The 61,724-nt window shown below is 51.9% G+C and overlaps 5 protein-coding genes across 8 annotated transcripts in view; all 5 read left to right on the top strand.

The window, feature by feature from the left end:
- The window catches only part of il21r.1 (interleukin 21 receptor, tandem duplicate 1), a 10,841-nt gene extending 4,099 nt beyond the window's left edge, over positions 1-6,742 (top strand). The window contains exons 6-9 of one of the 3 annotated variants that reach the window (XM_030103606.1): positions 196-476; positions 3,437-3,530; positions 4,780-5,291; positions 5,352-6,742. In XM_030103606.1, the coding sequence (XP_029959466.1) occupies positions 196-476; positions 3,437-3,530; positions 4,780-5,291; positions 5,352-5,511 (1,047 nt within the window). In that variant the 3' untranslated portion in view covers positions 5,512-6,742. Of the gene's footprint in view, positions 1-195; positions 477-3,436; positions 3,531-4,779 lie in introns of all 3 variants that reach the window. The other 2 variants (XM_030103607.1, XM_030103605.1) reach the window with 2 other exon arrangements.
- A 2,757-nt stretch (positions 6,743-9,499) lies between these two features.
- Positions 9,500-21,404, top strand: LOC115397352 (uncharacterized). 2 transcript variants are annotated; one of them, XM_030103609.1, is made up of 8 exons: positions 9,500-9,673; positions 14,031-14,136; positions 14,220-14,392; positions 15,172-15,323; positions 15,742-15,892; positions 15,979-16,075; positions 19,510-19,576; positions 19,714-21,404. In XM_030103609.1, the coding sequence occupies exons 1-8, from the start codon at positions 9,607-9,609 to the stop codon at positions 20,248-20,250; spliced, it is 1,350 nt and encodes a 449-aa protein (XP_029959469.1). In that variant the 5' UTR covers positions 9,500-9,606; the 3' UTR covers positions 20,251-21,404. The 2 variants fall into 2 exon arrangements, with proteins under 2 accessions (XP_029959469.1, XP_029959468.1); XM_030103608.1 differs by having other exon boundaries at positions 15,739-15,892.
- A 3,376-nt stretch (positions 21,405-24,780) lies between these two features.
- On the top strand, positions 24,781-28,795 carry LOC115397360 (uncharacterized). Its single transcript, XM_030103622.1, has 4 exons — positions 24,781-25,294; positions 27,562-27,810; positions 27,898-27,985; positions 28,318-28,795. Exons 1-4 carry the CDS (start codon positions 24,898-24,900, stop codon positions 28,631-28,633), a joined length of 1,050 nt encoding a protein of 349 aa, XP_029959482.1. The 5' UTR covers positions 24,781-24,897; the 3' UTR covers positions 28,634-28,795.
- Positions 28,796-32,232: 3,437 nt separating this feature from the next.
- rpz (rapunzel) lies at positions 32,233-36,549 on the top strand. The gene is given in 9 exon segments (XM_030103503.1): positions 32,233-32,306; positions 33,369-33,445; positions 34,139-34,243; positions 35,041-35,113; positions 35,524-35,713; positions 35,715-35,747; positions 35,749-35,859; positions 35,861-36,065; positions 36,068-36,549. Coding segments are annotated over 9 exon segments (1,014 nt in total). The 3' UTR covers positions 36,214-36,549.
- Positions 36,550-54,713: 18,164 nt separating this feature from the next.
- LOC115397359 (protein rapunzel-like) lies at positions 54,714-61,254 on the top strand. Its single transcript, XM_030103621.1, has 2 exons — positions 54,714-55,209; positions 60,515-61,254. The coding sequence occupies exons 1-2, from the start codon at positions 54,716-54,718 to the stop codon at positions 61,203-61,205; spliced, it is 1,185 nt and encodes a 394-aa protein (XP_029959481.1). The 5' UTR covers positions 54,714-54,715; the 3' UTR covers positions 61,206-61,254.
- The last annotated feature ends 470 nt before the right edge of the window (positions 61,255-61,724 follow it).

Below are 61,724 nucleotides of genomic sequence, written 5' to 3'. Positions count from 1 at the left end.
ACAGCCCACACCCGTAACCACGGTAACCATGCTGCAGGCAGCGCTGCAACAGCCCACACCCGTAACCACGGTAACCACGCTGCAGGCAGCGCTGTAACACTGTGTGTGCGTGTGTGTGTGTGTGCGTGTGTGTGTGTGTGTGTGTGCGTGTGTGTGTGTGTGTGTGTGTGTGTGTGTGTGTGTGTGTGTGTGCAGCCTCCAGCTCGCTGCTTCCAGCAGCAGCAGCAGCGCCTCCTGCTGGACGGCGGCCTCCTGCAGCTGCGTCCGGGCGCCGCCCTGCTGGTCCGGGTCCAGGCCCGGTTCTGTGAGACCCACTTCGTGACGGGTCCGTGGAGCGAGTGGAGCCCGGCGGCGGCGTGGAGCCCGGCGGGGGAGCGAGGCCCGGCGGGGGAGCGGGCGCCGGCGGCGGCCTGGTGCTTCGTCTCGCTGCCCGTCGTCGTCCTCGCACTCTTCCTGCTGGCGTTCTTCCAAAAACCGTGAGTCGTGCGAAGAAAAGAAAAACCTGCAGGAGTTTCGTCGACGCCGACCGGCTTCTGAAACCTCTTCACTGTTTCGTGGAAACGATTCTGTTTATTTCAGTTCATTTCCATTCGAAATTAATTTTAACTCAATTTATTCCACTTTAATTTTTATTTTCAATTATTTCATTGAAATTTAAATTGATTTTATTTTTAATTAATTGTATTTTAATTAGTGCTGTCACGCGATCCAAAAAAATATGTTCATTCATTACCTGATTTGTAATGAATTTATAATGAATTAATCTAATGAATCACCTCATCAGATGAAAACAGAAAAGAGAAGATTTGAAATCCACACTTTTGTTGATGATGAATGAAGCTCAGTCAGGACGTCTCCTCCAAAGTTCATTCTAAGCCCCAGTTTAATTAATTGATCTAATTAATGCATTAAAGTGACAGCCCTAATTTTAATGTTTTTATTACTTGACTTCAACAAAAACTATCCTGGCTGTTCTACGTATGTTTTCTTCTTCTTTTTGAAAAGCTTCCCTGACACTCCGATCTGAAGCGTCTCATTTATTAATTTTCTGTAATATTTTATTTTATTTGATTTTCTTTTTTAAAGTAGGAGGAAAAGGAAGGAGAAAAGCAGAGTTTTATCTGATCTGATTTTATTTATATTCTTGTTTCTTTTATTATTTTTTTAAAATGTAATTTCACATCATTTCTCCTAGTTTATACTTTTGGTTGAATTACTCTGTTTTAGTATTCTACTGTGTTTTATTCTATTACCGCTCCACGGTCTGGCTCCTCTCAGTTTGTTGCACATTTAAAGACTTTGCTGAGGCTGGAGGGTGGAGGCTGGAGGCTGCAGGGTGGAGGCTGCAGGGTGGAGGCTGCAGGGTGCAGGGTGGAGGCTGCAGGGTGGAGGCTGCAGGGTGCAGGGTGGAGGCTGGAGGCTGCAGGGTGCAGGGTGGAGGCTGCAGGGTGGAGGCTGCAGGGTGGAGGCTGCAGGGTGCAGGGTGGAGGCTGGAGGCTGCAGGGTGCAGGGTGGAGGCTGCAGGGTGGAGGCTGCAGGGTGGAGGCTGCAGGGTGGAGGTGAGGCGAGCGGCGGCCCGAAGTGGGCGACTCGCCGTCTGCCAGGAAGCGAGCGGCGTCGGCGCCGACTGAACTCTTCCCGGCATCGCCTCGCCACCCACGAGCGCAGGAACCGCCGCTGCTCTGCAGAGACGAGCACATCACAGCGGCTCCTCCTGACTCACTGCAGCCCGAGGTCAAAGGTCGAAGGGCGACCTTCAGCAGCAGGAGGCACTTTCAGAATGGCTGTTAGCATTAGCATTAGCATTACCATCATTGGTTACTGGCAGAGGTTCGTCTCCTTAATCCTGACGGACCTCAGTCCTCCAGATTATAGAGCATCTTCCTCCTCTGACATCAGGCTATAGAGCATCTTCCTCCTCTGACATCAGGCTATAGAGCATCTTCCTCCTCTGACATCAGGCTATAGAGCATCTTCCTCCTCTGACATCAGGCTATAGAGCATCTTCCTCCTCTGACATCAGGCTATAGAGCATCTTCCTCCTCTGACATCAGACTATAGAGCATCTTCCTCCTCTGACATCAGACTATAGAGCATCTTCCTCCTCTAGAATCAGACTATAGAGCATCTTCCTCCTCTGACATCAGGCTATAGAGCATCTTCCTCCTCTGACATCAGACTATAGAGCATCTTCCTCCTCTAGAATCAGACTATAGAGCATCTTCCTCCTCTGACATCAGGCTATAGAGCATCTTCCTCCTCTGACATCAGGCTATAGAGCATCTTCCTCCTCTGACATCAGGCTATAGAGCATCTTCCTCCTCTGACATCAGGCTATAGAGCATCTTCCTCCTCTGACATCAGACTATAGAGCATCTTCCTCCTCTAGAATCAGACTATAGAGCATCTTCCTCCTCTGACATCAGGCTATAGAGCATCTTCCTCCTCTGACATCAGGCTATAGAGCATCTTCCTCCTCTGACATCAGGCTATAGAGCATCTTCCTCCTCTGACATCAGGCTATAGAGCATCTTCCTCCTCTGACATCAGACTATAGAGCATCTTCCTCCTCTGACATCAGACTATAGAGCATCTTCCTCCTCTAGAATCAGACTATAGAGCATCTTCCTCCTGTGACATCAGACTATAGAGCATCTTCCTCCTCTGACACCAGACTATAGAGCATCTTCCTCCTCTGACATCAGACTATAGAGCATCTTCCTCCTCTAGAATCAGACTATAGAGCATCTTCCTCCTCTGACATCAGACTATAGAGCATCTTCCTCCTCTGACATCAGGCTATAGAGCATCTTCCTCCTCTGACATCAGGCTATAGAGCATCTTCCTCCTCTGACATCAGGCTATAGAGCATCTTCCTCCTCTGACATCAGACTATAGAGCATCTTCCTCCTCTGACATCAGACTATAGAGCATCTTCCTCCTCTGACATCAGGCTATAGAGCATCTTCCTCCTCTGACATCAGGCTATAGAGCATCTTCCTCCTCTGACATCAGACTATAGAGCATCTTCCTCCTCTGACATCAGGCTATAGAGCATCTTCCTCCTCTGACATCAGACTATAGAGCATCTTCCTCCTCTGACATCAGGCTATAGAGCATCTTCCTCCTCTGACATCAGACTATAGAGCATCTTCCTCCTCTGACATCAGACTATAGAGCATCTTCCTCCTCTGACATCAGGCTATAGAGCATCTTCCTCCTCTGACATCAGGCTATAGAGCATCTTCCTCCTCTGACATCAGACTATAGAGCATCTTCCTCCTCTGACATCAGGCTATAGAGCATCTTCCTCCTCTGACATCAGACTATAGAGCATCTTCCTCCTCTGACATCAGGCTATAGAGCATCTTCCTCCCGCTCCTGGACCGACGTCTCTGGTTTTAAGGTTTAAACGTTTCTTTCTTTCTTCTTTCAGGTTTTTGCAGAAGAAACTGGAACTCGTCACCTTCGTCCCGAAGCCGGATCACTTCTTCAAACCGCTGTACCAGAACTACCGAGGGAACTTCAAGGTGAGGGGGGGCAGAGTGAGACTGGACCAGCAGGGGGAGCCATAGGGGGGGGCAGAGCGAGACTGGACCAGCAGGGGGAGCCATAGGGGGGGCAGAGCGAGACTGGACCAGCAGGGGGAGCCATAGGGGGGCAGAGCGAGACTGGACCAGCAGGGGGAGCCATAGGGGGGGCAGAGCGAGACTGGACCAGCAGGGGGAGCCAGAGGAGGGAGGGGGGGGACCAGTGTGGACCCTGTGGTTGGGGATTTTCCCTGGCACCACATGAGTCAGCTGCAGGAGGCAGAGCTGTTCCACCCTCCAGGAAACCCCCCACCCCCTGCCCCCCCTGCCCCCCCCCCCCCCCCCCCCCCCCCCCCCCCAGAGTGACACCTGCTCTGCGGTTTCCCCTCATCTCAGACCTGCTCTTGTTTTTCCACCTTCAACAAGCAGCAGAGCAGAGTGAAGGAGTCAGGGCGGCCTTGATTCACCGCCTGTTATCAAACCTCCTCCAGCAGAGGGCGCTGCTGCCACGGCCGTCAGCGGGAGCTGCGCGCACGCGCTCGCGTGTGTGTGTGTACACGTTTTTCCATCCTTGTGGAGACCAAATGTCCCCACAAGGATAGGAAATTCCGGCACGATGTGCCTCGTGGGGACATTTCTTGGGTCCCCATGAGGGGAAACAGTGTTTTCTTGGCCATGTTGTTACTGAAAACAGTAAAAGGTCAAAAACATTTCTTTAGGGCTACGCTTTGTTTTGGTGTGGGTTAGGGTTAGGGTCAGGGTCAGGAGTTAGGAGTTAGATATGAATGGGAGTCAATGGAAGGTCCACACGAGGATAGAAAGACAAAAGTGTGTGTGTGTGTGTGTGTGTGTGTGTGTGTGCAGGGCCGGCTCTAGGCATAGGCGAACTAGGCGGCCGCCTAGGGCGCCACGTCCCGAGGGGGGCGCAGCGGTCGTACAAGGGGCGCCACGACGCTCTGTGTTACGTGTGCCCCGCTGCGCAGCGGTCCGACGCACCGCGCTCCTCGTCCTCGGCACTGCCCGGCACCGATCGGTATTGTTCGGCACCGCTCCTCAGCGCCCCCCCCCCCCCCCCGCTCAACAAATGTCGGGACCGCTCGAAAAACACGCTCCCAGGGGGCGCTCGTCTCAGGCTCGCCTAGGGCGCCTCTGAAGCCCGGGCCGGCCCTGTGTGTGTGTGTGTGTGTGTGTGTGTGTGTGTGTGCTCGCTCTGCTGTCCTGGATTCTCAGGGTTCTTTCGCTCTTGCAGGACTGGGTCAAGCCTGTCTTCAGCGAGGTGGATTACTTCCGTCCGGCGCTGGACGAGCCGCTGAGGGGGAGGCGGCCCGACGTCCTGCTCTGGAGCTGCGAGGAGGTGCTCGAACCGGTGGCCCCGCAGGACCGGGAGGGGGCCGGACCAGAGGGGACCGGCCTGTCCATCCACACCGTGACCCTGTCCGGAGAGGACTTCCAGGAGGACGGGTCCCTGAGGAGCTTCTCCGAGGGGGAGGAGCCCCGAGGAGGCGCCAGAGAGCAGGCGCCGGAGGAGCAGGAGGAGGAGGAGGACTTCCCCTTTCGGCTGGACGAGGCGGAGCGGGCGTCGCTGGACTCCTTCGCCTCCGGGTCCCGGCGCTCGGAGGACGGATACCCCCACGTGGACCTGGACACCATCGACAGCGGCTTCGGGGAGTGCAGCAGCCCAGACGCCGTCCGGGCGGAGCAGGGCGGGGTGTTCGGCGGGTGCAGCGGCCCGGACGCCGGCCGGGCGGAGCCGGGCCGGGTGGAGCCGGGCCGGACGGAGCCGGGCCGGGTGGAGCCGGGCCGGACGGAGCCGGGCCGGGCGGAGCCGGGCCGGACGGAGCCGGGCCGGGTGGTGTTCTGCGGGCAGCAGCAGTCCAACTACGTCAAGCAGTGGATGATCGGCAGCGTGGTTCCGGAGGACCGCGGCGAATCGGACGATGGACTCCAGGAGACGCAGACCCTCACAGACCCAGGCTGCTGACCATGGAACCGGTTTGAACCGGATTGGTTTAGTCCAGTCAGCGGCTGTGTGTCCTTCCAGGAGCGTCTTACAAACAATGTCAACAACCAATGAAACCTGGTCCAATGACTTCAGAAACCATCAACAGGTGACAGGACCAGGACCAGGACCAGGACCAAGTCCAGGACCAAGTCCAGGACCAGGACTAGGAACATGAACAGATCTGAACAAGGAACTTTTCTTCACTGTGGAAGCATTGTGCGCCATATTGCCATGGAGACATGATGCTCTGCGTGTTGCCATGGAGACACCATGCTTTGCTTGTTGCCATGGCGACATGATGCTGTGTCTGTCACCATGGAGAAACAATGCTGTGTATGTCGCCATGGAGACACGATGCTCTGCAGGTTGCCATGGAGACACGATGCTGTGCGTGTTGCCATGGAGACATGATGCTGTGCGTGTTGCCATGGAGACACGATGCCGTGCATGTTGCCATGGAGACACGATGCTGTGCATGTTGCCATGGAGACACGATGCCGTGCGTGTTGCCATGGAGACACGATGCTGTGCGTGTTGCCATGGAGACATGATGCTGTGCATGTTGCCATGGAGACACGATGCCGTGCATGTTGCCATGGAGACACGATGCTGTGCGTGTTGCCATGGAGAGAAGATGCTCTGCACTTTGCCATGGAGACATGATGCTGTGCGTGTTGCCATGGAGACATGATGCTGTGTGCGTCATCATCCTCTGCCATGCTGCAGCTCTGTTCTTTCAGCTTTCGTCATGTTTTCCACTCTTCCTCCAGCAGTCAGAGAATCCATGCTAACTCGCTAACTCGTGCTAATCATGAAGATAAACTGTAAATAATGTTTTAGGTGATTCTGTTCTGTAATGTCGAAAAACTGAAGCACTCAGTTATGAAATGTTAAAAATCTTCGATGTATCAAATTTAGAAACATTCTACTTCGAAACAATGAGAACAGCGAGAACACTGACAGCGTACCTCAGTTGGTCTGTTTTGCACTTTCTGACCAGGAGAAACTTTTCTCTGTTTTACATCCTGAAAATGTGATTTTTTTAACATGTCCTGTGGAGAGTTCGTGCTGCGGGTCCGTCCAGATGTTTGCACCATGCGGGGTTTCAGTGTCGGGTCTGACCGCAGCGTTTCTGGATGTTTCTTGCTGTTGGTGCATCTTTGTTAAGAAATTCTCATGTTCTTCTTCTGCATTAAAAGAACAAAGAACCCGCGGCTGATAAGGAGTGTGTGTCAGACTGCCGAGCGCCGGCTTATCTGGTTTCCTGCCAGGCGCCGGAGCGAAGCCTCCTTATCTGAGATGTGAGCGGCGGCGGGTTCCAGCCTCTTTCTGCTGAGCCCCGCCGTTTCTCCTCCGTGACCTCGATTGACCTTCACGCTCCTCAGGGTTCCGCCAGGACCCAGGTGGACCCGAGCGGACCCGGGCGTTCCCTGGGCCTGGACTGGAACTGGTTTCCACAGAGAATCGAACCCTGAAGAGCTCCACCTCTTCAGGTCTGTCAGTAGAACCTGGCAGAACCCGCCTCCACCCGGCACAACGGGCAGAGGCGTTCTTCACCCAAACCTCCACCTGTCCTGGTCCAGTCTGACTGAAGAGTCCTGATGGACACCAGACCAGATCCGCTGGTCTGCAGTAGCAGGTTCCTCAAAGGTTCTCTTGTGAAACTTCTTCTGAAGGAACCCGCCCCGGATCCAGGTGTTCTAAGCAGTTCCAGACCCACATCCACCCGTCCCCTCCACCCTCCACCCTCCATCCTCCACCCTCCATCCTCCACCCTCCACCCTCCACCCTCCATCCTCCACCCTCCACCCTCCACCCTCCACCCTCCATCCTCCATCTTCCACCCTCCATCCTCCACCCTCCACCCTCCACCCTCCATCCTCCACCCTCCACCCTCCACCCTCCACCCTCCATCCTCCACCCTCCACCCTCCATCCTCCACCCTCCATCCTCCACCCTCCACCCTCCACCCTCCACCCTCCATCCTCCACCCTCCACCCTCCATCCTCCACCCTCCACCCTCCACCCTCCATCCTCCACCCTCCACCCTCCACCCTCCACCCTCCACCCTCCATCCTCCACCCGTCCCCTTTATGTCTGAGATTATAGAGACAGTAGAGTGACATTTATAAAAAAAAAAAAACCCTCCAGTTCTGCAGTCAGGTTCTGGAGCTCACCAGAGACCAGGTTCTAGATAAGCTTTGATTCTGTCCATGATCTGTTGAAACTGATCCTCATCTTCTCACTTCAGCGTGAGTCTGAAGCCTGAACGCCGTGGTGTAGTGGAGTGTGTGTGTGCGTGTGTGTGTGTGTGTGTGTGTGTGTGTGTGTGTGTGTGTGTGTGCAGAGTGTGTATAGAGGTGATGCTGTGGCTCATTCAGACCCGGAACCTCAGCTGAGCAGGAGGACGGTTCTCCTGGTTCTCCTGGTTCTCTGAAGAACACCATAACGAGCTCCAGGAGACGAAGTGAAGAGGCGAGTCACTGTTTAGAACTGGACGAAGACACCGGGGAGGACGGAGCAGAGACTACAGACATGTGAGAGACAGAGGGACATGCTGCTGACGGTCCAGACCAGGGGTGTTCAACCTGTGGCTCTTCAGCCCTCTGAAGCTTCACCGCCTGAAACAGGAAGAAGCGTTCAGCCTGTTTTCACATCAGGAAATGATTTGTCGCTCTGAGCTCAGGAGGGTTCAGAGAAGGTTCCAGTAAAAACAGCAAAACCACAAGAAATGGAAAAAAAGACAGAGCAGCTGAAAAAACCTGAAATGTCTCCAATTTCTAACATAAGAAACGAAATATGGCAGAAAAAAGCAGAACTGTTTAAAAAGAGGTAAAATGGATAAAACAGCTCAAACTTCAAAACCTTCAACAAAAAAAAGCTTGAAAAGAGAAAAACTTAAAATCAGGAACAAAAACGGGTTCAGTTTGATAAAATGTTGTGGGTTCTGAACCGGAGCGAAGCTTCTTCAGGTCTGGGTTCTGTCTGAAGCTTCCGGAGCCGCGTTCTCCTGGTTTCAAAGTTAAAGGTTCCAGAACAGCTGGACCTGAGGGACGTCCCTGAACCGGGTCCTCTGGTCCTGAAGGCTGCAGAACCGGGTCCACCAGAGGCTCCGGCTGCAGGGAGGACAGGAGACGTCTGAGGACGGAGACAGGAGGACATCAGCAGGACGTCCAGTCAGTTCTCCAGCTCCGGGCGTCCCACCGGCAGCGAGGACCGTCCTGGACTCCGTCCTGGAGGGAGGCGGGTCCAGGGACGGGGAACCACCTGCATGAGACGGACTGAATTCCGGGACAAATGGGGGGACGTCCTGCCTCTGCTGCGTTTCCCTGGTAACGCTGCAGACGAGGCCTCGCTCCCTCCAGGGGGCGCCGTCCTGTGATGCTAAAGCTAAAGCTAGCCACGCTCAGTGGCTCTGGAGCGGCTGAGGACAGTCAGAACAGGTCCCGGTCTGTCCTCTAGAGGGCAGCACGACAGGACGACGTCAGCAGAACCGCCGGTTCCGCTCTGACGCAGAAATGTGGAACAACCGAGTGGGTCACGTGAAACAAACTGAGCCGTGAGTCTGTGAGGCGGGAAAACTTAAAAACTTCTTAAAAACAGAGCTGCAGTTAAAAATGCATCGTTTCACTATTTTATAAATATTTACAACGTCTGACATCAACTTCCTGTTTCACCCCGGTTCTGAATGTTTGGATCAAAATAACCCAAAACCTCAAAGTGTCAGTTCATTTACTGGTTCTGCGGGGTGCTGGTCTGGGCCTGGTTCTGCGGGGTTCTGGTCTGGGCCTGGTTCTGCGGGGTTCTCCAGGCGGAGCCGCCCTGAGCGGAGCTGCTGAGGCGGTGAGCAGTAACCTGCCCACAGCGCCGCTCTGCTGATCAGATAAGCTCGGAGAGAGCGCTCCGCCGGGGGAAAACCGCGGCGCTGACGTGAGAAAGGTCGACTTCCTGCGATGGAACAGCTGATAAGCGGCAGCCGCTCGTCGCCTTGGGAGGCGCACATGTCAGACCCGTCCAGGGAGCCAGGACCGACCGGAGCTCCGCGGCACGGCGCCGGTCCTAAACACGGCGACGATGAGACGGCGGCTGGCGCTCGTGGTCTGGAGCCTCAGCCTGATGGCGGCGAGCAGCGGCTTCACAGGTAGTCACATGACCCCGGCGGCTTCCTCCCCACAGCTTTTAGGATTACTGAGATTACAGCTCTGAGCTGAGGAGTCTGACGGAGGAAGATGCTCTGAAGCCTGATGTCAGAGGAAGATGCTCTATAATCTGATGCTAGAGGAGAAAGATGCTCTATAATCTGGTGTCAGAGGAGGAAGATACGCTATAATCTGATGTTAGAGGAGGAAAGTGCTCTATAATCTGGTTTTACAGGAGGAAGATGCGCTATAATCTGATGTTAGAGGAGGAAAATGCTCTATAATCTGGTTTTAGAGGAGGACGATGCTCTATAATCTGGTGTCAGAGGAGGAAGATGCTCTATAATCTGGTGTCAGAGGAGGAAGATGCGCTATAATCTGATGTTAGAGGAGGAAAGTGCTCTATAATCTGGTTTTACAGGAGGAAGATGCGCTATAATCTGATGTTAGAGGAGGAAAATGCTCAATAATCTGGTTTTAGAGGAGGAAGATGCGCTATAATCTGGTCTCAGAGGAGGAAGATGCTCTATAATCTGGTTTTAGAGGAAGAAGATGCTCTATAATCTGATGTCAGAGGAGGAAGAATCTTTATAATCTCATGTTAGAGGAGGAAGATATTCTACAATCTGGTGTCAGAGGAGGAAGATGCTCTGAAGCCTGATGTCAGAGGAAGATGCTCTATAATCTGATGCTAGAGGAGAAAGATGCTCTATAATCTGGTGTCAGAGGAGGAAGATACGCTATAATCTGATGTTAGAGGAGGAAAGTGCTCTATAATCTGGTTTTACAGGAGGAAGATGCGCTATAATCTGATGTTAGAGGAGGAAAATGCTCTATAATCTGGTTTTAGAGGAGGACGATGCTCTATAATCTGGTGTCAGAGGAGGAAGATGCTCTATAATCTGGTGTCAGAGGAGGAAGATGCGCTATAATCTGATGTTAGAGGAGGAAAGTGCTCTATAATCTGGTTTTACAGGAGGAAGATGCGCTATAATCTGATGTTAGAGGAGGAAAATGCTCAATAATCTGGTTTTAGAGGAGGAAGATGCGCTATAATCTGGTCTCAGAGGAGGAAGATGCTCTATAATCTGGTTTTAGAGGAAGAAGATGCTCTATAATCTGATGTCAGAGGAGGAAGAATCTTTATAATCTCATGTTAGAGGAGGAAGATATTCTACAATCTGGTGTCAGAGGAGGAAGATGCTCTATAATCTGATGTTAGAGGAGGAAGATGCTCCATAATCTGGTGTCAGAGGAGGAAGATGCCCTATAATCTGATGTCAGAGGAGGAAGATGCTCTATAATCTGGTGTCAGAGGAAGAAGATGCTCTATAATCTAGTTTTAGATTAGGAAGATGCGCTATAATCTGATGTTAGAGGAAGAAGACGCTCTATAATTTGGTTTTAGAGGAGGAAGATGCTCTATAATCTGTTTTTAGAGGAGGAACATGCTCTATAATCTGATATTAGAGGAGGAAGATGCTCTATAATCTGGTGTCAGAGGAGGAAGATGCGCTATAATCTGATGTTAGAGGAGGAAGATGCTGTATAATCTGGTTTTAGAGGAGGAAGATGCTCTATAATCTGGTTTTAGAGGAGGAAGATGCTCTATAATCTGATGTCAGAGGAGGAAGATGCTCTATAATCTGATATTAGAGGAGGAAGATGCTCTATAATCTGGTGTCAGGGGAGGAAGATGCTCTATAATCTGGTTTTAGAGGAGGAAGATGCTCTATAATCTGGTGTCAGAGGAAGAAGATGCTCTATAATCTAGTTTTAGATTAGGAAGATGCGCTATAATCTGATGTTAGAGGAAGAAGATGCTCTATAATTTGGTTTTAGAGGAGGAAGATGCTCTATAATCTGTTTTTAGAGGAGGAAGATGCTCTATAATCTGATATTAGAGGAGGAAGATGCTCTATAATCTGGTGTCAGAGGAGGAAGATGCGCTATAATCTGATGTTAGAGGAGGAAGATGCTGTATAATCTGGTTTTAGAGGAGGAAGATGCTCTATAATCTGGTTTTAGAGGAGGAAGATGCTCTATAATCTGATGTCAGAGGAGGAAGATGCTCTATAATCTGATATTAGAGTAGGAAGATGCTCTATAATCTGGTGTCAGGGGAGGAAGATGCTCTATAATCTGGTTTTAGAGGAGGAAGATACTCTATAATCTGATGTCAGAGGAGAAAGATGCTCTATAATCTCATGTTAGAGGAGGAAGATGTTCTACAATCTGGTGTCAGAGGAGGAAGATGCTCTATAATCTGATGTTTGAGGAGGAAGATGCTCCATAATCTGGTGTCAGAGGAGGAAGATGCTCTATAATCTGATGTCAGAGGAGGAAGATGCTCTATAATCTGGTGTCAGAGGAAGAAGATGCTCTATAATCTAGTTTTAGATTAGGAAGATGCGCTATAATCTGATGTTAGAGGAAGAAGATGCTCTATAATTTGGTTTTAGAGGAGGAAGATGCTCTATAATCTGGTTTTAGAGGAGGAAGATGCTCTATAATTTGATGTCAGAGGAGGAAGATGCTCTATAATCTGATGTCAGAGGAGGAAGATGCTCTATAATCTGATGTTAGAGGAGGAAGATGCTCTATAATCTGGTGTCAGAGGAGGAACATGCTCTATAATCTGGTGTCAGGGGAGGAAGATGCTCTATAATCTGGTTTTAGAGGAGGAAGATACTCTATAATCTGATGTCAGAGGAGAAAGATGCTCTATAATCTCATGTTAGAGGAGGAAGATGTTCTACAATCTGGTGTCAGAGGAGGAAGATGCTCTATAATCTGATGTTTGAGGAGGAAGATGCTCCATAATCTGGTGTCAGAGGAGGAAGATGCTCTATAATCTGATGTCAGAGGAGGAAGATGCTCTATAATCTGGTGTCAGAGGAAGAAGATGCTCTATAATCTAGTTTTAGATTAGGAAGATGCGCTATAATCTGATGTTAGAGGAAGAAGATGCTCTATAATTTGGTTTTAGAGGAGGAAGATGCTCTATAATCTGGTTTTAGAGGAGGAAGATGCTCTATAATTTGATGTCAGAGGAGGAAGATGCTCTATAATCTGATGTCAGAGGAGGAAGATGCTCTATAATCTGATGTTAGAGGAGGAAGATGCTCTATAATCTGGTGTCAGAGGAGGAACATGCTCTATAATCTGGTTTTAGAGGAGGAAGATGCTCTATAATTTGGTTTTAGAGGAGGAAGATGCTCTATAATCTGATGTCAGAGGAGAAAGATGCCCTATAATCTCATGTTAGAGGAGGAAGATGTTCTACAATCTGGTGTCAGAGGAGGAAGATGCTCTATAATCTGATGTTAGAGGAGGAAGATGCTCTATAATCTGGTGTCAGAGGAGGAACATGCTCTATAATCTGGTTTTAGAGGAGGAAGATGCTCTATAATTTGGTTTTAGAGGAGGAAGATGCTCTATAATCTGATGTCAGAGGAGAAAGATGCCCTATAATCTCATGTTAGAGGAGGAAGATGTTCTACAATCTGGTGTCAGAGGAGGAAGATGCTCTATAATCTGATGTTCGAGGAGGAAGATGCTCCATAATCTGGTGTCAGAGGAGGTCGATGCTCTGTAATCTGATGTCAGAGGAGGAAGATGCTCTATAATCTGGTGTCAGAGGAAGAAGATGCTCTATAATCTAGTTTTAGATTAGGAAGATGCGCTATAATCTGATGTTAGAGGAAGAAGATGCTCTATAATTTGGTTTTAGAGGAGGAAGATGCCCTATAATCTCATGTTAGAGGAGGAAGATGTTCTACAATCTGGTGTCAGAGGAGGAAGATGCTCTATAATCTGATGTTCGAGGAGGAAGATGCTCCATAGTCTGGTGTCAGAGGAGGTCGATGCTCTATAATCTGATGTCAGAGGAGGAAGATGCTCTATAATCTGGAAATTAGAGGAGGAAGATGCTCTATAATCTGATGTCAGAGCAGGAAGATGCTCTATAATCTGATATTAGAGGAGGAAGATGCTCTATAATCTGGTGTCAGAGGAGGAAGATGCTCTATAATCTGATGTTAGAGGAGGAAGATGCTCTATAATCTGGTGTCAGAGGAGGAACATGCTCTATAATCTGGTTTTAGAGGAGGAAGATGCTTTATAACTGGTGTCAGAGGAGGAAGATGCTCTATAATCTGAGGTCAGAGGAGATAAATTACCTTGCAGCTCTTTGAAAGGAAGGCTAACTGCTATCTAAACATGCTAATGCTGAGGTGCTGTCAGAACTTCTTCAGCTCCTCATTAATAAATCTTTCTCACAGTAGCAGATCAGGCTAATGCTAATGCTAATGCTAGCGCTGAAGGCGTCCTGTTTCCGTCCTGACTCGTCCCCTGCAGGACAGCTGGACGCACACTGTGTGAACGACTACTGGTTCAACTTCTCGTGCGAGCTGAACGTCAGCGGCGACCCCGACGGGCAGCCGCAGCTCAAGATCACCGACAGGTGAGGGCGCCGCCGAGGCCGCCGCCCACCGACGCCTCTGTGCCGCGCCGCGTTCCGACCGCTACGCTCTGCTCCGCGCTCAGACACGGCCGGGAGGTGTTCTGCCCGCTGCGGCGCGTCCACCGCCGCTACGTCAGCGACTGCCGGGTGAAGAGCGGCGGCGCCACCATCGGCAGCGCAGACGAGTACGAGGTGGAGGCGTGTGACGGAGCGGGCTGCCGGCTGGTGCTGCACGGCTTCCTGCCCCAGTACCACAGTGAGCACCGGAGGGGCGGGGCTGTGGGGGGGGGGCCCGGGACAGGAAGGAGGAGGGGAGGGGCCAGGCGTGAGGGGGCGGGGACAGGAGGGAGGAGGGGCGAGGCCAGGTGGGATCAGGAAGGAGGGGGCGGGGCCAGTAGGGAGGAGCAGGGAGGGGCGGGGCCAGGCCGAGGAGGGGCGGGGCCAGCTAGGAGGATTGGCCAAGAGGGAGAAGGGGCGGGGCCAGGTGGGGGGAGAGGCAGAGCTAGCTGGGCGGAGGGGCCAGGCGGGAGGAGGGGCCAGCCGGGGGGAGGGGCCAGGCGGGAGGAGGGGCCAGACGGGAGGAGGGGCCAAGAGGGAGGAGGGGCCAGGCGGGAGGAGGGGCCAGGCGGGAGGAGGGGCCAAGAGGGAGGAGGGGCCAGGCGAGAGGAGGGGCCAGGCGGGAGGAGGGGCCAGACGGGGGGAGGGGCCAGACGGGAGGAGGGGCCAAGAGGGAGGAGGGGCCAGGCGGGAGGAGGGGCCAGGCGGGAGGAGGGGCCAGACGGGAGGAGGAGCGGGGCCAGGCGGGGGGAGGGGCCAGGCGGGGGGAGGGGCCAGGCGGGAGGAGGAGCGGGGCCAGGCGGGGGGAGGGGCCAGGCGGGGGGAGGGGCCAGACGGGAGGAGGAGCGGGGCCAGGCGGGGGGAGGGGCGAGTAATTCCAACCAGAGTCTGGATCAGCTGTTCTCTCTGCTCCAGTCTTCCTCTCAGGAACCTGTTCAGGTTCTCCGGGTCTGTTCCTGATTTTGAAGTGTCTTTCAGTCCGGCCGAGGCCGCCGCCGGTTCTGCGGGTCCAACGTTCCGCCGACAGCGTCACCATCAGCTGTGAGAGTCGCTACGACAACCACACCTACATCTCCGACACCCTGGAGTACCAGGTCCTCCTGCAGGCCCCTGCCAGCCGGACCGCACAGGTGAGCAAGAAGGTTCAGAACAGAACCAGAACCCAGACTGGAACCAGAACCCAGAGCAGAACCAGAACCCAGACTGGAACCAGAACCCAGAGCAGAACCAGAACCCAGACTGGAACCAGAAGCCAGACTGGAACCAGAACCCAGAGCAGAACCAGAACCCAGAGCAGAACCAGAACCCAGACTGGAACCAGAACCCAGAGCAGAACCAGAACCCAGACTGGAACCAGAAGCCAGAGCAGAACCAGAACCCAGACTGGAACCAGAAGCCAGAGCAGAACCAGAACCCAGAGCAGGACCAGAACCCAGACTGGAACCAGAAGCCAGAGCAGAACCAGAACCCAGACTGGAACCAGAAGCCAGAGCAGAACCAGAACCCAGAGCAGGACCAGACCTTGGTAACTGCCCCTGTCTCCAGCAGGTCCTCGTCAGCCCGGTTCCGAACACCCAGGTTCTGGTGGAACCTCACTCCGGGTTCTGCGCCAAGGCCCGGTACCGGTGCGTCCGGTCCGACATCCTGGCCGAGTGGAGCGAGTGGAGCGACGCCACCTGCTGGACGGACGGAGCGGAAGGTCAGAATCCCGGGAGCACGTGCGTGCGTGCGTGTGTGTGTGTGTGTGTGTGTGTGTGTGTGAGACTCTGGGTTCTCTGGGTGCAGACGGGGAGAGCGTCCTGCTGGTTCTGGTCCAGGTTCTGGTCCCGGTGTGTGTTGTCGCTGCGGCGGCGCTGGTCGTCGTCAACATTCCTGCTGCCAGGTGACAAACCCGTTTCCACGACGACAGAAAAACTCTGAGACCAGCTCTGGGTTTTCAAACTTTGAAATCACGTTAAATCAAGTTACAACAAACGTACTGAATCTCTCTCTCACACACACACACACACACACACACACACACACACACACACACACACACACACACACACACACACACAAATATTTCTTTCACTAGAATTTTGTGGAAACTGAATCAATAATAAATCAGATCACCGAAAACGAAGCTTCATGTTTTTAAACTGAACTTTTTTTTTTTCCAGTTTTTAACTGAATCATTAGTAAAACGACGGAGCCGCGGAGATGACATGGTTAAAAAAAAAAAGAAGAAAAAATTAAATTGTGGCCACGGGATCAGCAGTTACTAAATGTACGAGGGCGTACCCAAAAGAAACCAGAATTTGGTTGTAACTTTTTATTTCTTACATTTCAAAATAAAACACCACCATCGCCTTCTAAACGATCATTTGCATTAATGCAGCGCTCCAGCCGTGTCTCCCACTTCACAAATGCTTCGGAAAAACTTGTGTGTAATTGTGCCTTTAAGAACCTGCTGCGGTTTCTTTTGCACCTCCTTTTCGTCTGCAAACCGCCGTCCCCTCAGCTGCTTCTTCAACTTGGGGAACAAGGAAAAGTCCCACGGGGCCAGATCTGGTCAATGATTTGGATCGGGGAGGACAGTCATCCCATTCTCCGTCAGAAACTGCGTGACGCGCAGCGCCGTGTGCCACCATTTTGGCAGAGACCCGGCGCAGCCCCGAATCCTGGCGTATGATCCTCTCCAGGGACCCCAGGAGACCCCCGTCAGATCAGCCAGCTCTCCAGGGACCCCAGGAGACCCCCGTCAGATCAGCCAGCTCTCCAGGGACCCCAGGAGACCCCCGTCAGATCAGCCACCTCTCCAGGGACCCCAGGAGACCCCCGTCAGATCAGCCAGCTCTTCAACGCCCCGGCGTCGATCCGCCATCACAGCCGCTTCAATTTCCCCGAGGATTTGGGCTGTGCGGGAGGTGGAGTCGTCCTGATGTGGGCTGATCCTCAATGGACATCTGGCCCTTCTCAAACCGGCCGGACCGCTCCCAGACCTGAGTCTTCCCCAGAGCACCGTCCTTGTAGGCTTGCTGCAACACGCTGAGTGTTTCTGCTGCTGTTTTTCCACCTTAAAACAAAATTTAATTGAATGTCCGCGCGCTGCTCTGGCTTCCCAGTCTCTGTCGCCACTGTGGAGAAATCGCAGAGGGGCGTGGCACTCTGTTACTATAAATAGCGCCTGACAGACGTCAGTGTCACTCTGGGATCTCAGATTTTTCACAGATATGCACGAGGCTTACCTGCAGCACGTCTGACGGCCAGAAGTCGAAACTCATTATTATTAGTATTTTATGACCAAATTCCGTTTTTTTTTTAGGTCCCCCCTCGTAACTCCAGTTCCACGAGTGTATGCGTGCCCACCTACGGGCTTTGCTATTGGTACTCCTCTCTGGCGCCAGCCAATCACTGCGACAAATCCGAAACCGACGCGCCAATCCCCTACGCGCTGGCACACTGCCACACTGCCACGCCCCTCACCAAGGGGAGATAGTCAGCGCGCGCCCGCCCCACTTCCTTCTTCTGAACAGCCAGTAGAAAAGGAAGCAGGGCAGCTGGGCCAGCAGGTAGGCGGGCACACACACACTCGTAGAACTGGAGTTACGTTTAGTAACTACTAATTCTACTTGGTGTGGTGCTTAGCCAACCTACGGGCTTCGCTATTGGTACTCACCAAGGCGGAGGCCGTCGGGATGAATGTCCTCCCAGCTGACAGGATTGGCGCGGAAAAGAAGTAGGCAGGCCGTTCGCCCAGCACAGCCATGCCAAACCCCCAACACTCCACCGATAGCGCAGGAGACCGGGTCCAGACCCCTCTCCAAGCACCGTGTGGTGAACAGCTGCCACCGAGACCTGTAGGCCTTGACAGTGGAGGGGGCCCTGGCATTCTGGATGGTGGAAACCACCGCCGGGGGGAGATCTAGTTCTACTGGTCTCACCCTCTCAGCCTCCAAGCCAGAAGCCTCCCGCCCAGGAGAGAGGGAGAGGGATCGGAGGGCGCCCCCTGCCTGCAGCAGCGCGTCGGGCCCGTCGGGAATCGGCCACGGGTCTCCGACTGCCAACTGGACCAGGTCCGAGAAGCACTGGGCGCTCGGGGTGTCCGGGGCCACCGCAGTCATGTGGAGGCCCTGCACCCTCACCCTGTGCAGCAAAGGGTCTAAGAGGGGGGCCGGAGGAAACGCAACCCCAAGAGGGGGTCCGTCTGACGACCTGAGCGAGAACCAGAGTGGGCACTGTGCGTTCTCTGCACTGGCGATAAAGTCTGCCACCGGGTGGCCGAACCTGGACCAGAGTCGGGCTGCATTAGGAGAGCAGGACCAGAAGAGGAGATCCTGGCGTGCCTGGGGCGGGATCGAGACCTGTCTGCGTCCGTCCCGCTTCCCCAAGAGGCGGAGGCGACAGAACCACCGTTGCAGCCTGCGCATGTGCAGAAGGCCCGACCGAACCACCGGGTGGGCCGCATCCATCAGTCCCAGAACGGTCCTGATCAGGTGGACCCGGGCTACGGGCACCGCTACCAGGGACCTCAGGGTCCACAGGAGAGAGACTCGTCTCTCCTCGGAGAGGCGGGCCGTCATGGTGAGAGCGTCCAGCTCCAGATGAGCCATGTGCCGAGCCGGGGCGAGCGCGCTCTAGTCCCGGTTCACCATGAACACCAGGACCTGGATGTGGTGCAGGACCTGGGCCGCGTGCTCCACCGCCTCCTGGTAAGAGGGCGCGAGCATCAGCCAGTCGTCGATGTAGGTGAGGATCCTCAGACCACGACGACGGAGGGGCTCCGGCGCCGCCTGGACTCGGTGACGGTGAGCAGCCGAAGGGAGCGGCTGACAGGGAGCTCCGGTCCCCCCCCCGCCTGCTGCTGCCTCTTGGAAGCTGTAGACGGTCCCTGAACCCCGCAGCACCGCGGCTGCTGATTGAAATCAAGACTGGTTCTGCTGCTTGATCGACAGATACTTTTAATAGAAATGAGCCTGCAGCCTGTGGTCCAGCTCACAGCGGCGGGATGCAGCGCCCTCTGTGTGTCACTGACGTTTAGTTAAAGAGTTACTGAGACCGAAAGTCCACATCTGTCAACATGCTGCTGGCTTCACTGGACTGTTCAGTGAATCAACGGGATGCGTCATTCGTGGGAACAAATTAGTAATTCGTGGCCACAATTTAATTTTTTTTACCATGTCATGTCCGGGGCTCCGTATAAAACAACAAAACAACAACAAAAACAAAAAAAAAAACAAAAAAAAGCTGAGTTGATCATTTTGGAGAAACAGTCTGAAGATGTTGACGGACGTACAGAACCCAGAACCGGTTCTCAGCGTTCTGCTGTTTCAGGCTGAAGATCCAGACCCTTTACCGGACCCCGTCCCCGGCCCAGTTCCTCCAGAAGGTCCACGTCCAGGTGAGCCGCTGGCGGGACTCCGCCCCCTCAGCCCCAGTCCTAGACCTCAATCGGGTCCAGGACCCTGTTCAGGTCCTCTTGAATCTGAGCCGATGTTTGATCTTCTGATCCTGAACCTGGTCTCTGGACTGTTCCAGGATTGGCTCTCGCCTCCAGGGAAGTGTGTGTTCACACAGCAGGGGGAGGAGGTCTTCACCAGGGTGTCTGTGGTTCCTAAAGCGGTCTGGAAGGACCCGGATCAGACCCTGGACCTCCTCCTGACTCCACTGACCAAGCTGAGTCCGGCTCAGGGTCAGACCGCCTACGTGGGGATCCCCGGGACGGACCAGTTCAACGTTCCCGCGGCTCTACTCAGTCCGGGACTCGACGGGACCGACGAGGTCCCCCCTCTGGAGGAGGACTTCCTAGAAACCAGCTGTGAAGAAATCCTGAGTGAAGGACCCGGGTCCAGTCCACCTCCTCAGACCTGCTGCAGCCATTACTGCGTCCTCAACAAGACGGACCGAGGACTGGTCCCGGTCTTACTGTCCACAGAGACCGGCACCAAGGCCACCGAGACCATCGAGGCAACCGAGACCATCGAGACCATCGAGGCCACCGAGACCATCGAGGCCACCGAGACCATCGAGGCCACCGAGACCACCGAGACCACCGAGACCACCGAGACCACCTAGATGACTGGGACCAGAGAGACCAGTTAGACCAGGAAAACCAGCCTGCAGGAGGATGAAAGATTCATCTGAAGTCTGAAATCAAGACTGGAACCAGTTTAAAACCAGGTTTTAAATCAAGACCATAGCGAGTCTCAAATCCTTCAGAATCGAGTCTAAAGTCTGAAACCAAATCACACGAAGTTCCAAACCTGAAAACCTGAACCCGTCTGAACCTGCAGTTTAAAGGAATCATATTATGCAAGCTTCACTTTAAAGGAGTCTCTGCAGGCGCCTCAGTGAGCCCAGCAGGGAAACACTCCGTCACCTCCCTCAACTGCGCACTCCACTTTTAAGGAAATACACACTCAAACAAAATTCTGAAATCTTACTTTTGTCTACGCCAACAAGAGGAACAACCACTCCCCCCCGGGAGAGGATCCAGCCTTTGGGGGCCCGGATGGGTGGCTGTAGCAGTGTTGTTGCCGTAGAATCATTAAGACGTTCAGATTTGAAAACTGTCTTTTTCCTCCTTGTCTCACCACACCACATTTTTGAAAATGAAACTGAAACTTAAGCTGAACCAGCGGAGGGGACGTGCCTCTGACTGTGCCCCCCACAGACAGAATGAAGAGTCGACCCCGCTCGGGAGAAATACGGCCGCCATCTTGGTCCGGTGGAGCGGCGCAGACGCTCCGGTCCTGGGCGGGATTCAGCCGGAGCTCTGTGTGGGACGGCAGCGAGCAGCGCTCCACCAACAACAAGGTTGTTTTTTTTAACATCACACCTGACTGCAGAGGCGTCTGCATCCAGCTCGCTTATTCACAATTATAGAAACTTTTAGGAACAGATTTGCATTAACTTAAAAATGAGAATCGAGAGGTTCTGAGAAACTTTAAGGAATAAAATAAAAAGAAAAAGGAAGAAGGTGAGCTCTTTTTAAGATTATTTTGTGTTGATCTCCTGTTTCATTTAGCAGATTTCCTAAAGACAGAAACGTGAGGAAGAAGTGGGAGATCGCTCTGAGGAGGGAGAAATTCCCAGCGAGAGACTCGTGTGCTTTATAGTGAGACGTTAGAGAGCAGGATGTCCACAGGACAGGACGGGACGGGATGTCCACAGGACAGGACAGGCTGTCCGCCGTAGACATGGCGTTATTATTATTATTTTTTTTTTTTTCGCACATATAGTCAAAACAATATGACTGTGTGCATGGGAAGGAAAAAAAAAGCCAAAAAGCTTGTATAAATGCTGCTCCTGCACAAATTCAAAGTGAAAAAAAAGAAATGACCATGAAAAAGTCGTACATAAGAAGATGACATAAAATTCAGCACAAAAGTAGAGAAAGAAAAATAAAGAGAAAAGAAAAGAAAAGAAAAAAAAACAGAAATCCTACAAAATATAAAGAAAGAATAAATCAAACAGCAATCCCCAGGTATCTCCTGTGTCTGTCATTGTTTGGATCAGGTCACATATAACAACATTAAATTGTTCTTTAAGTTGCTTTTGTAGTTGAACACAGACGCAGCAGGGACAGGAACAGGGATGTCGACATTTTCCCCCATTGGTGAAGAGAAATAACTGATTCCAGCGTTCACAGTGATCATGACAGAGAGAATCCGTCCAAACAGGTGACCCCCCCCCCCCCCAAAAAAAACAAAAACAAAAAGACACAAAAAATGAGTAGAAACAATCAACAACAACAAACAAAAGAAAAGGGAAAAACAAGCAAAAAGACAGAAAACATGCCGTATTCTCAGTCTTAAAGTTTTCAGATCACCTCCAAAGAGCAGGAGCATCACAGTTTCTGTCTTGTCTTCATTTTAAAATAGACAGTCTGCTTCTATAAGACATATCACATTTTGACATGTGTAGCCTAAATAAATAGATAAATAGATATAGAAAATTAATTAAACAAAATATAAATAAAGAAATATTACATTTAGCCCCGCCCTCCAGACGGCCTCCATGCTCAGGGCTTCATGGCCAAACAGTCTGGTACCGCGCCAACTGAATCTGACTTCTGCCCGGCAAACTTCTGCCGGGCCAATCACAGCCCACGAGAGGCGGAGTTAGCGATGCGTCATATTATACCACACCCCCCCCACCCCCCCCCCCCCCCCCCCCACCCCCCTCAAAACAATCATGATGGCGGCCGCAACACAGCGAGGTTTTACCACGGCTCTGTCTGAAGTTTTGAAACGAACTGAATTTGGCGCTGACACCACAGCAGGAATCTGCTCTGGAGGCTTTTCTTTAACCCCAAATTCCACCGGACGCCAAAGCGCCGCGCCGCGTCCCAGAAGCGCCGGTGTTACGATGGATCACCAGAACGGAGGCGCGCGCCACGGCGCTGGTGATTCGCTTCAGGTCGCCGCTCTCTAAACGGCGTGGCGCTGCGCCGCGCTGCCAGTGTGCGTTGACCTCATGAACAAGACGCCGGCGCGGCGCGGCGCTTAAACGTCCGGTGGAATTTGGGGATAAAACAGACGTAACGCTCCACGCCATGATCCCATGTTTTGGACTACAAAACTACGACAACGGAGCGCTGCGGACGTCGCATTGTCGTTGCGTCACAGCCTTGTTTCTTGGATTGGTTCTCTCCGCTCAGTAGCCCCGCCTCTCGTTATCCTGTTTGAAATGCTGCCCCCATGGCGCCGTGCCAGACTGTCTCTGTGTAACACATGAAGTCAGTCTGGCATGCCAGGTTATATTAAATTAGCCTATTAAAACCGCCAGTTATTAATAATTATTGAGACAGAGCAGGAACCTGGCTCTAAACCTCGATATATCCCTGATTAATCATCATACTATGGCATCTACAGCTCTGCTGGCATCTTCTAAAATATTATTTTATTCATTATAAGTATTTGAAAACGCCCAAAATTGTGGCCTCTAACATGCCTCTTTGAATGATGCTTGCAGATAAATAAAAATGCTTGATATTGAGCGAACTGTGATTCATTTAATGCGCTGAGACGTCACCGCTCCGGTCAAACAGCGGAGCAGAGCGAGGCGGACGACCGGACCAAGATGGCGGCCGCATTTCTCGACAGCGCCCCTTGGTGGTTGCGGCCAATGCGGGGTCTACTCTTTATTATGTCTATGGTGGCCCCACCGTGTGGGAGAGAGTGGGCGTGGCCAGATGCGTTCAAGTGCATCCCGGAGAGTAGGCTGTTGGGAGGAGGGCTCCTCAGAGCCACTTCTTAGACCCTCAAACTCCGAACATAGGATCAATTTGGGGCAAACAAACTTATAGACTATGTTTTTGGGCTTCTGTGACCGATATGACGTGACTGAAAAGTAGCATCATATGGGAGCTTTAAATCAGATCAGATCCTGGTCTGAAACTAAAGAGAACCAAGTTTAAGATCCGCTGGAATCCAGGATCTGGACTACGGGCCTGGACTGGTCTCTCTGGTCTCTCCTGTAGGGAACCGGCCTCCTCTCAGAACTCCAGGACTGACGCAGAACCAGAACCAGAACCGGTCTGGTTCTGGGCTCTTCACGCCGTTCTTCCTTCCTTCCTCCGTTCTTCATGTTTATCTCCGCTCATTTACTGCTTGTTGACATATTAATCGTACGAGTCCCGTCGTTCAGGGTCCAGCTCTCTGGAGTCCGTGGGTTTCCTTCCTCTCAGCAATAAAGTCGCTTTGAACCCAAACAACAGTCCAGACTTCATACTGTAGAAACTGCTGTGTCACTGTCACATCTACACCTGTTCATGAGTTCTGTTATTCTGTTATTCTGTTATTTGTATTTTGAATTGCGTAGAATTGCTGTGTGAATCCAGGTTCTGCGGCTTTTTAGCGACTTTCCACCGAGTCCAGCTGGTCTGGAGCCGAAACACACATTTAACCTTCAAAAAGAGGCGGATGCAGCTCCGGAAGCTTCTTATAGTTTTGATGAAGAAACAAAAACTAGATCTTATGATGCATTTATGAAGTTTTAACTACAGTTCAGAAAAATGAACATTTGCTACATTTAACCTGTTTTGTTCCTGATTTTAACAGTTTTGCTCCATTTTCAAGTTTTTTTTTTTGCTGACAATTTTGATATTTTTAGCAGTTTGAACCATTTTACCTCTTCTGAAGCAGTTTTCCATGCTTTTCCAACCATATTTAATTTCATTTTTTAAAAAATTCTACACATTTCAGGTTTTCAATCATTTTTCCCTCCATTTCTTGTGGTTTCACCAATTTCTCCAAATTTTATTTGAACCTTTTTTAATCCCTTGGAAAGTACTGCAGCGAGTCACTATAGTATGAATCAGTTAAATGTTTCTTCTCGTTTCATGTGGTGAAGGCTTCATAGAGCCGCTACAGAGAGACCGAAGGGCCACATGTGGCTCCAGAGCCGCAGGTTGAACAACCCTGCCCATGAGAAAGAGAGCAGACTCGTGGTGTAATGGCCCGCTGTGACCAGCAGGAGCCGCTGCAGGCGGCGCCGTGCTCCTCCTCACATTTCCAGTGAAGAAGAAAAACCGAACACACGGGGGGGGGGAGGGGGGGTGTCATGGCTGCCTGTGACCAGCAGGAGCCGCTGTGGCGGCGCGGCGCGGCGCTCCGCCGCCGCGGCAGCGGATTTCCGGAGAAGAAGAGCTTCCCGAGCGGGGCTGTTTATTTCCCGTCGTTTCCGTTGTTTTTGTCCGCCGAAGCCCCGCGAAGCAGCATGAACCGGGGCCCGGAGCGGCTCTTCCAGCCCCCCCTGCGGGACCACGAGGCCGCCGTGCTGGAGAACGCCGTCCGGCTCGCCGTAGACTCCGTCATCAACGTGCTGTGCAGCGTGAACGGCGCGCGGAGCCGCGAGTACCGGCGGATGGTGGAGGACCGGGACCGGGAGATCCGGCGGCTGGAGGGCCGGCTGACGGAGCTGGAGCGGGAGCTGCGGCTGCTGCGGCGCCGGGGCTGCTCCTGCGGGCTGCTGGAGGCCCGCAGCTCCGAGGAGCCCGGGGGCGGCGACCCGGGGGGCAGCGACCCGGAGGGCGGGGACCCGGCCTGCGGGGACCCGGCCTGCGGGGACCAGGACGCCGCGGCCGCACGGCAGGACTGTGAGATGAGGATTTCATGTGAGTAAACATGAGCTACACCCGTCTGCCCTCCTGCAGGTGGAGGAGCTCCACCCGAGTCCGGGACTGACCCCCCCCGCAGGGCCCCCTCCACCGGGAGGAGGACCCGGGAGGGTCCAGGACTCCGGACAGACCAGATCCTGGTTTGGTCTGGGACAGGCATGAAGAGGGTGGAGGGACGGGTGGAGGGACGCGTGGGGGTCTGGACTGAAGCTGAATGTTTATCCAGGACTGTTTGAGCGAGTGTCTCCATCTGGAAGCTTGGAAACTGACGTAGACTTGAGGACGGAGTCTCCGTCTGACGGAGCCGTGAACGCTGCTCTGGAGCATCTGGTTGACAAATGATCAGCTGACAAACAGCTGGGACGGTGGTTCTGTCCCGCCTGCTGGACTGGACAACGATGGACGTAGACCTGATAGACGCCCGACAGGCGTAGACCCATCAGGCTGTTAGACCTGGACACAGCAGACGTAGACCTAACGGGGTAGACTCCACAGACGCAGACAGTAACATCGGCACCGGTCCGTTCCAGACTGTTGGTCCTTGAGACGCAGCAGAGACAGGACCAGTCAGGGGACGTGGGTTTGTGGTTTGAGGTTTGGACTCCCGTCCTCTGGACTCGGATCCTTCTGTGTTGATAAACTGACCGGAGCAGACTGTCTGTCCCTCAGTTTAGTTTAGTTTAGTTTGTTGGTTTATTTCACAGGGACAATGTGTGAAAAGCATCATTTAAAGATGCTTCACACCAGATTTAGCCTGGGCTCATTTCCATCTGTGGTCCCTGAGCAGGTAAACATAAAAAAGACAGAGCGCTACAGTCACAGAGCGTTACAGTCACAGAGCGTTACAGTCACGGAGCGCTACAGTCACAGAGCGTTACAGTCACAGAGCGTTACAGTCACAGAGCGCTACAGTCACAGAGCGTTACAGTCACAGAGCGTTACAGTCACGGAGCGCTACAGTCACGGAGCGCTACAGTCACAGAGCGTTACAGTCACAGAGCGTTACAGTCACGGAGCACTACAGTCACGGAGCGCTACAGTCACAGAGCGTTACAGTCACAGAGCGTTACAGTCACGGAGCGCTCGTCACGGAGCGTTACAGTCACAGAGCATTACAGTCACAGAGCATTACAGTCACAGAGCATTACAGGCACAGAGCATTACAGTCACAGAGCATTACAGTCACAGAGCATTACAGTCACAGAGCATTACAGTCACAGAGCATTACAGTCACAGAGCGCCACAGTCACGGAGCGCTACAGTCACAGCGTGCTACAGTCACGGAGCGCTACAGTCACAGAACACTACAGTCACGGAGTGCTACAGTCACGGAGCGCTACAGTCACGGAGCACTACAGTCAGAGCGTGCTACAGTCACGGAGCGCTACAGTCACAGAACACTACAGTCACGGAGTGCTACAGTCACGGAGCGCTACAGTCACGGAGCACTACAGTCAGAGCGTGCTACAGTCACGGAGCGCTACAGTCACGGAGCGCTACAGTCACAGCGTGCTACAGTCACAGCGTGCTACAGTCACAGCGTGCTACAGTCACGGAGCGCTACAGTCACGGAGCGCTACAGTCACGGAGCGCTACAGTCACGGAGCGCTACAGTCACGGAGCGCTACAGTCAGAGCGTGCTACAGTCACAGAGCGTGCTACAGTCACAGAGCGTGCTACAGTCACGGAGCGCTACAGTCACAGAACGCCACAGTCACAGCGTGCTACAGTCAGAGCGTGCTACAGTCACAGAATGCTACAGTCACAGAGCGCTACAGTCAGAGCGTGCTGCAGTCACGGAGCGCTACAGTCACAGTGTGCTACAGTCACGGAGCGCTACAGTCAGAACGCGCTACAGTCACGAAGCGCTACAGTCACAGAGCGCTACAGTCAGAGCGTGCTACAGTCACGGAGCGCTACAGTCACAGAGCGCTGCAGTCACAGAGCGCTACAGTCACAGAGCGCTACAGTCACAGAGCGCTACAGTCAGAGCGCTACAGTCACAGAGCGCTACAGTCACAGCGCGCTACAGTCACAGAGCGCTACAGTCACAGAGCGCTACAGTCAGAGCGCTACAGTCACAGAGCGCTACAGTCAGACTTGCACATCACTCAGTCCCAGTCAGTCATACAGCGATACCCCAAATTGAAAGACATGAAACATTCTAACAATACATGAGTCACATTTGAACGTCCACTCCGCTGGTCCAGCAGTGACGGGGTCCACATGGACAGGTTGACGGTTTGTCCCCGGTCTCTCCCCAGTGGGCCTCTTCGGCAGCCCCCCCTCCCTCGTGTCCCCCCACAGCCTGGAGTCGGCCGCGCCGTCCCCCCCCGGCCGGCCGGTCCTGGACCGGTCCTCGGAGGCCTCGGGGGCCTCGGGGGCGCCGGACGCCTGCGGGGCCGCCGTCAAGGAGGAGTCCTGCGAGCTGGACGCCGTCCTCATCAAGTGGGAGATGAGCGAGGACGGGGCGGCGGGGGGGCGGAGCCCGGGGTCCGTCCCCGGGGGCAGAAGTAAGACCGGCGGGGCTCTGGGGGGGGGGTGAGGTGTTCTTCGCGGTCCGCCTGACGTGTGTCCCGGTCCCGGTCCTGGTCCCGCAGAGCCGCTGGACAGCAGCCAGAGGACGACCTTCAGGGAGAAGCCCCGGGACCCGGGGGGGCCGCAGACCTCCGAGGGAGACCACCTGAGGTCAGTACGCTTCCCGGTCCCACACGGGTCTCAGTGGTCCGCTCTGCTCCGGCCCCGGTCCAGATCCAAAACCAGGTCCAGGTGTTTCTGCTCTGGACTGTCTGGAGATGAGACCTTATGGGCAGGGGGCGGGGTTACCATTAGGGGGCGGGGTTAGAGCCATGATGCGTTCATATGCAGTAGGATTTCTGAGGATCTTCCAGCTTGATGGATCCGGCTCGACGTTCCTCCTGATCAGTGGGAGAAACCGGTTCTTCAGAGGAACTGGACCGGAGCCAGAAGCCCCCCCCCCCCCCCCCCCCCCCAGTGTCCTCACCCCCTCTCCTCCTCAGGAACAGGAAGCGCGGTGTTCCCACATCGCAGCTGCCGGAGGAGGCCCAGCGGATCAAGCGGGCGGCGTGGAGAGCGGCGTCGCGGCGCTACTACGCCCGGAAGGTGGCGCGGCAGCAGGCTGCCTACCCCCGCCCCCTCCCCCGCCTCACGAACTGCCCCCTCCCCCAGCCGCCGCCGCCGCCGGACGCCTGGAGCTCCAACAGGAGGCTCTACAGCCAGGAGGCGCCGCCGCCGCCGTATGGCCTGCTGCTGGACGGAGCCCTGCCCCCCGGAGAGCAGCAGGACGCCGGCGGGGGGGGCATCATGTGCAGCTGAGGATGTGTGTGTGTGTGTGTGTGTGTGTGTGTGTGTGTTGTGTGTGTGTGTGTGTGTGTGTGTGTGTGTGTGTGTGTGTGTGTGTGTGTGTGTGTGTGTGTTTAAAGCAGACTAATTTATTCAGCTGTTTTCTCATTAAAGCCTCATTAAAGCTTCAGACCTGAAAAAAACAGTTTTTTCTTTCTGATCAGTCCGACGCAGCAGGAGCGCCGGCCGGAGGGTTCTGATCCACCTCCACCCTCTGCTCCCCCTCCGCTGGTAGAACATGAAGATCATGCTGAAGTGATGAAAAGCTGTAACTGTAGGGAAATTCCAGCAGGGGGCGATGATGCTGGTTTCAAGAGGAGCCCAGGTCTCAGTGGAACCAGTAGAACCCAGTAGAACCCAGTAGAACCCAGTAGAACCCAGTGAAAAATGCTGATTTTCAGTGTAAATAAACACATAGAGCTCCTGGTTCCAGGCCAGTTCAGTCCAATTCAATTTTATTTGTATAGCAGATTAAAAAACAACTTGAGTTGACCGAAGTGCTTCACAGAACATAAAAAGTAAGAAAAGAAAAAGCTCACCTAAACATATTTATAACACACAAATAAGACACCAAGATATGCTCCAGTGTGAGGAGAGTGCCTGAGAAGAGGTGTGTTTTCAGTCTGGACTTAAACTGTCCTACAGACAGGACCTGATATCCAGGTGGAGGCTGTTCTGTGGGGGGGGGGGGGGGGGGCAGCTACCCAGAAGGCTCTGTCACTTCTGGTTTCTAGCCTGGCTTTAGGGACAACCAACCAGAGCAGGTCAGCTGACCTCAGGCCTCTGGTCGGCGTGTCGGGCTGCAGCATATCAGTCAGGTATGGGGGGTCCAGGAGTGCAGACTCTTAAAAGTGATCAGTAAAACTTCTAATTCCACTGGAGAGCAGACAGGCAGCCGATGTAGAGAGCAGAGCACAGGGGGGGAGCGCCTGCTGCTGTGTTTTAGTCAGTAGCCGTGCTGCAGGCGCCCCGGTCCAGCCCCGGTCCAGCCCCGGTCCAGCCCCGGTCCAGCCCCGGTCCATCCCCGGTCCAGCCCCGGTCCAGCCCCGGTCCAGCCCCGGTCCAGCCCCGGTCCAGCCCCGGTCCAGCCCAACATACAACGCATTACAATAATCTAAACGTGAAGTTACAAATGCACGGATCGCTCTTTCAAAGTCAGCCAGGGGAAGATAAGATTTACTTTAGTCCAGAGTCCTCAGATGGAAGAAGCCTTGATGACAGAGCTGATGTGTTTGTCAAAGTTAAACAGAGGGTCCACCATCACCCCAAGTTTTTCACAAAAGGACGGCAGAAGGAGGACAGAGGACCAGTAACACTGTCATGTCCTTGCAGGCAGAGACCAGGTTCTGGTGTCGGTCTCTGGTTCTTCTGGACCAGACTCTGGTTTTCACAGAAGTCTGTTGATTTGATTTTAGGAGTTAAAGTTTAGTATAACTCAGCCAATCACAGCTCCTCCTCTGTCCAGGTGACAGGCTGGACCAATCACATCACATCTGGTTTACAGAGTTCAGGATGGAGCTTCAGAACGCCACATTAGCTCCGCCCACCTTTATAAACAGCCAATGAGAACGCCATGGAGGACGTCAGGAAAGGTTCTCTCTGTGTTCAGTGATCCTGCCCCAAACTGCAGGACTCACCTTCACACCGGGGTCCACTTGCCCTTTGACCCTGGACAATCCCGTCATGCCCTCCTTTCATTCAGTCATGAAAACCTACAGAGGTTTTGGTTTTCAGACTCTGGAGACACCGGGAGCAGCAGGTCAGAGGTCAGAGGTCAGAGGTCAGAGTGAAGCAGCGGCAGTGTGGATGACCTTTAATAACCTTCATGATTCACATCAGCAGGATTCATGTTTTAAACCAAACTGACCGCAGTCTGATCACACACACACACACACACACACACACCACACACACAGAAACACACACACACACACACACACACACACACACACACACACACACACACACACACACACACGCTCAGTCTCGTATTTCTATCCTTGTGGGGACCGTCCATTGACTCCCATTCATGTCTAGCCCCTAACCCTGACCCTTACCCTAACCCTAACCCACCCCACAATAAAGCCTAACCCTAAAGAAATGTTTTTGCACTTTTACTTTTTTCAGTAACAACAACATGGTCAAGAAAACACTGTTTCTCCTACTTAGGACCGGAAAAAGGTCCCCACAAGGCACGTCGTTCCACGTTTTGCTATCCTTGTGGGGACATTTGGCCCCGACAAGGATAGAAATACAAGAACACACACACACACACACACACACACAGAGTCTGAACCTGTCAAGTGAAGTGATGCTGGGTGAGCAGCGCCCCTGCAGGCCAGTGTGGGAACTGCGCCGGAGTTCAGGTAACCAACTCCGTGTTTCTGGTCAGAGGTCAGAGGTCAGTTCTGGAAATGACTGTCTTCATTGTATTCTGTAAAACTGTTTGAGAGACTAGAAACAGAAGGAATGTCGCTTTCAGGCAGAAATCTCTCTGACGGCGGATTTATTCATTTCAGGCTTCAGAAAAAACACCAGGCTTTATTTTGAAGGAGTCGTTCTGACTTCACTGTGAGGTTTCCCAGGATGTGGGAGGATTTTATAAAATGTAAATTAAAAGGTAAAGTCCCATCACGAGGAGCTGCTGCTCCCGTTTCACATTTTTTTATTCATTTATTTTTTTTCATCAATGAACCACTACTTCAACCCGGTTCCGGCTCTCCTCCGGTTCTCCTCTCCACCCAGAAGTCACCCTGGAGGCGAGCAGTGTCAGAATAAAAGTCTTTTTAACCCTTCAACAGTCTGATGACCTTTGATTGAACAGATCAAGCAGACATGTCCGAGTCACGTGACGACGGATGATTTCCAAAAACCCAGAGACGCTGAAGCTCCACAGCAGATTCTTTTATTAAAACTCCACAAAATAAAACCGTTTTCTTCATTTCAGAATATTTTCACAATAAAACGTCACTGATGAAGCATTTTATATCAAGACTGATGAAAATGTGAACAAATGTCATTCATTATTCAACGTGGACTTATTCTTATGAATGTGATTATGTTTCATTTGTTAAAAGCCTCCAATGGACTGGGGTTGAAAATGAGCAGTCCTGCTATAACACGGAAAGCAATGCGTCTGGTCTGTCCGCTGCTTCTGTGAAGTCCATATCAAATCAATCAATAAATAAAATAAAAAACATTTAAACACATTTTATTAGAAAATAAAATCAATAAAAATGTCTCCATTTAGAAAATAAGGACACACGCGCCCCCCGCCCCTCCGGCACCTCCGGCTGAACGAACCCAGCGCCTCTCCTCCCGGACGGACCGTGAAAGACGCACAGCTGAAGCCGCACGAGCGCGTCGCTCCCCCGGTGTCTTCACTGCTGGATCTGCGTCCCGGTGGGTGAAACACGAGCCGCGCGACAGCTGGAGGCAGAGCGCGCGGCTGTTCGTGGCAGGACCAGGAGGCGCGCGCACAACTGTCCTTTCATTCCCGCGAACAGCGGACCGGGGTGGGTGGGGGTCTGCCGCCACTCCGAGCCGCAGGGAGGAGGGGTGAGGGTGGGGTGATGGTGGGGGTCTCCAGCCCGCCGCGGGAGGCTCAGGTCCGGACACGCGCGGAGGAAAACGCGCGTCTCTTGCGGTGAGGAGAGGCGCGCTACGCGGAGCGCGACGCGGCTGCGCGCGAAGCCGCTTTCTTCATTTGCATGAGGTTTGTTGTTGGGGAAACAGTTTCAACCGTCGGAGCGGAACGTCCCCCCTCGCGAGGACGAGCGTGCGCGTTTCTTTCATGCCCCGGGACTGAAACGCGCTCGTGAGGCCGGATGAATGAGCGCTCTGTGGCGCGCTCAATCGCCTCTTTTCAGCCGTTTTTCTGGATCCTACAGCCGTGAATCTCCTCCGCAGAAGGTCGGCCCAGTTTCCAGCGCGCGCTGCAGACTCACTGTGGACAATAAACGTCTGATTTGTCCTCTGATTTTTTTTAAATCTGCCGTTTTTTGCCTGCTTTGCTGCTGCGCCATCTGGAGTGTTTCTCGGCGCATTTCTCCAGTTCTGGCTCCGAATTCCACTTTACTTCACGTCCTTTTGCTTTTCTCGGTTTAAGAGACACTTTTCAGGTAACATAATGAATAAATGGACCTCTTCACGTGCAGACAGCGGCGCGCGGAGCCGCTGGAGCCTCTGGAGAGCTCGCTCCGCTTCTGGATACACCTGCGCTCTTTGGAGAGGTCCATCCGGACCCGCGGCGCCTCTTCTGGGTTTTTCTCGCGCGGAATGATTTGTCTTCGCGGTTTTTCGGTAAAGTCCGTGAGAAAAGTGTGTGTTTGGCTGAGACAGCCGGACGAAGGAGCGCCGGAGCCTCCAGGCGCTCCGGGGCCACAGAGACGCGCAGGACGCAGCAGAAAGTCGCTCCAAGTTCCGCTGCGCCCTCAGTGGTGAACTCCAATCAGGAGCCGGCTGTGACTCCGAACGGACCACAAGAAGTCCGGTATCTGGGGGGTACGACAGCCCAGACAGCAGGGAGGGCTTTCCATCTGCCAAACATTTCTTCTGCCATTTTTTATTTGAATATTGGACATGGCGCGTTCTAAGGCCTCCTGGTGCCATTCCCGGATGTTTGGGTCTTCTGGGGTCTTTAAAAATGATTTTTGAGAAAGTGATCACCCCTCCAGATTCACCTGACATGGACGTGTCCTTTCTGCAGGGATTGTGGGAAGAAGAAGGAGTGCGTCGAGCCTGGGACCGAGCTGAGGAGGTGTAGGCCCATCCAGCCGCAGAAAGGTGCGTAATCCGGCCCTGTGCCGGGCAGAAACCGGCCTGGAGCGGCTCTGCAGACACCGTGAGCCGCCCGGGTCCCGCTGGCAACCGGAAAGAGCCGCTTCCCAGGTGTTTGGAGGTGTTTTCAGCGCCCGGCGGGCCGCTCGGGGAGGGTCAGGGCGTCACGGTGCGCACCGACGAGGAAACATGGAGGCGCGGCTAGGGGGAGCTCTAACAGGCAGCAGGCCGCCAGCAGGCCGCCGGCAGGCCGGGCTGCGGGTTCGAGTCCCGTCCGGCTCCTCACAGACCCGGGAGCCTGGAGGAGCCTGTTCAGGGCGTCCTGGATCTGAGTCCCGGTCCCCGTCCAGACCGGGTCCGGAGACAGAAGCAGCGATCAGCTGCTCCTGGCCAGGCAGCTGTCTGGGGGGGAGGGGGGAGGGGGAGGGAGGGAAAGCTGCGGCTCGGGTCGTGCCAGGCGTTCAGGATGGCCTCGTTCAGCAGGTGAGAGCAGGATGACTCTTCCTCACCCGCTCCTCATCCTCAGCCTTCATCTCCCTCTGCTGGCCTGAAGCTCCTCCAGATCCACATCCTGCAGCTGGAATCATCACGTGACTGAGAACGGAGCTGCTGCTGATTTACATCCTCAACAGGAAGTTAAATCTCCCTGAAACGACAGGAAAGAGACAGTGTGTGGTGAACACACTCCTCTTCCTCCAGAGCTCCGAGAGCAGCAGGAACCGGCAGGAACCGGCAGGAACCGGCAGGAACCCGGGATCACGGCGTCTTCCCTGCCCGTCGCTGCTCCTGCTGCTCCTGCTGCAGGTGGAGGTTCAGGGATGCAGGTGGAGCGTCGTCTCTTTTCACTCCACCTGAGAGCAAAAAGAGACAGAAGAGAGACGGAGAGTTGGTTCAGTCTGGATCTGAGAGGATCTGGGAAGATCTGGGAGGATCTGAGGATCTGGGAGGATCTGAGAGGATCTGGGAGGATGTGAGGATCTGGATCCAGCGGGGAACGGGTTAAGCAGCAGGCAGTCCACTGCCGTGGTGCTGAAATGAGAGCAGGAAGCAGGAACAGCTCCTCCCAGTGGAGAACATGGGCACTGCAGCTGGAGGAAAACAGAGAGGGGAGGGGGAGGAGACAGACAGGCCGCGAGCCAATCAGAGGACAGGAGACCGAGAACACACACACACACACACACACACACACACACACACACACTCCCTCTCTGAATGGCTGTGTGTCGTTTCAGGACAGATCGGCTCTGAAGTTCTGTGAAGCTCTGAGAAGAACGATTCACTGTAAGTCTGAACCCTGAGAGGAGCACGGCTCTGACCTCGACCTTTAGCCTGCGGTGGGGGGGGGGGGGGGGGGGGGGGGGTGGAGAGGAGAGGGAGAGTGTGGCAGCAGGTCAGGATTGGTGGTCCTGATGGGGGCGGGGCTGACGCTCCAGGAGACGCCTCAGAGACCAGGACCTCCGTACTGCTGTCTCTGCGGCAGCTCTGTGCTGGACGCGTCTCCCCCGTCACCCCCCCCCCCTCTCCTCCGTCTCCTGGTTGGCGTGGGACATGTTGTCCGGGCTGGCTCCCTTCCTCTGGTGATCGTCTCGTCTCCGTTGCAGATGAGATGATCCACTGCCGTGTGATCGAGGGTGAGCTGGACAAGGCTCAGCAGAGTGAGAAGGGGCAGCAGATGTGAGCAGCAGAGTGAGCAGCAGAGTGAGCAGCAGAGTGAGCAGCAGATGTGAGCAGCAGAGGTGAGCAGCAGAGTGAGAAGCAGAGTGAGAGCAGAGTGAGCAGCAGATGTGAGCGGGGTGCCGCAGAGTGAGCGGGGTGCACACATACACTAAAGCTTTCAGCATCAAAGCCTCCAGAGTCTGAATCTGAACCGGTTCTCAGTCAGAATCAGGTTCAGGAGGTTTGAGTCTGTTTGGCGTCCAGTGCTCCGGCGCTGCTCACCTCCTCACGCCGCCCCGCCTCCTGCCGCCTCCTCACGCCGCCCCGCCTCCTCACGCCGCCCCCTCACACCGCCCCCCGCCTCCTGCCGCTCTCACACCGCCCCGCCTCCTGCTCCCCGCAGGCCGCCCCGACGCGAGTCGCCCATGATGGAGGAGGACATCGACGTTGAGCGAGGACCGGGCCAAGCTGAAGCAGGGCCTGGTGAAGGTGCTGCAGTGCGTGGCGTCCATCTCGTCCGCCGCCGCCGTGGTCAACCCCATCTTCGGCGTGGCGGGCTCGCTGATCCGGGTGGTGCTGCACCACGTGGACGACGAGGACATCCGCACGCTGCGGCGCGGAGTTCGGCTCGGTGCACCGCGCGCTGGACCAGCTTGTCGCAGCAGAACCGCAACCCGCTGCTGCAGATCAAGAAGGAGACGCTGGACGGCCAGTACTGCCGCGTGGAGGAGAACCTCAAGAACCAGTTCCGCAAGTTCATGGATGATGGTGGAGGCGCGGCCCGAGCAGCGCCTGCGCCGCAAGGACGACTTCGAGGAGAGCTACGCCAACGACCTGGGCGACCAGAACCTGCACACGCTGTACGACGGCGTGGTCGGCAAGCCCAAGCTGTTCAGCCGGCCGGTTGCTGGAGGTGTACTGAAGCACTGCGGCGGCGAGCGCCGCGTCATGGAGCGCCTCTGCACCCGCCTCAGCACCTCTTCTGCATCGGCCTCATCGCGCTCATGGGCTACGCCGCCGTGATCGGCGACCGACGAGGAGGGCCTGAGCGAGGAGTGGGCCGAGAAGAGGAGCACGTCCAGGAGAAGATGCAGGAGGCGCTGCGCCGCTGCAAGTAGGGGGGAGGGGGGCTCCGTTAGCATCCCGACGCTAACTGCCCCGGCTTCAGTCATACCTGGGTGGGGGGGGGGGTCAGTTAGCATCAGGACGCTAACACTACTAGCTGTAGTCATATCTGGGTGGGGGTCTCAGTTAGCATCAGGATGCTAACTCTCCTAGCTTCAGTCACACCAGGGGGGCTCAGTTAGCATCACAACGCTAACTCTCCTAGCTTCAGTCACACCAGGGGGGCTCAGTTAGCATCAGGATGCTAACTCTCCTAGCTTCAGTCACACCAGGGGGGCTCAGTTAGCATCATAACGCTAACTCTCTTAGCTTCAGTCACACCAGGGGGGCTCAGTTAGCATCAGGATGCTAACTCTCCCAGCTGTGGTCACTCTGTGGGGGGGGGGCGGGGGTTCTCAGTTAGCTAAACTTCAGTGGCGCTGTAAGGCCTGCATGCTACATCGACGCCACCGTTGAAAACATTAGCCTATCTGCACCGTGTAGCCGTGCAGAGCGCCGTCGCACTTTATGGAGAATTCGGCCATCTTGGATTCTCGGTTCCTTTGCACCTCAAACCAGATTAGCTTCAGCGAGACTTCGCTACATGCTAGCACTGACATGCTAGCGCTAAACACTACACCGCTAACACTAACAGACCTGCCGTTCCTAAATAACCCACACTACGGACTTGTTAGCGCCACGCTACGCCATGCTAGCTGCTGTTCTGGCCTCAGGTGGCTGTTTTTAGCATTCCGGCGCCGCTTCGGCCAAATGTTCACTGAAAGGTGGCGACGGCGGATCAGAGCTTCTTATTGCTTCATCTTGTAGAGAAACGTGAACCTTCGTTTTGACCCCAGATGCCTGAATGTTTTGGGTCTTTGTCACAAACCAATCAGACGCTTCAGACGGAAGAATCCCGGCGGCGTGCTGCATTCACAGGCACTCAGAAAAATCAGCTCCGGGAAGTTTTAGAGAAAACAATCTGCTCTGTTTTCTGAAGTCAAGTAATTTTCTCCGAATTCCAGGAAAAATGAAGATTTTACATCATGAATCAGAATAATTTTCTCCCAATTAGCAGAAACTGTTTTAATGATGAAATAAACGATGTTAATCCAGATTGATTTTTATTTTCCCGTCTGAAGTCTCATGAATCCACCCTCAGCTTCAGCTCCTATGACAGCCTTTGAAGCTGAAGCTCGTCTCTCCTGACCAGCGGTGCATGAACGTCTCCGGATCTTCTTTCTGAGACGGGGTTGATTTGTGGTGTGTCTGTATATATATTCATGTGTTTGTTTGGGGGCGGGGCTGGGGGGCGGGGCTTCGGAGCCTGAAGCTCTGTTGTGTTTTTTTTGTCCTCTTATTGTTACATGTGTCTTGCTGTTCTTTTCTACGTCGACCTGCCAGTAAAATAAAAGATGGTGGAAACGCCGCTCCGTCTGCTTTATTGTGAAATGCTGCAGGAAGTCTGAGCTGCTGAGGATCTGTTCATCAGGGCTTCCTGAAGGAACCGGTCTCCTGGAAAGGACTGTCTAAGCCTCTCTTCAGTCATCTTATCGTTCCTGAAGTGGATTAGTTACCGGTTAGTTAGTTACACCAGTCATGGCTGAGTTACTTCCTGTTTCTAAAATATCAGTCTTTGATATTTTGTCTGAATAAAATCAGTCAGCAGCATAATTGATTCAGGAATGTATGAATATTAAACATGTCTCCAGAAACAATACCTTATATTGATAATATAGAAACATATTTGAGAAATTTGAGAAACATTTGATATATTTCTATATTAATAAAATTAAGTAATAAAATGCTAATACTACACTAATATTTAACAATTAAAAACAAATATCGAAATAAAGAGTATCTATTATTGCCGGAGGGAAAATGGAGCCACATGAGTATCAGGAATTTCAAATTGATTTATTTTTTGTTCAAAAATTGATCTTCTTTCCCAAAACTTTAAAAACGTGTTTCTGCCTCCTGTTCAGAGGAAACCGGGCAGAAGTTCCTGCTTGTGTCCAGCAGAGGGAGCCCTACTCCGTGTCACTGAGAACCTTTAATGCAGGGGTGCCCAACCTTTTTGGGCCAAGATCTACTTTTTAGTAGTCAATCTTGGGTGGGGTGGGGGGGGGATTTACTGAGATAATGTTCCAAAATAAAAGCTCGTGTCCGGAGTTTTGAAAGAATGAGAGTTTTTTTAATCAACGTCTCAGGCTCCGCCCTCCCTCTGCTTCATGAGCGACCAAGCCACGCCCCTTTAATTGTGCACGTGCATTATCTGTCGGGTGAAAATGAGAGCCTCTGAGTCCTGCAGCATCCTCCGTGTTGAGCTGTTTCCGGTGGATGTTCAGCAGACGGTGGATATATCTGCTGCAGAGCTAACTCTCTGCTGGGCGAGCGACGTGCTCTCTGGCTGCTCCACATGCTGACTGACAGCACGACAAGGCGGAAGCTCAAAATCTATTGGCTGAAGCTGACCGGCGCTTTTTCGGATAACATGGGGGTCTATGAGACGAAGGCGGGGCTCATAAATAAATTTATATTGCTTTATGCTAATTATATTGTAGTATCGAACCAGACTGACACATTGAAGCTCTGTTAAGAAATGATACATACATTGGAAACAAACGGAAAACTCCAGACACCAGCTTTAATATTCTTATTTTTTGACTTTGGTAGAGTACAGAACCAACAACGTGAAGAACGACGGTTTTGTACTTCGTCACTGCAGGAAAGTACAAATGACTCCAAAATGGCCACAAACAGCTGTATGACCGAGCAGCTCTGTGTTGCCAGATTGGATGGGTTTCTGCCAATCAAGCTTCTTTATTGAACCCGCTCGGACGGGTTGATGACATGGTATGTGTTTATGAGGAGTTTTTTATCATACAAATACGGTTTTAACGTGCATTTTCAACCAAGATGGCGGTTCGGGCTGCTTTCTGTTGAGCTAAATGGGTTTCATAATGTTTTCGGGGGACAACGACAGATCTGGCAACCTCCTCCTCCGGCCTGCAGAGACACAGCAGGCAGTGAATCACAGTGCTGCGGTTGTACCGGCCCGCAGCCGGACCTATCAGTGTGCATCAGGCGTGATTGTCATGCATGGAGCGTGCTGCAGTGCGCGCACACCACACGTTGCTTTCTTCTTTCCTTTTTTTAACACAAACTTTTTTTTCCCCCTGCACCTGGCGGTCTACCTGGGGACACTCCGATTCGACTGGCTGGGCACCCCTGCTTCAATGTTTACAGAAACCAGAAGTGCCGCAGTGGGGGGTCTTTCTGAGCTGCTGGAGGGGGCGGAGCCGCGGGGCGCTCTGATTCTGAAGAAAACCGAAGATTCCAGAGAAAAGTTTCTCTAAACAGTCCAGCGAAGCTGGCGAGAGATTGACAGGTGGGGAATTCCGGTCTCAATACGTCTTTAACGAAGGTCAGACACACAAGGTTCGCCGTGCGCGGACCGAGCTACAAACTCAGTTTTATTAAAGTAACCACAGCGTTGTTCCTATGAGCACCATCTGAACCCATCAGGGGCGTCCCTGTCTTCTACTACGGCAATCATTTTGACAAAGAAGACATTTTCTTAAATTTTCTGAATTTTTAGAAGTAAGACCGAATCTAGACAACTGAATTAATCCATCATTCAGTAGTTGTGTATTTAAAACAATAACTACACGTTGCAAAACTGATCTCTAAATATTGGATTGAGATCATTTAATAGCCATAATCGTTATGAGGTATAGTTTAGATGCAGACGTCTAATATCCCGCATTTCAGCATCGATAATTACACCATTCAATTTATTTACATCTTCGGAATACAAATCAAAAAAGATCTGATGGCAGAGCCAGCTCTTTGCAGTGCACAGCTTTCACAGTAGAGTGATCGGTGTTTTCACATATTCTATAAACCTTCGGTAAATCTGAAAGCCCAGATCCTGCTGAGCACTCCACAACGAAGTTTGTGGCTGAAATTCCCTTAGATTATTAGATGTCGGTTGTGTTTTCTCAGCCTCTAACGCTGACTGCCGCCATGTGCTTTCGTTGTTGACTTATTGGTGTACTACAGTCACGTGACACACCGTGCACCACTTCTGGGAAAACGTTATTCCACTCAGAGAGAAGTAGTCCGTGATAAAACGGAACTACTTTACAGTCTTGTGGAGATTGTACGACCATAACCTGAAAACAGCTTCAACTTGTGCCTGTGGACTGCGCTGCTGCCGACTGTGAAATCCTTGTGCTCATGTGCTCCACTGTACTGAAACAACGGCGGAAAAGTGGGTTGAAGAAGTGCTGTTTCAGGCATACAGAGGTGGGTGTCGAAGCAAATACTACAGAAAATTGTTATTTTTGCAATGTTTGGTTTTACCGTCATGCATTAATTTAGCATTGCTTGCATGTTGTGTTGGTGCTAGCAGGCGGGCTGCCGTGTACAAGCTGGGCCCAACAGCATCGGCTCGTCAGCGCTAACTGGTGGTTCAGTAATTAAGGGCTGCTCTTCTGTAGGAACTGAGGTTAAAAGCTTCTTTTCGGCTATTTTCCAAAGATTTTACTGTTTAGGTTCGAAGACGAGATATATTCAGATGCCAATACTTGACCATAATTCACCATAATACATAATACAATAGGCAGCCACATTTGCAGTTTTTCTTCATTTGTTCTATTGCTTTGTTTGCAGAAGCAATTCGGAGAATTTTAAGGAGGCTGCAGACGACCAGATCCGCTCAGCCATGGGACTCCATTCCAAACAGGCCCAGCTCGGACTGGTGGAGGGGGTACAGGAGACCCAGGACACCAGTGGTGTTTTGATTTTAAAGGTTTGGTTTGCAGCAATAAACAAACAAACAAAAAATCTAAAAAAAAAAAAAAAAAAAATGTTGTGTTGTTATTGTTCTGGTTTTAATTTTGTATTTACAATTTGTTCTGTTTTTTTCACTGCAATTTATGTGACCCACCTCCAGAAGGGTTAATAAATACAATCCATTAATTTTCAGTCATTTTTAATTATTTCTTTTATTTAATTATTTACATTTTAAGTTGTTTTGTTTCATGTTTTGCACTTAAAAGTATTTCTATTAATGGATTGCTGGTGAAATTGACTGGAATGAGCACATGATGAGAGTTTTACTGTGTGAAACGCCTCATCTTTGCACATGTGATGGGAAGTTAAAATGTGTTCAGGAGTAAAGAAGTCATTTTAAGTTCATTTAAGCTGCTTAGAAGCAGCAAAGCTGTAATTTAAGTACTTAGGTTATGAGAACTGATGTATTTCAGTGAAAATCTCTTCTCTGATGTTAAAAAAAAACTAGAAAATGAGAGAAACACATGAGGAAGCACATGTTATGCCTTCATGTAGAAGTGAGAATTCATTGGTTGAATGAAATCTTTAAAGCTTTACTTTGATTTGAATTGATTTAAATACATTTTGACATGATAAACTCTTAATTGTTAAGATTAATTATGGTTTTCAGCATGTAACCCAGAGTATTTTGATTCCTGTGTGATGAAGATTATCAGTGTTGTACAACCACCTTGAATTGAACATTGAGGTGATCATTTGAAGAGGTTCTATGCATTGAACTGGATTGTAAACCTGTTTCTAAATACAGGTCAGGTTCTGTTGTGATGCTTGGAAAGAGTGACGCTTCAGCATTCGTGTCTGATGGAGCTGATGAGTGATCCAGCTGATGGCGAGCTCCCAGTCCACCTTCGGTGCTTCAAGCAGAACTTCTAATTCCGCCACACCACTTAACGGATTCAGTGGTAGGATTTGTGTCAGTCCAATGACCAGCACCAACGAAAGCCTTCCTTGGATATCCTTGAATCTTGACTTTTGGATCCAAACCACCGAGGAACACTCCCATTTGGACATTTATTTATTTTATTCTTAGTTTTGGGCCCAAGGTTGTAATGTTAGTGTGTTTGTATTGTTAAGATCTTTGTGGAACTAAAGAGTTTCAGATCATTCTGCCTCTGTGTTCAGTGGTTATTGTTCCTCTCGGTCCTGTGACGTGTACACACCCTGAAGGGGTTACATTTAAAAAAAACAACTTTTTTAATTTTATGTAGGTAGTTTGTATTAGTTTGTGCTTCTCTTTCCAAGTGGTGTAAAGAAATTAAAATTATTTTTGGACATTCATTTTTGAATTTTATTTAAAAGGTATTGGTTTAGATTACAGTACTAATGGTTAAGCTATAGTGCGTAACTTCGGTCGCCCTCTAGCGGAATTCTGCGTTATTACAACAATAAAGCCGGCGCTTCCATATGACGTACCTCGGGTGTCCCCAGTGCCCCCCTCCCCCCTCCCCCCAATCTGCCACGGTGATTCGCGTTTCCACAGCGCGAATCACAGTTGGAAACGGTTTTTATCTGCGTGAATAAGGACAGCTGGTGAAAAAAAAGATGGATTCTTTCGAAGAGGTAATTATTGTTTTCTTTTTTTTGCCACAGAAATGTAAATAGCTTATTAAAACGGGAGACAGGTGCCTGCTAATTTGTAACTGACAGGTTAGTGGATGAAAAGACCCAGGGTGGTCAGCAGAAATCATTTGTTGTCCGTTGGTCTCCAGTAGCTGCTTCTTGATGAAAAACGAAGTGTTACACACAAAGTACAGTGTTTCCTACAGGAAAAGAGTTTGGCGGCGGGGGTGGGGTGGGGGGTAGCGTGTGGTGTTGCTGCTAATGCTGCTGGCTGCTAACGCCGCTAATGCTGCTAATGCTGCCGGTGTTCGCTGTCTGAGAGGTTTTTTTTTTCCCTCTCCGTTGTCCGGGTGCTGCACAACTTAGCGCGGGCGGGGCGCCCGGACTGAACCCTGAAGCAGCATGTGGCTTCCTCGGTCTGCCTGAGCCTGTGAGCTGAGCCTGTTGCTATGAGACCCTCCACGCGTCCTCCCCCTCCCTTCTTGCTGTGACGTGAAATGCGTAATTTCCTGCACGCCAGCGCGGGAATGTCGCCGGTCGACACGCAAAGCAATAATTATATATACTGAAAAATCCCGCGACATGTTAGAGGAGCCAATCGGCTTAATCTGCAGTTGTCATCTCCACTAGTAGTGGCTGGCTAAAACGGACGTTCATAGACATTTAAAAGTTACGCACTATAGCTTTAAAAAAGGAGATAAGATTAAAAAAAATTTTTTTTCTAAATTTAGGTTGTGGTGAATAATTAAAAAATTGCAATGGCTGCATTTTATTAGAATATCCTAATACGTTCAATAGACGTCTGTAAGACGAGTGGTTTCTGTAAGGGGTTTAAATTTGGTACAAAAGTAACGTCTAGCAAACGTCTAAATTTATACGTCTATAAATAAACGTTCATTAGCGGTTTTGAACGTCTGAGATCAGAAGAGGCGTATAATTTGGTATATAATGAACGTCTAATCAACGTCTAAGTTTAGACGTCTACAAATAGACGTATATTAGTGGTTATTTAAACGTCTCAGATGAGACGAGGCGTACAGACGTAGACGGCTAAAAGACGTCTAGCTTAGACCGCTAAAAAACTTCCATCTTTAGACCACTGGTGGAATTTTAGACTAGACGTCGAAGAAACATTTAGACATCTAGACGTCATTTAGACCGAAAAATGCTCGGTGGGGAGGTCCTGCTGATCAATGCTGAAGCAATTAGTTTGACCCAAAAAGACATTCTCACCCTTTTTAGGAATTTTTATGGGTAATTATGTTCAGTAACTTCACTGCAGAACAGTCCACTGAAATCTGTCTCAACGAGCAAACTTTGAAAAAACTTGGTTGATAAACATGATTTCTGTTTATATCCATCAGTCCTGCGGCTACAGGTCTAGTTATGTACAACTGGTGCAGTTTATAGTTGATAGCAGAGACTTCAAGTCACCTTCTAGATATTTTACTTCAGCAGAAATGAACTGCTGTTCATGGCGGGGTGGTTCGGGGCATTTCGGGGTGTTTGGGGTCGTTTCGGGGCATTTTGGGTCATTTGGGGCGTTTCTGCAGTCTGAAACTTCCCAGCGTGTTCTTCAGGCTCAGCAGACGGAGCGCTGGGTGGAACGCCGAGCTCCGGCAGAACCTGCCGAGCTCGATTGTTGCTTCACTCATTCGCAGAGGAAGCTTCTCCCGCCGGCGCCTCGTTCAGACAGTTCACCTGGTCGGCGGTTAAGAGCCGCCATGATAAAAAAAAAAAATAAAATCACAATTTCAATCAATTGAGCGCCAAAACAAATCAGCTGGGGAAAGAAACGAGTCGTCCGGCCGGTGACGGAGGATTCCACTCACACACACCCTCACACACACCTGGAAGCATCGGCCGCGCCAGGCGCTCAGTCCATCCACCAGCAGCGGTCCATGTCTTGCTCAAGGACACTTGGGCACATGGACAGGAGAGCTGGGGAATCTCACCAACAACCTTCTGACTCGACCAATCAGCTGATCAATCGATCACTTCTGTTCCGACTGAAGGGCCGTGGGGATTTTTACTGCCGTCCATCGTTACCATTCTTAACTGATTAATCACATCAGACCAACATTAATCCTGATTAATCACAGAACTTGTGAACTTTCAATCGACCCACAGAATCAGCGGTTCACAGCACAGAACCGTTTCTCTGAAGCTTCCAGCTGCAGCGGAGCCGCTTCTCATCACAAGGCTCCGGCAGATGAGGGATTCGGACCAGCAAACTGACGCTGAGCTGCTCAAGGGAGGGTCTGCCTCATGTCCCCTTCCGGTGTGGAACCGTCCACAACATCGACGTTACGGGAGGAAGACCGGGACACGTCGAGCTCCAGATGGAGAATCTAATCCCAGAATGCACCTGGACTGAACGATAAACCACGGCCCAGAATGCACCTGTCCCACCGACAGGATTTTTTTTTTTAAATTAAGATAGAAAAACAGTACAAAGAAAAACCTTTAGACAGGCACACCGTTCACACATTAAGGAGTATCAGCTCTCCCGCCAGGGGAGAAATTATTAAACGTTGAATAATTTCAATAACAACGTTCATTAGAAAACAGAAGAACAACAAGCAAAGGAAACACCAGACCAGGGATTTACTGATCCATCAGATCAGTGCAGAACTTCACAAAGTTTCTGAAAGCACTTTTTTAAGTTACTAACAGAAAAAATATCTTTAAAGATGTGATTGTATGTGCTTCATATGAATGCAATAAATTTCCAGGTATGTTGGAAATCTTTTTGTACTTTGTGTTGATAATGGCACACACTTTGATGAGAAAATTTTAAACTGGCACTCCATGTCTGAAAGCCTATGCGATGAACACTGCTCTTTACAGAGCTCCCTTGAACACCTCAGCACGCAGAGTGCATGAACAGCCAGCAGTGCGCTGCCCTTAATTGATTCAGCTCCGCTCCACTCTGGTGCAGAGGAGGGAGAGACTGGACAGTTTTCAGTTTCTGTACCACACACACATACACACATGTTCATTTAAATATACACACCAGTGATCTGTTCCGGTTCCCTGCTGCATGTCAATAAAGCTGATTGAAGATTCTCTGACCGGAGTCTGTCCGTAGTGCTGCCACCCAATGAAGATCACCCCCCTCCTTTACACTCCATGACAAAAAGGTTGCCGAACCCTGTACCGTATTTTACGCACTATAAGGCGCACGTAAAAGCCTGTCATTTTCTCAAAATCCAACAGAGCTCCTTATAATTCGATGCGCCTTTTTTGTGGGAATTACGGTAATCACCCTGATCATATGCGCAAACAACCCCTGTTTGCTAAGCTGCTAAGCTAGCTAGTTTAAACAGAACGGAGCGCGGCACGCGGCTGCACAGCTGGCCGACGTGGGGAGCGGCTGGACGCAGGGCGGCAGCCTGCACGCTGCCACTCCGAGAACGGCCGGCCCCGCCCGGCAGCCCGCCGCCGGGACGCCGGGAGCGGCTGAGCTGTCGGTGGGGGGCTTCACTCAGGAGACGGCAGCCGGCTGAACCCGCTGCCCAGCGAGTTCCACCAGTCGTGGCCGCTCTGAGCTGCACATCCGTGAAGAGGAGCGATCCTCAGTCAGACTCGCTCTGATATGTCGCTTTACTCACACATTTCAACTGAGAATGTCACCACCTAGACTGCCATATGTGTTTCTCTCATTATTCTATACATCCTATGCACCTTAAAATGTGGTGCGCCCCATGTATGAAACTTTTTTAATGAAAGCCATTCGTTGACTGTGCGCCTATTAATCCAGTGAGCCTTATGGTGCAGAAAATACGGTAATAGATGGATGAGCCTTTTGGAATCCCTGAAACAATAATGTTATATTCTTTTTGTGGAAGTGAGATTTTGTACTTAATAATTAATTCCTTAGAGCTGATTATTTCTCCTTGTTCGTTTATTTGATTTGCCAGATAATTTCATTATCAGACCAGGTTTTGAAAAATCAAGTTTTGTTTTTGTGTGTGATATTTCCGTTGTTCAGGAGAGCAGCGCCTGTTTGTTAAAATCAGAGCGTTCAAGGGGGATTTTCTCTGTTTTATAATTACATTTAAGCAGGAAATGAATTCCGCCCACCATATTAAATACATATTTTGGGATAGCATTCCACATGTTGAGCTCCTTTAATGATGATTCCTTTTATTAATCGGCAGAAATAGTTAATTTTGAATACACTGTTAAGTGTTTGAAAACTGAATCCTTCCATCCCCCCGTCTGCTTTCTTATTCCCTTCTTACATAGTGGACCTTGTTCTTCATATGAAAACAAGTAAAATCTTGTTCAGTTTCTTCAGAACATCTGGGCTCATCTCCGTCGCTAACGACAGATAAACAGATCTTGATATTCCTTCTGCTTTAGCGAACAAGGTTCTGCCATACAGGGTCAAATCTCTCATTAGCCACATTCGAAATTTATTACCTCCGCCAGGAGGCAATGTAATCATGTCGGTTTGTTGGTTGGTTGGTTGGTTTTTTAGCAAGATCCTGGAAAAAGTAATTGACGGATTGCAATGAAACTTTGTGGAAAGGTGGGTCTTGGGCTAACTTAGAATTGATTAAGTTTTGGTGATGATCCGGATCACTGTCTGGATCCAGGAATCTTTTAAAGGATTCTTTATCATTGAGAGATGGGGAGTCTTTCACATGGTTGGGCAGGCCCGCCGACAGGGGGGACAAACGCCTGGTTCACAGGACGCGCCGCGCACCGACTGTCAGATCGGCGCCCCTGTTAACCGATCTGACGGCTCATACAGGACATGCGGGGGACCGCGGCGTCCGTAGCGGCTCGCGCCGTGGACCGCGGCGCTCCGCTCCTCTCTATTTTCTCCACGAGCCGCGCGCCGTGCACCGCCAGCTGTAAAGCTGGACAGAGCAGATCGCACCACTCAGGAAGTCGGGAAGGGAAAATACGACAGAATCCGGTAAATTTTCAAATTAAAATGAAGTAAAATAACATAAATTATGTTGCTTTTTGGTTTTCCTTTTCAGATAAAGACACACACACACACACACACACACACACACACACACCACACACCACAGGGAGAGAGGGCGACAGAGAGAGGCGCTGCACGCTGCAGCGCTCCACTCCGATCACTCCCCCGTCACAATGTTGTGTGATTATATCTGGTGTTCTTACGGTTGTTGGTGAATGATTTGAGCTGTGGCGGAGGTCTGCCTCTCTGAGGGCCAGTTTCTAGTTAGTCATTTATTAGTGTTTGGTTCATAATTGGGTCAAAGTTTAGAGCACAGCGCTCAACTTGATTTGAATCAATGATCACCCCCAGGTAGAACTCTAGTTTTAACAGGAATATTATGGATCTGTTGGTCTTCACCAGTTTCAGTCGGTAGTATCACAGATCTGCTCCGATTCATCCGTCGTCCCGACACATTTGAAAATTCTTCAACACACTGCACAACCTTCCTTACTTCTGCTCCATTCTAATGGTAAATGGTCTACACTTATATAGCGCTTTTACACTGCATTGACAGAGCCCAAAGCACTTTACACTGCATTAACACATTCACCCATTCACCACACACTTCACACACCAGTGGAGGCGGCTGCCATGCAAGGCGCTCAGTCCATCCACTGGGGGCAGTTCGGGGTTCAGTGTCTTGCCCAAGGACACTTCGACATGCAGACAGGGGGGAGACAGGAATCGAACTAACAACCTCCCGATTGCAAGACGACTGCTCTCCCCACTGAACCACAGCCGCCCCCCCATTCTGCACAAATACAGCAGTGTCATCAGCGAACTGAGAGATCCTGAGAGAATTCCCAAATGCTGGAATACCCTCAAAATGATGCTTTTTAACATGAACATTCATGATTTGTGTTACTAATAAGAAGAGAGGAGGACTCCGGGGACAGCCCTGTCTCCGGGGACAGCCCTGTCTCCGGGGACAGCCCTGTCTCCGGGGACAGCCCTGTCTCCGGGGACAGCCCTGTCTCCGAGGACAGCCCTGTCTCCGGGGACAGCCCTGTCTTGTCTATTCCTCTGCTGGTGGTAATCTGGGTGAAGTTCCATTCAGTGACTGTCACTGAGCTGTTAGTTCCTTTGTTTCAGGTTTTGACCACGTTTATGAAGCGTTCGCCAAATCCCATCATTTCCAGAGTTTTAAACTAAACTGATGACTGACTCTGTCAAATGCTTTGTAGAAACAACCAATAACAGCAGCTGTCCTCTGGAATGTGCTGATTGTAGTCCACCAGGTCTAATATCAATCTGATATTATTAATAATGCTCCTCCCGGCATGAAACCGGACTGTTCTACACCAATAAGATCATCTAACCCTGTTTTTATTCTTTTAGCAAAGACTGTAGCAAATATTTTGGCGTCATTGTTGAGCAGGCTGCTGGGCTCCAGTTCTTGTTTAATTCGTCCTGATTGGGGTTTTGGATCAGCTGGATGAGTCCTGGCTGTGAGGCTGGAGGAAACGCTCCTTTAATGATGGCCTCTTCAAATCCAGCCCTCAGAATGGAGTCAAGTTATTTTAAATTCTTTGTAAAATTCTGCAGAGAGGCCGTCGTTCCCAGGAGACTTATTGTCTTTAGGATGATTCATACATTTTTCTATTTCAGCCACACTGGTTTTATGTCACATAAGATCTTGAAATCGTCATCAGTTGTTTGGATATTTGGTTTAATTTTGTGAAAGAATGAGTTCATGTCATCGTGGTAATCAAGTCTTTTCGAATATAATTTTGTAAAAAGTCAGCAACAAACTTTGAAATTTCATTTTCATTCTCACAAATTTGACCTTTTACAATAAGCTTCCTGACTGCAGACCATTTCAGAATTTCCTTTTCTCCAGGTTGAAGAATGCTTGGAGCATTTCTCGCTGCTCCAGCATCTCCTTCAGATCTAATAAAGGCTCCTTCAGATTTTTTTCATACATTTGGTCCAAGGTGTTTTGTAATTAGTGAGTTCTGTTATTCTTCCTCGGTTGATGTTGCTCTTTCTGGTAGGGCTAGAATTGAGATACAATTTTCGTCTCTCTCTCTTTATTTGTTTTAGAACATGTCTTTACCCACTTCGACAGCTAATCGTCTGATTCTAAATTTCATAAATTCCCAATAGTTTCTATATTCATTACTGGCCTTTGCTTGATTCCAGTACTGCTCTGGGATTTTTCTAGTGGCTAACTGAAACTCTGTATTGTTAATTTCCAGTAATCATTATTGACTTTATTACGTTTTTTTATTCACGGTGATTTTAACGGAGTCTGCCCGGTGATCTGAGAGGACAGCTGCTCCTGGAGATCAGCTGATGTCAGGCAGAAATCTATCCTGATTGGAGAGGTTTGTTTTTCCTGCTCCAGCTGTTCGCCCCCTCAGAGGGAAGCTTCAGCCGCCAGATGTCGACTGGATCTAAATGACTCCAGATGTGTTCCAGCTCCTTCACTCCTCTGTCTCTTGGCGGCATCTATCTACATTTTCATTCATAACCACATTAAATCTCCTCCCCAATTATTTTGGCGGCGGGATACTTTGTCACCCATGTTCCTATTTTATTTTCAATTTCAGAGAAAAGAGTCTTGTTGGACTTTTTTGTCACGACATCCATAAGTGTGACTAAAGTAAATATTACTGATTAACCTCGACTATAAGAACGATCCGCCTGCCGCTGCCGTCAGTCTCACTGTGGATCACTCTCCCTTTAGAGCTTCCTTTTAGAACTGCAACCCCTGCAGACCGATTGGTCCCAAATGAGAACCAGAGCTCCCTTCCCCATGACTCCTCCACTGAGCTGCCACCTTGCAGGGCGGCGTTTCTTGAAGAAAATAAAAATCTGAAACTTTTCCTTGACAAAATAAGAATATACTTTTCCGTTTTAATGGATCTTTCAGTCTGGCATTTACAACAAACAACAGAAACAGACAACACACACTCTCACACACACTGAAAACACAACTCAAAGACTTAAAACCAAGTCCTCCTAATCCTTTCCTAGGATCGGAGAATCTAACTACTGACCCTCAATAGATTCACCCGGCCTCCATCAGACTGTCACATCAAGACACTAACGACCAAACCACCTCAGAGCCGCCGTTACACTTCAAATGCTACCTTAGATTGGTCCTTTCCCCTCAAATCAGAACACATTCTCACCACGTCACCGCTGGCGGATGAAAGAGTTATTGTGAGTCATCTCTGGGGAGCAGAAGGCGTGGACGGCTGAACGTCAGTCTATTCAGTTGACCAAAAAATAGAACTGGATCCATTAAATCAAGAGTCTCAGCCCCATTTGATCTCCTCTCTCCTGTGGATCTGATCGAGGATCATCCTTTGCACCTGGACTGAACGATAAACCACGTCCCAGAATGCACCTGGACTGAACGATAAACCACGTCCCAGAATGCACCTGGACTGAACGATAAACCACATCCCAGAATGCACCTGTCCCACTGACAGGAAGTTGAGTCTTCTCTCTTGGTTCTTTGCGAACTCGAACCCTCATTCTGCACAATTTCAAAAGATTAATCGCTCACGATTAATGACATTAAAACTTCATTTCCTCTTCTGGGAGTTTCCATCTTCCTCCACTAGAGGGCGGCATGAGGCCACTCAGCGCCTCGGTCCACCTGTTTCCCTCTGATCAGCACAGCTGAGCTTAAAGACGCTCCTGTAGAAGACTTAGAGCAGCAGGTCGCTGCAGCGCCCCCCTCCATCTTTAATCAGTATGACGCCCTGATCAAGGACTTTCTCTGGGAAGGGAGAAGTCCAGGATCGAGCTGTGTCTACCCAGGGTCCCAGGAGGGCTGGTCTGACCCGACCCACCAGGGACCCGGGAGGGCTGGTCTGACCCGACCCACCAGGGACCCGGGAGGGCTGGTCTGACCCGACCCACCAGGGACCCGGGAGGGCTGGTCTGACCCGACCCACCAGGGACCCGGGAGGGCTGGTCTGACCCGACCCACCAGGGACCCGGGAGGGCTGGTCTGACCCGACCCACCAGGGACCCGGGAGGGCTGGTCTGACCCGACCCACCAGGGACCCGGGAGGGCTGGTCTGACCCGACCCACCAGGGACCCGGGAGGGCTGGTCTGACCCGACCCACCAGGGACCCAGGAGGGCTGGTCTGACCCGACCCGTCTCCTTTGAGATGGTGAAACTGGCCGTACAATGTAGACTGGGCCGTGATAGAAACACAAAGGTCTCCTCTACGGGAACATTTTTGGAAATATGTACAGCTGAGGATTGTGTGGAATCACTAGACTGGAAACGTTAGAGAACCGCATTCTGGAGTGTCTGGTTCTGCCGCCTCACATCACAGAACATCAGAGTTCTACAGGATGAATCTGCTCTCAGCACTGAGCTGGAGCCCCGGAGGATTATGGGAAAACGACATCGGGCTGTTTTTGGGAATGAGGAACGGATGAAAATACTTTCATAATGTGGAACATTTCTGAGGGAATGTAAAGACAAATTTCCACAACACAAGATAAAACAGAGATGTTCCTGAACTCCAGTGAGAACGTCCAGTTATCAAAGTCCTCTCTCTCTCTCTCTCTCTCTCTCTCTTTCTCTCTCTCTCTCTCTCTCGTTGGTTGTAAAGGTTCTACTGGTCCGCCTAGATGATGTATGATTATCATGTACCAAGCTAAAAATTAAAATAAAAACTTACAATATATATATATATATATATATATATATATATGTGTGTGTGTGTGTGTGTGTGTGTGTGTGTGTGTGTGTGTGTGTGTGTGTGTGTATACACACACATATATCAGAGCAGGTAACTGCCCCCGGGGGGTAAAGAGAGCAGGTAACTGCCCCCCGGGGGGTAAAGAGAGCAGGTAACTGCCCCCGGGGGTAAAGAGAGCAGGTAACTGCCCCCCGGGGTTCAAGGAATCAAATCTTCTCTGATTTAAATGTTTTTCTTCTGAACACGTAACGGGGCCGCGGACACGCGCGCCTCGTGCGTCATCACAAGCAAGACGAAACAATACATGGAGGTTCTCTCCTCCTCATCTTCATCCTCCTCCTCCTCTTCCTCAGGCCCTGCACTCCCGCCTCTCTGACAGATTAAATGATTTCCGCCAAATTTAATCCGTTTTTGTCAAAAATCGAAGAACTGAAGGACAAGTGGCTTTTGTAGTGTGCGGGTGATTTAGGCCGCGCACGTCGTGTGCGCGCACAGGAGAAGAGACATCAGCATGAATTAACGTCCTCTGGCTTCTCCTCGTTTTTCCTTCAATATGTGATCATCCCTGCGCGCACGGACGACGCGCGTGCGTGCGACGGATCCAAATGATCAATTAACACTTTGACATCCTCAGTGCGCAGCGATCGATCTGTGCGCGTGAACTCCCACAGTCACACATCAGACCTGGACAGCCCGGCCGCACAGATTAACGCGTTAATTCAAACGTTAGTGTTGCTGCGACATGAAGAGAAACGCAAATCAGACGCAGAGGAGGGTTTCTGGCCTCACCTGAGCCAGATCCGGGACGAGTAGGAACCAGGGTCCAGGTCCAGATCCACAGAACGAGGAATAACCAGTGTCCAGAGGGACCAGGTCCAGATCCAGAACGGGGAGGGTTCAGAGTCCAGGACGATTAAAAAAAAGGAAAAAAATTAAAACGATTAAAACTCCGTCTGGTGAAGAATCCGAGGAGGCGCGCTGTGAGGGAGAGCAAGGCTCGCTCTCTCTCTCTCTCTCTTTCTCCCCTCCTCCTCCACCTCCTCCACCCTCTTGGGACCAGGACGCAGCAGACGGAGGACCTGGTTTCGTGGAGCCACCGGTTCTGAACCCTCCTCGCTCCCGGTTCCCGGTTCCAGTTCAGGTACTGCTGTAGGAGAACCGGCCGCAGTTCTCCGTTCTCTCAGGAATGCGGTCCATGTCTCGTGCCGTGCGTCAGATGGGGGTGAAGCGCGCGCTAAGGTGTGTCCGCGGCTGTGCGCTCCGCGCGTAAAGCGCTGCGGCGGCTTTCGTTCTGTGTCCGGTGTGCTGTGCTCCCGGTGGGGGGGCGCCTCTCGGTGGGGGGCTCCTGGTGGGGGGTATGGGGGGGTAAGGGGGTATGGGCGGGGGGGCTCCTCGGACCCCCACTGCTCGCTGCTTTCTGTCTCTTTTCATTTTCCGCCAAAGTGACTGAAGCTCCGGTTTCTGCGCGTCGGGCTGGAAAAGTCACATTTTTGCGCTTCTTAGACACGGACCCGAGGACACGCGCGCATCCCCGCCAGGCGCGTGCACTGCCCCCCCCCCCCATCTGATTTAATCTGACCTCCTGCGTCTTTCTGCTGCAGCTCATAAACATCCTCCATCTCCTGTCCTGCCTGATCCAATGAACGCACACGCGCGCACACATGCACGCGCAAAAAGAAAATTAAATTTCCAATCGAATCATTTGTGAGGAAAATGGATTAAATGGAGTAAAGTGAAAAAACAGCGCTTCACTGATTTAATCATTTTATTTAAAGGGAAAAGAAGAAAACAGAAAAGAAAACCGGAAATGGAGCCTGAGGGCTGATCACCAGCCTGAAGATTCACTCATTCATTCATTCATCTCCAACTTGGACAAGATGAAAAAGACAAAAGTCATTTGAATGAATTAAATTGTAAAATTAAATATGAAGGAAAAGGAGGAAGAAGTAAAAAAAGTTTATTTCAGTTTCTGTGATAAATATAAAAAGCAGTAACTGAAGGATTCATTCGGTAAAACGTTTGATAGAAATCCGAAAAATAAAAATGAAGACTTCATGATAAAAACTCATTAAACCACATCTGACTTCACCCGATTCCTCCAATCAGCCGCAGCTTGGCCGTCTGGCCCCGCCCACCTGAAACAAGACATTCAGTCCTGATTCCTGTCCAGGTTCTGACCCCCAGTCCGAGTTCTTTGTCCTGGTTCTGACCCTAGTCCTGATTCCTGTCCTGGTTCTGACCCTAGTCCTGATTCCTGTCCAGGTTCTGACCCCCAGTCCGAGTTCTTTGTCCTGGTTCTGACCCTAGTCCTGATTCCTGTCCTGGTTCTGACCCTAGTCCTGATTCCTGTCCAGGTTCTGACCCCCGGTCCTGGTTCCTATCCTGATTGCTGTCCCGGTGCTGGTTCTGGTCCTGGTCCCGGTGCGTCCCGGACCATGAGCAGTCCCCTGGAGCGGGCCGTGGCCCAGAAGAAGGAGGCCATCGAGGCTGCCATGGAGCTGCTGGAGCGCGGGTCGGAGGCGCTGGCCGGCGCCGTGGGGGAGCTGTTCCCGCTGTGCGAGGCCGCCGCCCCCCTGCTGAGGCTGGCGCTGGACAACGTGCACAGCAAGGAGGTGTTCTACGTCAGGGAGCGGTTCCTGACGGTCCGGAACCGGCTGGACGTCCTGACCGGACAGCTGGAGGACATCGACCGCGAGATCAGCCGGTCCCGGCTGGACGCGCAGTACTTCCCCGCCGAGGAGAACGTCCGCAACCAGTTCAGGAAGTACCTGGACATCCTGGACGCCAAGCCGCAGTTCCGGGACGTCAAGACCCGCCTCTTCCTGGAGCACTTCGCCAGAACGGGCGGCGAGAAGAACCTGCTGGTCCTCTACGACGCCCTGATGGGGACCGGCAGCTTCGGAGCGTCCATCCTGGAGGTGGTGGACAGGTAGGGGGCGCTGCTGGGGACGTCCCAGCTGTGTGTGTGTGTGTGTGTGTGTGTGTGTGTGTGTGTGTGTGTGTGTGTGTGTGTGTCTTCTTTCAGATAAACCTCTTAATGAATTTCATTCATTTTGATTTCCAGCTGTTAGCGTTAGCTTTAGCTTCAGCGGCGTTGAACCGTCACGTCTCCCTCAACCTGTCAGTCAGTAATCAGGACCCGCCCACATCGGCAGCAGCCAATCGGCTGTCGGTTTGGAGGCTCAGACTGTCAGAAGACGCTCGGCTGCCCACGACAGAAACGCCTGGGTGGTCCGTCTGAGTCTCTGTTCAGTTCGTCTCGGAAACCTGGTGAATCAGCAGAAGACGCCGAGCCGTCGGTCCCGGTGAAGACACTCTGGCACTGTTAAAGGACCTCTATCATGCAAAATCCACTTTAAGGTTTTCAGCATGCCACAAATGTGATTTCCCTTTCAAACCACCCCAGAATGTTATTTGCCTTCATCCACCATGTCTGAGTGATCTCTTCAGTCTGCTGCTCTCTACAGCAGCCCCTCCCTTCGGGGAGAAAACAGCTCGTTTGAAACTCTTCAAACCTAAGTACGTCACAGAGCTGAACTCCTCCCACCACTCTTCTCCCCCCCCCCCCCACCCCCGCAGACAACACCCCACTCTCCTCTGACCAGCAGCTGATTCGCATTTTCCACTGAGGAGACAATGAGATAACGGGGTTTGACTTGACTTGACTTGTGTTCGCGTGGCCGGTAGGTGACCGTGGCGACCAGCATCCTGAAGGTGACTCTGTCCTGGGCCTTGCGGATGAGATCGGGCAGTGGGCGGTCCTTGGAGACTTGTTTCAGCCAGGAAAGCCTCGGACGGCCGCGGGGGCGCTTCCAGTCGTTTGGCGGATGGAGGGTGGCCTCGGCGAGAATTGCTTTGGCAGGAAGGTCATTGTCAAGGCGAGAGACGTGTCCGAAGAGTTGTAGTCTTCTCCGCTTGATGGTCGAGAGCGGTACGGGATCACCGGCTCCGGCGTGTACAGCCTCGTTTGTGACGTGGTGAAGCCGCCTGATGCCTGATGGGGTTTGGACGAGCTAAAAAACCACGATACAGGTCCTTTAAAGAAATGTATTGAAATATTAACGGTTTCATCGACATAAGAGCGAACATGACTGAACGTCTGAGGTGTTTCACAGAGAACCTTCAGTCTGGAGAGTTCTGCACAAACTACAAACCCCAACAGAGGAATTCCACTAGCCCCGCCCTCCAGACGGCCTCCATGCTCAGGGCTTCATGGGGAAACAGTCTGGTACCGCGCCACAGCGCCGCGCAGTGTCCCGACGGACTTCATATCGTGTAACACATAAATAAAGTCAGTCTGGCAGCCAGGCTAGAATTCCACATCCTCCGTGTCCGCCGCTCCCACCTGCTCTGCTCCGCTCCGTATTTTCTAGACCCACAGCTCCGGATCGCTCCGGATCGCTCCGGATCGCTCCGGATCACTCCGGATCGCTCCGGATCGCTCCACTGCGCCTCAGTTCCGCCGGCCGGGGAAGCGGAGAAGCGCATGAGCGTGCACGGACAACAGCCTGCAGATGGGCCGTAGATACATGCAGCTGTGTGAACATTCAGAAACGCTGGACTACAGCTGGACTACAGCTGGATTACAGCTGGATTACAGCTGGATTACAGGCTAAATAGAAGTTTGTCATATAAAACTTGAAAGTGTGTTTCAGTTTTTGTTTGCCCGTTTTTTAAAGCGTACATTTTAATCAGTATGGTTTGTTTATTTGTGATGTATCTGAAAATTAAAGCTCGGGTTGGCGATTTGAATGAGATACATTTTTTTAAATACTGGTTAAAATGATCTTTATGACCCGATGGGAAGCAATTCATTGGGGTGTTTTTAAAGTACTTTGGAAAATATCCGCTATCTACAGCAGGAGAACAACAGGAAAAACAGCAGCCAGTGGCCTTGAGGGGACACCTTTTTTTAAACCAATCAAGTCCCTTCGCCGTTCGACCTGCCCCCTGCGCGTACATGTCAATGGCGTGCACTGACCCTGGTTCAGTGCGCACGTAGAAGGACAGAGCGTCATTGCAGAACGGTGGAGAAGAATGTTTGGAGGTTTACTTACCGCTGAGTGCGCCATAACTTGGCGTTGTGCAAATAAAGAAAAACGAAGCAACGAAGCGCTGAGGACAGGTCACGCCAGGAACGCACTGGACGCGGAAGTGCCGTGCGCGCCACGAACGTCTCCGCTCCCAACGGAGCTCCTCCAATGGGGTGGGAGCTGGGCGGAGCTAGCTGGGCGGAGCCTTGGGTAGATGCTACATGCTAACGCTGGTTTTCCAAGATCGCCAACCCTAGATTTAATGTGAGGACAAATAAAACATCTTTAAGCAGTTTCAAGTTGTTAATAAAGACGAAATGGTTTTATTTGGTATAAAGCCGGAGGTTGTTGGAGTTCTCTTTCCTGTTTGCTGCGATCTGAGCTGTGGAACTTTATGCGTGTGGATCTGGTCGGACCGGACAGAAAAATAGACCTAGGCTCCATTTTGGACTGACGGAGCGAAGGAGGCGGAACGGAGGCTGTGGAACAAGCTGCTGGCATCGAAATAGCAACGTATTTGCTGCGGGGGTCGGACCAGAGCGGAACGGACCGGACCGGACCAGAGCGGACCAGAGCGGAACGGACCAGACCAGAGCGGAACGGACCGGACCGGACCAGAGCGGACCGGAGTGGACCGGACCAGAGCGGACTGGAGCGGAACGGACCGGACCAGAGCGGACCGGACCAGACCAGAGCGGAACGGACCGGACCGGACCAGAGCGGAATGGACCGGACCGGACCAGAGCGGACCGGAGTGGACCGGACCAGAGCGGACCGGAGCGGAACGGACCGGACCAGAGCGGACCGGACCGGACCGGACCAGAGCGGACCAGACCAGAGCGGACCGGACCAGAGCGGACCAGACCAGACCAGAGCGGAACGGACCGGACCGGACCAGAGCGGACCGGAGCGGAACGGACCAGGGCGGAACGGACCGGACCGGACCAGAGCGGAATGGACCGGACCGGACCAGAGCGGACCGGACCGGACCGGACCAGAGCGGAACGGACCGGACCGGACCAGAACGGACCGGAGTGGACCGGACCAGAGCGGACCGGACCGGAGTGGACCGGACCAGAGCGGACCAGACCAGAGCGGACCAGACCAGACCGGACCGGAGCAGACCGGACACGGAGGACGTGGAATCTGTGGGTGACCCTAATCAAACAAAGAATGAAATCAGAACCAGCGAGGTTTTCCTCCAGCTGGCAGGTCTTTGGTTCCAGTGCAACTGAAACGTCTCCTGATGGATTTAACCGTCTGAATAATCAGACTTCATCCAGTGTTCGGTGACGTTTTTGCCTTTGTCTCGTTTATCAGCTCGGCTCAGACGAGCCAGGCTGTCCAGATATCTTTACTGCACTGAGAAAAGACCGCCAGTAACACTTCCTGTCCAACCTGGTGGGAAACACGTTGACCTGAAGACCGGAACCGTGTCGCCCAAATCCTGTTTACAAAGTTCCACACAGATTTCTCTCCTCGGTCGACTCTGCAACGCAATGGAAGGAAATCCGGAGAAAACACCATCTGAAGAACTAAACAGAGTCCAACCCAGAACCCGTCCAGGTCTCCGGTCCGGACCTCCACAGCAACCCGCTGATCCGCATCCCCAAACCCGATCTCCATCCTGGAGCCAACCCGTCAGCTCCGCACCAAACAGGGTCTCCAACGCCAAAGAGCAGGGCCAGAGGTTCCCAGGCTCACAGGAACAGCAGAGACCCTGGTCCGGCTCTGAGTGGAGACCCGGGTGCTGGTGGTCCCGTGGAAACCCTGGTGCTGGTGGTCCAGTGGAGACCCGGGTGCTGGTGGTCCAGTGGAGACCCGGGTGCTGGTGGTCCAGTGGACACCCTGGTGCTGGTGGTCCAGTGGAGACCCGGGTGCTGGTGGTCCAGTGGAGACCCGGGTGCTGGTGGTCCCGTGGACACCCTGGTGCTGGTGGTCCAGTGGAGACCCGGGTGCTGGTGGTCCAGTGGAGACCCTGGTGCTGGTGGTCCAGTGGAGACCCGGGTGCTGGTGGTCCAGTGGAGACCCGGGTCCGGCTCTGGCTGGAGGTCCAGTGTCTCTCTGAAGCGGAGACGAGCCTCAGTCTCTGCGGCGTCTGAAGACGAGGCTCGGCTCCACCATGTCCCAGGAGAGGCTCAGCAGGGAGTCTGTCTGCCGTGTCCACAGAGACCAGCTGGGAGGACGGACGAGGAGGACAGATGGAATGTCTTCATTAGTGTTCAGGACATTGGGACGGTGTTTTGGGCACATTTATTAATGAGGACGTTACCTTGTAGCCTTGAGATCTGGACCTGGAGGACTTCCTGTCCCTGATGCGGTCCTGCTGGGGACAAAAGACATTCTGAGTCTGTTTCTGTTTTCAGTGAGCCGAGAGCCGAGGGACGGTCACCTCTAAACTAAAGACAGTCTGCAGTAAAGTCCGCACATTTAAACCCAACGTAAAATAATCAAACCGTCTGACAGGTTCTTCCTCCTACAGCTCAGATAGAAAATAGAAAATCCACATTTCTTCACCAAAATGAACCAATTTAAAATTATACACCTTTAAGAAAGTCAAATACAAAGAGCAGCTTCATCAGCTTCAGGGTCAACCACGTTGTTTTTGATCCTCGTGAACGACCGTTTACGTCTCTGCTGCCAGCGGATGGTGCGTTCAGGAGCGCCGGAATGTTCCATACTGCTGAAAACACCCGGGGTCAGAGCGGCTACATGTGAAGGGTTCGAGTGTGGTGGAGAAAAAATGACCCCTGGCACAAAGTGGTGTGGACACGCCCCCCCCAACCCCCCCCCCCCCCCCCCCCCCCCCCCCCCCCGTCCCCCGTCCACCCTGAACTGACGCATGTGACCGGCGCATCGAGAACCTCCAGAGCCCGTTCTGCTAACCTGGCAGCCGATCGGCTCGTCGGGCTGCAGAGCCGCTGTCTCTCGCCGTCCGGCTCTGAGCTTCAGCGTCAAGGGTCGCGATTTCAAACAACTCCCAATCACACCGCAGCATGTAGCTGCAGGCTACTGGTTACTAGTTACTAGTTTTTAATAGTTACTAAAGAAGCTCAGGAACTGTTTCCATGGAGATTCCCACTTCCTTTCCTTAATGTTCTAAAGAGCTGTTGCTTCATGATGCGTTGCTAACGCCTTGCTAAGGTGCTGCTAGCGCCTTGCTAACGCCTTGCTCATGCCTTGCTCATGTGCGCCCTGCAGGTACGTGGAGAGGCACCGGCGCCTGCTGGAGGACTTCTGCGTCCGGATGAAGGAGCTGCTGTGCCTGGGCCTCATCGCCCTGCTGGGCCACTGCGCCCTGACCGGCGGCCCCGAGGAGGAGCAGGACCTGATCGGCCGCTGGGGCGGGAGGGTGGAGGAGGTGGAGCGCCGGATGAAGGCCGCCGTCGAGGCGTGCGTGGCGGCGTTCCCCGAGCAGGCCGAGCTGGACGCCCGGCGCCTGCTGCAGGAGGCGGAGGCGGAGAGCCTGCAGGACGCCGCCCGCCGGCTGCTGGACTTCCTGGTCAAGAAGTACGACTGGGTGCGCTGGTCGGTGCGGCTCATCAACCACGGCGGCAGCTCGTACCGGAACTGGCGCGCCGGGGAGCACTTCCACCACGTGGCGGGGCAGAACTGGTTCGAGGTGCTGCAGGTCAACAACGTCAACCTGGTGGCGTCGTACAGCGGCGACCCGCGGCCGGTGGACGGCGCTGGCGTGCGGCAGCTCATGGAGGGTCCGGCCCGGAAGGGCGACGCCCCCGCCGTGGTGCAGGCGCTGCGGGAGCAGCTGGACGGCTTCGTGGTTCACGCCGTCAGCCGCCACAAGGAGTCGGCGGCGGCGTGGAGCTTCCCGGACGACTGCCACTACTGGGAGCGGCACAAGAACGTGGCGGTGTGCGTGCACTCGCAGTGAGGGAGGGGCTCGCCCCGCGTCGCCACGGCAACCGTGAGCGCCCAACACGCCTCGGCTCTCAAAACCACCCGCCAGCTTCAGCGTTAGCATTAGCATTAGCATCTTTCACTGAACTCAGGTTTATTTATACAGGTTCAGGATTATTTCACATCTCTGACAGAAAGTTTGTTTTTTTCTGGAGGATTTAAGAACAGAAGACTTTATTCATCTGACAGAGGAGAGATTTACCGGAGCAGGAGGCTCAGAGAACACAGGGGGGCAGGAAGTCATGAAAGGTGCAAGAAAGAACAAGAAGTAGTGCAAATCGTAGTGAGGACTGATAATAGAAGCTAAAGACGAGGAAGATCCAACTGTACAGACAGCATGAGTCTTAAAATGTAACAGGAAATTATATATACAATATATACTATACAATATGCGATACAACATATACAATATACATTATGTTTTTAGCAGAGTTAATGGATTCTACAGTGTTGTTGATTTTCTTCAGGGGCTTAAAGTGTCCAGGGTTACTGT

This window comes from Salarias fasciatus, chromosome 11 (genome assembly GCF_902148845.1).
Source record: "Salarias fasciatus chromosome 11, fSalaFa1.1, whole genome shotgun sequence".
Taxonomy (NCBI): Eukaryota; Metazoa; Chordata; class Actinopteri; order Blenniiformes; family Blenniidae; genus Salarias; species Salarias fasciatus.
Note: the sequence above shows the minus strand (reverse complement) of the source record. Positions and strands in the feature narration are given on the sequence as shown.

Bases quoted from the DNA above. Each gene is read 5' to 3' on its own strand.
- LOC115397352 (XM_030103608.1), top strand. From the start codon at position 9,607: ATGAGACGGCGGCTGGCGCTCGTGGTCTGGAGCCTCAGCCTGATGGCG. The intron at 16,076-19,509 runs GTGACAAACCCG...CTGCTGTTTCAG, and splicing joins GTCAACATTCCTGCTGCCAG to GCTGAAGATCCAGACCCTTT. The intron at 19,577-19,713 runs GTGAGCCGCTGG...GGACTGTTCCAG, and splicing joins TCCAGAAGGTCCACGTCCAG to GATTGGCTCTCGCCTCCAGG.
- LOC115397360 (XM_030103622.1), top strand. From the start codon at position 24,898: ATGAACCGGGGCCCGGAGCGGCTCTTCCAGCCCCCCCTGCGGGACCAC. The intron at 25,295-27,561 runs GTGAGTAAACAT...GTCTCTCCCCAG, and splicing joins CTGTGAGATGAGGATTTCAT to TGGGCCTCTTCGGCAGCCCC. The intron at 27,986-28,317 runs GTCAGTACGCTT...TCTCCTCCTCAG, and splicing joins TCCGAGGGAGACCACCTGAG to GAACAGGAAGCGCGGTGTTC.
- LOC115397359 (XM_030103621.1), top strand. From the start codon at position 54,716: ATGAGCAGTCCCCTGGAGCGGGCCGTGGCCCAGAAGAAGGAGGCCATC. The intron at 55,210-60,514 runs GTAGGGGGCGCT...TGCGCCCTGCAG, and splicing joins ATCCTGGAGGTGGTGGACAG to GTACGTGGAGAGGCACCGGC.